A 71,315-nucleotide genomic window follows, 5' to 3' on the forward strand; every position below is an offset into this window, starting at 1 on the left:
TGATGCGGAAGGGGACTCTTATAAAAGAAATGCAAATTGTCTCAAGATTAACTTCTAATTTTACTAACAATCAGGGATATGAGTGTTATTATCGAGACGAGAAAGAATAGATAATATAAACCACAATTCCACTCTTTTACTCTCTTTTTTTTGTCCGTTGAGTTTGTTATTTTTCCAGAATAAATTGGAATGTAATCCACGGCTGGCTGTTTTCATTTTTGTGGGTGGAGTATAATGCTGCTTGGCGAAAGCAACACATCAGTTTTCACATTCTTTGCCAATATCATGTTCTCGTGGAGGCGAGAGAGAAATTAATAAATATGAGAAGCTTAAGGAAAAAAATATGTAAGCGAAGTATGGGCCAACTTGTCTGTTTTGATATGTTTCCTGATTCGGAAAACAGCATTAAAATTACGTGTCAGAAGAAACTTAAATGCTACTCGTTAAAGTGAGAAAAAAAAATTCAATGGCTGCTGCTCTGTGGCCAGTTACCTGACTTTATTCAATGAAAAGTTGCTTTTCAATAAAGCTAGTTTTAACTTTTCAACTCTTTTCATTTTTTTCTTTATTTACAAATTATTTTGCTGGTTTCAACACAGGGGAAAAGTCAAGATATTGTTATACGAGTGACGATGTAAAAGATCAAGCATATTGGGTTTCGTGTGCGAAAGTTGAGTGAGAAAGAGAGAATTATTTGGTTATAATTCTGTAATATTTGTAGCTTTGATTCATGTTTAGTCACACATCATGTTCATGTTGTACAGATCTCGGAAGTGACGTAATTTGACTTGAAAGTTTTTAAAAGCTGCGGCACCAATCTCCCTAAAATTTTTTTGACATTTTCTTTTCTCGGAAAATAACATTAGTCATTGCAATGAAGAATTTTATGACATGTTTTCGCTTAATTTCAATTATTCGGTAAAATTTATCACGAAATGTTAACTTACCAAAAATGAATAATCGAAATTTGACTCTCAATTGTATTTGGTATCCAACCCGCGGGGGGGTGTGGTGGGGGTGGGGGTGGGGGTGGTGTTGTTTGTGGTTGGGGTGAAGGGGAAGAAAGAAAAAAAGATTTAAGATTTTTCTTTGCCTATTGTGGGTTAACCACCACCAAATCCCCCTCACGCATTGAGCCTTGAGTTGGAGGGTTGGGATACTTACTAGTTTCTTCCATTGAAGTGTCCAGAGTGTCAATAACTCATTTCTTCTATTAAATTATTGGATGGAGACTGATAATGAACTTGATCACTCTATGACGCTAGTCTTAGTATATAAAAATTCATATAAATTTTTTTAATTTTCAATAATGTTTTAAAGAGAATGATGAGGTAAATCACGGCTATTCCGATGTATGTGGATAGGGATTTGAGTTTCCAAATGAGTGTTCATTGTCTTCCAAATAAATTATATCGAAAAATTGATCTAAGAAGTTTTGGTAGATTGATAATGTAATATTAAAAAAATATTTATAAAATCTATCAAATTAAATTCCATTGAATACACATATTAAATTTATATAGGTTGACTAGGTACGCAACCAAAATCTTTGTGACAAAAGTAATAATTAGACAAAATTGTGTTTTTGGGTTTGAGAACAAAAGACTCTTGACAAATAAGCAAAGTTAATTAAACGACATTCTCATCCACACCAAATAAATAAGTAAACAATTTGCACTTAAAGGACAACACATGAAGTTCATTGAGTGGTATATATTTATTTACAAAACCAAACAATTTAGTTTTTATCGAAAAACATATCTAAATCACGAGAAATTCTAAAATATATCAGAGATACTGTATCAGCCATACAACAAGCAAATAATACTATGACATGTGTGCATTTAGTTTGAAAATTCATCATGCAAGTAGTGATTATATTAAATTTAATTACACATGGTATGCATGCATTAATTGATTGTAATACATTAGGGGTATTCTAAAATATCTCCTAAACCACACTTACAAACTGCACTCTCATCCGACCAATAAAAAAAAAAAACATCTAACTACACATCACCTAACATTGATGAGTTACAACTAGCTAGTTTTACAAAAGATAAAGTTTTTCATACATTCAACAACAAAATATTATACAAAAGTCCAACACTACTCTTCAATATGTAAGCTAAAATGCAAGCCCTAACTTGCACTCTAGGGTATTAATTAGTTACGTAATTCATTTAGTGAAGTAACTCCGGGGGGAGAAGAGACGGCGAGGGGAGAACATTCCGATGTGCCTCGGCGAAGCAAGGCCATCGATTGCTCGAAAATCAGACATGATGAATCTTTCCCTCTCCTCACTTCTATGATTCCTCAAGGCTCCATTGAAAGTTCCGTACTTCACCAACTTACCAACCCATGATTTTTTCTTAGGAGACTTGTGATCATTGTTCATTTTCTCACTCAAGTAACCTTTAACCGCACTCAAACCTTGCTCCACAACGTCCATTGGCGGCGAAACGAGAGGGTTTCCTTCTAAGGAGAGCTTTTGCAACTTCCTGAGGCACCCGATGGAGTCGGGTAGAGTGGTGATCTTGTTGTAACTCACATCTAATTCGACAAGGGACATGAGGAGGCCAATGGAATAAGGCAGGGTTTCAAGATACTGGAAGTTTTGGCTAATATTGAGCACTTCGAGGTTGATTAGGTTTTCTAAGTCTTCAGGGAGGGACTTGAGGCAATTGAGACGGGCGTCTAAGACGCGTAGAGATGTTAGATGAGTGAGTGATTGTGGGAGTATCACTATCTTGTTGCAGTTGATTGAGAGCGTTTTGAGATTGATTAATTCAAATCCAATTGTGTCTGGTAGCTGCCTCAGCTTGTTGAAATTGGCATTCAGTTCTTCTAATGACCTGAAGAATTTAATAAATTAAAATATTAATGCTATTAATTCAAGTTAATGGTGTATTTGGTCCTAAGTAAGTTCTAGAGTGGAACAAAAGTAACTTATAATTGCAATTGTTTATAGGGCGCTTTGAGAGGGCCAAAGGCTAAATTAAAGCAACCTTCTGTCTCCGCACGTTGAGGAATATTTGTGAAAGCAGTAATTAAACTTTTGAAATATTCCATATTTAATTGTCCCTACCATTACCTTCCATTATGTTACGAGTCAAAGGTCTCAATAATTATCACCAAGGTTGATGTATTTGTCAGTCATTATGTCATGGAGAAATTAAAGAACAATTAACCCTCATATGAACTTATCACATCGTTGTACAAGTTCAATGAATAGAACAAATATATATAACTTTATAATTTTCCAGTATTTTAATTCCCATTTTGAGATCAATTGGTCCTCACTATGAAAAGGTTTTCAAAGACTATATCTAGTGCTCTTTTCTTTTTCTTTTTTCTTTTTTTCCTTTATGCTAGTAATCATGATACTATTGATTATACGCAAATTCGTAAAATTATATATTAATGTGAAAGGAAATCATGAAATGACATTAACAAGTTACCTGCAATTCTCAATGGTCTTTGGTAACGATTCGAGAAGATTACCAGAAACATCAAGAACCTTAAGTTTTGACAAGCAGCCAATGGAATTGGGTAAGCATTTAAGCTGATTAGAGTGCACATCCAACACCACCACATTAAGCAACCTTGCTGTTAAGGACTCCGGAATCATCTATCAAGAGTAAACCCAGTAATTGTTTTCGTTAGTAACAAATATTATGATATGAGCTTTCACTTGAGAAAATTGTAATAAGGCATCAATTTTTTTATATATGCATATATATATATATATATATATAGAGAGAGAGAGAGAGAGAGAGAGAGAGAGAGAGAGAGAGAGAGAGAGAGCAACTGACACTTGCGTCTCTAATTTTTCTCACTTTTGCTACTTAGGTTCTTAATTTTTCTTTTTAATATCTTTGATGTTAAAATAAAACAGAAAAAAAACGTAGGTATTCCTTTTTTAATTACAACCCTCTGCTAGCCTAATTGTAATGTATCTACAAAAAAAAATAGGCATGATTTTGTGTGTAAACATTAAAAATTAGGGATCTAGGTGATGGAAATGAGAAACATTAAAGTCTTAAATGTCATTATCACTCATAAAAATTTGCTTAAATTAGTAATTGATTAAGAAATACCCAAAATATCAGATAATATTATACAAAGATAATTAGATAAGGTTTTAATGAACGTTTATTAAGCCGGAAGGAAAAGAAGATAAGCATGAAGTTTGACGGCCACTCGGCCAGCCAATAGAGTCGTTAGTCCTTGTCACACAAGTCATAAAATACAAATATAATACAGAATAAGAAAGAAATTGAATTTGTGTGAGTAAAGAATTGATGTGTAAACATCGTATTAATTGTGGTCCTAATCAGAAGAAAATAGATTTAAGTGAAAGTCAAAAACAATAGGAGCACGATCGCGTTTTCTTCTACTTTTATCAACAAAATCTGCACGGCGTAGCTCTATTTATAGTTGATGTTTCGGCAGTTGACTAAAGTATGTAAGCCGCCGGATACACTAAATCGTAGATTGGTAGTAGTTGCTTTATGATCAAGGAAAAGAAATTTTAATAACTTCTTTTGTACAACAAAATTGAAAATATTCAAATCAACAGTTTGACAAATTGATTATTAGGAGTAAATGCGTTCAAATTGTCGTGAAAATTTTATTGAAAAAAAATTATATACTGATAATGACAAATAGTAATATTATTCTTATTAAGAGTTTCGGTATTACTGGAGAATAATATGCTCTACAAATTTAAACATACCACAAAATAAGTCATAACACGTGACGATAAGTTAAAATATTTTGACTTGAATTAAAACAATTTATTTGGTAAAGAAAAAGATAATAGGTACGGTAAGGTTCTATATTTTCCAGAAAAACAAAAAATCCAACTTTTTGGTGCAAAACGAGCCGTCACGATTTCCTTTCATACACACATATGGCAAGAAAGAGAGAGCCCGTTTGATTTTCTTTCTGTCGTTAAATTTAGAATCTTTGCATGCACAAAACTTTGACATAAAAGTACGAGGAAAGGATCATCAAAAGTTTGATATATGAAATGGGTTGATATCAAAATTTAATTTTATTAACAGGAACTTCAATCTATTATGAGCTTTAATTAATAAATATATGTATCTGTATGTATATATTCGTACCTGAAGATTGTTATTGGAGAGATCAAGCTTGTAAATGGTGCCCAAATTGATAGAAGGGATAGGGAGAGAATCCAAGGACATGCCACTCAAATCAACAACCTCGAGGCTCTCAGCTTCCTGTATCGATGTTCGCCGATGATCAGCGGCTTTCCTCCTCATATCCAGCTTGTTCGTTTGGTGATGATGGAATTGTTGCTGCTGTTCATACATCATATTTCTTCTTGTTTCAAAGAAAATGACGCACACAAACCCTAGAGAGGAGAAAGAGGTGAAAGGGCTTGTTTGTTACGGGGTAAATTATCAAAATGAAGTTGTGGGGGGTTAAGCAAATTTATATAATCGTACGATAAATGTTATAAAAGCGATGGCAAGGACGTACGGATGAGAAGAAATGACCAAAGCGAGAACGTATGAGTGACGTTGTAAGTTTTAGTGAGGGAAGAGAAATCAAAGTACAAGGCCGTATCGTGAGGGGATTGCGTGGCCATGTGATAAAGTCAACTCTTTCTTTTTTGTTTTTTTTGTTGATAGCCAGTGAATCTCGGTTCGGTTAAAAAAAAATGGTGTCATCATGTAACGTGTAGACTAAATCCAATTTGATTTTTATTCTATTTGAGTTTTTTTTTATTCTTTTTTGTACGAGAGAAAGGGAACAAAAAATTTTAAAAAAAAAAAAATCAATGAGGGGCTCCAATGTTTTGAGTTATTTTAGCCGGGTTTTACAATTTACAAAAATCGTCACTCGGTACCCGTTTTATGAACTATCAGTCTCCATCAGTACATATAACAGAATGAAATTTCTATTGTTTTCCTATTTACCTAAGGAAAGATCTCTTTTTGGCCGAGTAGACTGGAGCCCTTATTTACTTGAGAAAATAACTCCATTTCCTTTTATATTAATACCATTCCCATTTGAATATAGGGATAAAGTATTTTTTACGTTTATCTTACAATCACATGGACCAATATTAATATTCGTCTATAGAAGGTATTCTAAGCGATGATTTTAGTAAACTATAGACCCGTTTGGGGCAGCTGCGCTGCCACCGCGCAGCTGCTCCCCAGGCCAAAATTTGGTTACTAACTGTTATTTTCAAAGACTTTAGCAGCATGCTTACATACGAGTGGCTTCGAATTTCAACATGATATAGCCATAAAGACTAAAATAAAATAAAGATCAACTTAACAACTCATGAAAGACAGCCACAGGTATTGATTTATGAATACTTATTATGCCACTAGCCTAAAATCTCTTTATAGGAATGTTTTATATCGAAAAAAATTTCATATAATCGTAGAAAATTATAGTCTCAATTTAGGTTAGTTTTTAATAGAAATAAACACGACGCTATAATAAATTAAAATTGTTCTAAATTCCAACTTAAGAAATTTGTCTTTACATAATAATAATGATTCATATATTGTAAAATATCTATGTTTTTTTACATTAAAAATTTAGGATAGAGAAAATATTCTTCTAATGTTATTTGAGATTATGAATTATTCTCTAGAGCTGTTATCAAATCATTGTATAGTTTTATAGAATTTAGATTGAAAGAGAAACATTTAAAAAAATGTAAACATTTAGACTTTTAGGATGATTTGCATATTCTTGATGTTAAATACATATATGTACTAGTTTTTTAAAATTATATCTATCTCCTATATTAGTTAGTAATGTCTTGTATATTTTACCTTTATATTACTTGCATTGAGAATAAATAAATTCAAATGATAATTTTGTAACTATACTTCTATTAAACTATAACTTCCTTATATTGTGTGTAAGGTATGATTATAAAAAGATATTAAAGTATTACTGAATTTGTTTGAATTAAAATGTTTCCTTCTTGAAAGTTATAAATAATTTCGGCTTAACCGAATGGCACATAGATTTATATTCAGTCTCTTGGCAGTATTAGGCTACTGGTAATCAAATTGTTCTTATCTTAATTCCACTTGATTGTTTAAAATTAACAAAAATAATACAATTTAAAAATTCGATACATAGTTTAAAGATATGATACGAAGCATAGGTTATAAAAAAAATAGACTTAATTGTGACAAGTATCGTCCAGCTTGCATGGATATTAAATAATGTCATATTATTATACAGGTACAGCAACCGCCTTCAAGGTGTGACACTCTGTACCTTTATAATAAAAATCTGCAAATTTAGACTTGTACGGCCAAGCCATAAGAATTCGGTACAATTACGGTTGACATTTTATTTATAGTCAATTGATGTATGAAGAATAATTCTAACGCATATGGGATAAGTTTGAAGATAACAACTTGTTTATGAAAAAATTTACAAAGATTTTGAGATTTTGACTATGACACCGCTCTTTTTGTTTTGTTTTTTGTTTTTTTTTTGTTTTTTTTGTCTTTCTTATAAAGATTATGATAAAATTGCAAACATATTATATGTCGGAGATGACAAAAATTATGCATTTAGTAGAATATAAATTTATTGTTGATCTTTTAATAATTTTATCTCATGCGTGCATCTATAATAATATATAGTTAAGATTTAATTATTTATATATTCTTATCTAGTAATTACCAATCGGTTCTTTTTAAGAAATTAGCACACAAAATAAATCATGACGTCCGAATCCCATTTAGTAAAGGATGGAGATAATGATATTGTCAATAGCTAGACCAAAATGACCCTAAAACTTGTATGGAAAAAAAGGGCATAGACCTCCCAAGTGTGTCCGAAGAAACCGTGTTATTTTAAAAATTAACATTAAGACCCTTTTCTATTATGGATTCTCTTTAAATGCAGGGGGACAATGACATTATAATCTAACTGGTCCTCTCGTTTCCATCTACATAGGTGAAAAACGATCTAGCTACTCATTGAAGCAAAAAATTGAAAGTTCGGTGTCTTTTCCAAAAAATCCAACAAAATGATTATGACACGTGGGTTGAATACGGAATAAAGTCCAATAAAATTAAGTCCAATTTCGATACGGAATGGAGAGGTAAATGGGGTACAGAGGGAAGGCAAAGCTTATCTTACATCAACTGTACGTTACAGTTACAAAGTTTTGAATCCTCAGAAAAGTTAATAATTATGAAAAAGTCAATAAATTTTAAAGTTTTATTTTAAACCCCAAGCTGCACTGCAATTGTACTTCAATTTTTTTTTTTAAGTTTTTCATTTATATTTATAGCAAATTCAGTACCAAGTTTTTATTCTATTGAATCTCTAACTTGTTTAATCTTATATTTATTGAGTTTTTATTCATTATATTAATGATTTCTTACTTTAATATATCATGATCTTCAATGTTGAAGTCTTTTATTAATTGTTTAACTTTATTAAATTTTTTACTCATTTGATCTCCTAACTTTTTAATTTGTTTTATATTTTCTTTATTAAAATTATTAATTTCTAACATTTCATTTGCTTTTTCTATATCATTTATAAATAAATTTGGGTTTCCTAATTTATTTAATAAATATAGCGAAATTCAATTTAATTGATTATTTTCCCGCATGTCTGAATCATTGATCGGATCAGAGGATTAAAATCTTTCGTAAGAAAATCCTCTTTGTATATAGCTAGAATGTGGTATCGTTTGCTTTTTCTATTTCATTTATAAATAAATTTGGGTTTCTTAATTTATTTATAAATATAGTGAAATTCAATTTAATTGATTATTTTCCCGCATGTCTGAATTATTGATTGGATCAAATGATTAAAATTTTTCATAAGAAAATCCTCTTTGTATATAGTTAGAATGTGGTAACTTATTAGTTTATATATTTTGTAAAATTATTAGAGGTTCTAATGATTTATTCATTGTAACATCTTTCTAGTAATTTATTAGAGTCATAATATATTTATGACATTTAATATCTCTTATAATTCAAGATGCTAAATTTAGATTATATATATATATATATATATAAGAAAAAAAATCTAGTTTATTCTCAGTAGAGATAAGAAATTATAAATTCATGTGCAAATATATATTCAAAATTTATAAACCTTTTATGAATATGATAATTATTTAGATCTTTATAAAAATATAGTAAAAACTTTTAAAAATTTTAAGAATAAATGTAGAAGAGATGGTTAACAAAATCATTTAGTTATACAAAATTAATGAGGACTTATTTGAAAAAATAAGTAAATATGTGATTCAAAACAATATTTTTTGTAAAAAGCTATTACACCCATACCTCGTTTTAGGTTAAAATTATTTTCATCCATTAGATTAAGAAATATCAAAATCTAACCACACATATGCATTGGCTGTTTGTTACATCTAATGTAACATAAGCTTTGCCCAGAGGGAAGGCAAAGCTGATTTAAGCCCACAACATGTGAGAGTTGAATTAAAGACAAAGTCCAGCTCACGTTGGGAGAATCAATGTGCATGCCTCGAACCAAACGACAAAATTAGAGAGCGAAAAACCTTTAAAAAAAATTCAACGACGAAGGAGAAGTCGTGAAGGAATAAGAGTTTTTTTTAAGACCTCCCCTAAGATTTGATATAATTATAGTTAGATGGTAAGATTAAAAGTATTCTCACTTATCCCTCTGTCGTTAGTATACATATGCGTATGACATTAATATATGAGGGCAAAAATGCAAAAGGCTTGTTGAAAATCTAAAAAATTCAAGTAACAAACAAAAAATATTTTGAATCCTACTGGATAATTATATTATCTGATTGCATTTAATATTCATTGTGTAAAAGACTTAATTTTCTCTTTCTTAGTACAAAACTCAATTGAAATGCTTTACTCTTACATCAAGAAATCAAACCATTTTCACTCCACTCCCCTACTCTCAGTTGTTGGAATGAAAGCAAATGAACACAAAGAGCATATAACCCATGAATAAGACAAGCCAGGGTGGTCGAAGAAGGCCACCGACTAGTGAGTATCGACGGTGGGCGGGATCTGCCACTGGTATTGAAATTGGTATAAGATTAGTTTCTTTATCAAAGTCTAAAATTTATTGTTTAGCTTTGATTTTCTTATTTTTGGAGATAGAAATTTCATAAATTGTTGTTGACTGTATTTGATCCGTCTTGTTCATGAGTTGATGGTGGAAAAATTGTTTAAAAAGAGAATAGGTTCAGCCATAAGTCAGCATGAGTTGAAAAAAATTGTTATTGATTTTTTTTTATCTATGATTTATACTACACGTAGTGCTAGCTATAAGACATATAAACTCAATAATTTGTAATTTTTATGTGAATAGTTATGTAAAATAAAAGTAGTCCTAGTTGTATTTTTTATTTTTCCAACTAAATTTTGCTGAGTTTGATTTGTTGTTATGAATTTGCAATCTTTTTTATGCACCTATTGCAAAAATTCAGTTTCTATTTTTTTAAGCGATAGAAGCTTGTTGCCTGTGCGACAGACATATATCGCATGAATATAATTTCTGTATTTTTGGGTGATAGGAGCATGTCACCCATGCAACAGGCCCTTGTCGCGAGACATGCTCCTGTCGCACAAACGCAATTTGTGTTTTGAGTTATAATAATAATAATAATCACATTTATAATTCAAAATAGAAATAATAGACACAAATATACATTATTATTAGTATTATTAGTTGTCACTTTCCTTTCACTTGTTAATGTATGTATATGTTTATGTTGCGCTTTCAATTATAATGTCTGCAAATGTCTTTTTTTTTTTAAGAATTTAATTCTAATGAGATACTTTTTGTAATTGCGGTTATTGTTACATGGATATATAGGCTGTTCTTGTTGGCAACATGCTTTCTATTGCATTAGTGAAGCGGGAGCAATACAACTTGAAAAAATTATGGAAGGATATCAAAGATTTGTGCTTCAATCAGCTAGTTTAATGTTACAAGCATGACAAGCTATTTTGGTCCACAAATTTTGTAATTAGGCCATTTTTGTAAAAGTAAGTTAAGGTGTCAAAATTTGGATTGCGCATCTCTTTAGGGTATTTTAGTCATTTTGTAGGTTAAATAACAGTCAACGCGTATGTATACTAATGACAAAGGAGGCAAGTGAGAATACATTTAATCTCGCCATCTAACTGTAATTATACCAACCTCGGGGAGTTATTTAAAAATAACCCGACGGAATAATAACGAAGGGGTAACAGAGCCTAAGTTTAGTGTCTCTGTAAGACTGTAACCCCCGTCACAAGGGGGGGAAAAATGGCTATGACGATGAGCTCGACGGCGATGATCATGAAAATTCCAAATCATAATACCTTCAAAAGCCATCAACTTCTCAACTGTGTAAAGAAGCGGAGCTGCTCTTCATCTTCTTGTTATTCTGAGAACTTGGTCGCAGCTCAAAAATTAGTATATGAATTTAACCCACAAATCCCAATAGAAAAAGCACTAACTCCACCAAGCTCATGGTACACTGATCCTTCTTTCCTTGCCCTTGAACTCCATCGTGTCTTCTACAGAAGCTGGCAGGTCGTTGGTTATACGGATCAACTTAAAGACCCTCAAGATTTTTTCAGTGGAAGGTTCGATCAATTTTTTATTATTATCTTGTAAAAATTCTGGTTTCTGTTGGATTTTACTGTGTGGGTTATGTTTGCATTGATTAAAGTTTGTTAGGTTTATTGTAGGATGTATGGAAATGTTTGACACTTGAATTTACTTACACAATCATTTTGAACATTTTCTTGTTGCGTATTTATTGTATTATCTTTGAAAACCAAACGGGGTATTGAAAATTTTGCAGAATTGGAGAAGTAGAGTTTGTGGTTTGCAGAGATGATAATGGGAAGATTCATGCTTTTCATAATGTATGCCGGCATCATGCATCTATTCTTGCAACTGGAAGTGGGAAAAAGTCTTGGTTCGTTTGCCCTTATCATGTTAGTACCCAAGTTTGTTAGACTTCAATTCTTTTATTTTATGTTGCAAAGATAAAAAAAGCTCAACTTTTATATTTGTATATGTTTTGTACGATCAACTAAAGATGTAATTTTATTAATTTTATGCAGGGATGGACATATGGGCTGGATGGAACACTTCTCAAGGCCACTAGAATAACCGGCATAAAGGATTTTAATGTCAAGGTATGCTCTAATATTTATTCAGACAACAATCTGACAGAGTTTTAAAATGGATTGAACAATTTGATTGACTTTTTGTGGCCATGGATGATAGGAGTTTGGACTTGTGCCTCTTGAAGTAGCTACTTGGGGACCATTTGTTCTTCTAAATATGGGAAAAGAAGCTGTACATCAAGAAGAAGTTGATAGTAATGTAGTAGCGAACGAGTGGCTGGGTGGTAGCTCAGAAATACTGAGCATAAATGGTATTGATTCCTCCCTAAGCTACCTATGCAGAAGAGAGTACACCATTGAATGCAACTGGAAGGTATGGCTCTGAAATGTGAAACTTAGTTTGTGCTCTGTCCAACTTAAATCTTTGTCTTCCATTGCGGTATCTTAAGCTCAAACTGCCTGGGAATCATCCTAATTCTTGTTCTTGCAGGTTTCCTGCGACAACTACTTAGATGGCGGTTACCATGTTCCATATGCACATAAAGGCCTTGCATCTGGTCTTCAGCTGGATCTTACTCAACAACGGTATGCTTCTCTGCTCATATAAATTTTCCATAGCTTACTGTAATAAATGAAAGAAGCTATTATTGCATGGCTTTGACAGGCACGGGATAACATTCTTAGAACCAATAACGCAGATAATTCACATTTCGTGATACTAGAGTAGAATCCAATTATGCTGTAGTATTTAGATTTTGATGACTTTTACTAATTATATTGGACTATATGCTTTTTTTTTTTTTTTTTTTTTTTTTTTTTTTTTTGGGACAGTTATATGAAAAGGTTAGCGTCCAAAGATGTGAAAGTGGCTCTACAGAAGGCACAGATGATACCCATCGCCTTGGATCTAAAGCGTTTTATGCTTTCATATATCCAAACTTCATGATTAATCGGTACTCCCTCGATAATTAGGTCGATTTTGATTTTGTAATAGCTCCCTGAAGCTAGAGCTGATAATTTGTTTCCCTTTATAATATAACTTGAGCTTTTTGAGTGCTTACAGCTATGGACCTTGGATGGACACCAATCTGGTGATTCCTCTCGGACCTACAAGATGCGAAGTGGTGTTTGACTACTTTCTCGATGGTTCTTTGATGGTAAGTTTTGTTATTTGACTACGTTGCCATTTTGAAACCAGTTTATTTAACAAGCTATGATTGTAAGATACATATATCTTTGGCTGCAGGACGACAAAGCTTTTATAGAGCAAAGCCTTAAAGATAGTGAGCAAGTGCAGGTACAATAAATTGATGATTTAAGGCATTTTCATTTTGGTTTTATTTTATTTTTTCTTTTCCTTCTAAAAGAAATGTTTGGGGACGGCATGCAGATAGAAGACATTATTCTTTGTGAAGGTGTCCAGAGGGGCCTTGAATCTCCAGCATATTGTAGCGGCAGGTATGCACCCTCTGTCGAACAAGCCATGTACCATTTCCATTCTCTACTACATTGTAACCTTACGAACTAGTTCACATTTTGTTCCAATCCCATAAATTCCAATTAAGATTTTGAAATTCACGATCATGAATCTGAAAGACTGAAATTGGCTTCTAATATCCAGAAAGTAAAAAACAGAGGCTAGTCATACCATACAGTTTGCTTTGCTGCACCCGTCAAAACTCAAATAGAGAGAATATATATAATACAGACAAGGAAGCACCAAACTGCCTAACACATCATCAAGAAAGATGAGCTGCACACAAGTTCCAAAAACGTAATATCTGACATCGTAGCTGTGCAAAATATAGCTTGTGTATTGTTAAGCCAGTTAATTGGAAAACATCTCTATGAACATAGATCTCTCCTTCAACTATCCTTGTTAGTCAAAAAGCGAATTTTCCTATTCATATTGAATTCATATGTATCTTCAAATCTGTGGATTTTTTTTTTTTTTTATCCTGTCAACCAAAAAAGGACAGCACATTCTACAAAAGCCTGAAATATTGACAAACCAAGTGATCCAGATGAATCCGGGCACCTTCCCATTGGTTAACCTGCAGGGCAGACAATTGCATATGAATCTAAGATTTAGTATAATTAAAATTTATCACAGCATAACAGGTATTATAAAGGAGGAAGAGGGAATGGAATTCAAAGTGAAGGGGATTCTTACTTTCCTAATTTCTTTGTTGAGAACGTCTTCTTTTGAATACATTGAAGATATTACTGAAGGGAGTTGCTGGCACAGGTATCAATTTCCCCAGAATAGCGAGGGGCCAACTGAGAAGGAAATGAGGGGGGAGGGGTGAACAAGGACTCCAGTTAGTTACAAAAGGAACCTAATTGATTTATTTATTGCTGATTGTAAAATTAAAAGTTGAGGTACACTAATTTTTGTCATAACAAAACGAGGAATAAACTTTGGAAAGATGATTTCTATACAAATGTTATTGTAGAACAGGATGCTCAAATAACCTGATGAAGCCAATGACGACGGAAATAATCCAGTGCTTCCAATTAAGCCTGGTAGTTGATGCAAACTTCCCAAGAAACTGAATGATAAGTATCTGCACATAAAAACAAAATATAAGACAATGCAACAAATATGAAGCCCAAGAAGAAAATAAAGGAAGTCGGAAGAGTCTCACCTGAAGTACAAGAGTTACTGCCACTATCCCCATAAAAAGACGGTTCTTAGTAATTCCTCCGAAAATATTTTTTTCATCAGGCTTCCGAGCATTAAATTCATTAAAGATCTGCATTTCAAACAATTACCTGTTTGTCAGGCCATCCAATTTTATGACAGTTACAAACCAACAATGCCGGTAAAAAAAACACTTCTAGCAGTGACAATGCTAGCAGCATCAAGCTGCCCTCGAAACTACAACAAACAGAAGCTCAACTTAACAAATTATTGTATTCCCTGATAATTTACTAACCTGGCAAAGGACAAAAGAATTGAATATCAGAGTATTTTTTACTTTGTTGGAATGGGCATTGGAATCACTCTCCAGGTTCAGAATCCTCTTCCCTTGAAAATTCAGGACAAGCAGGACACTTACTTGGTAGGAAGCCTGAAATTTCTCACCACCATTGAGAATATTCAGAATATAAATAGTTAAAAAAAAAAAAAGAGCAAATCGAAATTTTTCTACATAATAACAGCATAAACTATAACCAGCAAATAAACAATTGCATCTACCTGTATTAAGAGATTCCTCCACATTATATTAGTTATAAGAGGTTCTCTGAGAAACATGCAAGAATCATCCATCAGTGCATGAGATAGTTTTAACCAAAAAATGAAAATCCATAAAAGAAAATCAAACAGACAAATGGCATTAGTTTGACAATCCAATGAACCAATTTCTGTAAGCTTAAGTAAAATTAAAAAATAAAAATAATAATAAATAAAAAAAAAAATTAAGGCATCAAGCTCATGTTTCCTATGCATTTAAAATTATCTTGAACTTTTGATATAACCTCTCCAAACACCCCAAATTTTTCTAAGAAAGAAACATGGATAACTTTTAACAGTTCAAAGCTCATTTTTTAGCATCAATTTCCTACCTTCGACCAACTGGGGACCTCTGCATCAGGTGATCAGTTGGTGGTTCAGTAGCCAAGGCTAAGGCTCCCAGGGTATCCATGATGAGGTTAACCCAGAGAAGCTAAACAAAGAGAAAGCAAAAGTGGTCATTAGCGCCGGCAGATAAGCCGATCCTTGCTTACACATATAAAGGGAAAGGTGTGGGGAGAGAGAGAGAAATGGAAAAAAAAAAAAAGAAATCATCAAGGCCAGCAATTAAGCTCGTCCTTCTATACCCATTCAGTCAGAGAGAGAAAGATAACCTGCACTGCATTGAGGGGAACATCACCAGAGGAAACAGCAGCCACAAAATTAATGACGAGAGCTGCGACATTGACAGTAAGCTGAAACTGGATGAATTTCTGGATATTTGCATATACAGAACGACCCCATCTGACAACCTAAATTCAACAACAAACCCCCCCCCCCCCCCCCCCCCCCAAAAAAAAAAAAAAGAAAAGGATTTAAATTTTATTGCACAATGAATATCATGAATTAGTTGGAGGCTTAAAGCTTAGAAAACAAACACTAACCTTCACAACTGAAGCAAAATTGTCGTCCAAGATAATAATATCTGAGCTCTCTTTAGCAACCTCGGTTCCTTGAATACCCATTGCCAGACCAATGTCTGCCTGAACTTCAAAATGACTTAATTCCGTTAGCTATAATATCATATTTAGTGCATGTTGCCAGGCCACCCTGACTCGTTTAACTCCAATACGAAACTGTTCTAGTAGTCCAGATGATTTAAAAACATTGACGATGAAACAGAAATTTTAAATACACTCTCACGTAAGAATATAAAATATCAAAGTAGAATCACATCCATTTCACCTCATGTAGGGCAGGAGCATCATTAGTGCCATCCCCAGTTACAGCTACAACATCTCCCCTCTTTCTCAATGCTTGCACGAGGAGAAGCTTATCACTGGGAGACGACCGTCCCATCACCTATACATATAGCAATAAATTACCACTTTCCAACAGTTCAACACTAAAATTTTCTCAATGCAAAAGAATTTACAGAGTGGAAAAAGTAGATACACAGATCATACCGAAATCTTCTCTGCAATTTCTTCTCTTTGTGTATCTGACAAGGCACGGAACGACTTTCCCTCAATGATATTAGGCTCAGTAGCATCAGCCTCTGAAGTTAGTATACCACACTCCAAAGCAATTGCTCTCGCGGTTTGAATGTTATCTCCAGTCACCATGCGCACCTAATGTTTTTTACAGCTAGTTAAACTAATTTTAACAGATAACATTACATAAAATAAATATTAAAATTAGAAAGGACGAGAAACAAGAAGGAAATAGAATCTCCAACAAGATAAGTAAACCATACATTCAACAACAAAGCACATAGACAACTATCATTGAACAATGAAAATTAAAAAAAAAATAAAAAATGAAGCTTTCATGATACTCAAAACTTCATATATGGCATCCCATCAAATTTCTATCCAGAAATACCAAGATGTTAACTATTGAATAAAGCAGCAAACACTTGGCACAGATACCGATAACTGAACTATCGTAATCAACAAACTAGTACTTATCAAGACTTTATTTTGCCAGATGAAGAGACTCAGGAGTACTCAGCTAGTTTTCATGAGTTGATAGTAGAGAAGAAACACAATAAGCAGATGTACGCAGATAATTTGAAAATGAAAAATTACCTTAACCCCAGCAATTCGGCATAGTCGAATAGCATCTTTAACGCTTGGTCGACATGGATCCTGCAAATATTGTCTGTATAAGCTAAAAGATTACCCAAAGTTTGAGTAAAGAACATTGAGTTACTCGTATGTAACTAAATGTGCCTTCTTCTCTTACATATTCATGCTCTAAGAAAATGTGAAGCAATAAGTATATGAAGTTTATGTTCAATGAAACTAAGTTCGAAGAAGCGTTCTTCCATTAAAGACCAGAGAAATAAAAGAAAAAGATAAAGCATATATCATGAAGACGCTTAGCACCGTTCTCCCAATGCAGTATTCACAGTATAATCTATGCAAAGTGAAGGCCGTGATGGCACATCAGAATCTCAATGTCTATACCAATAATATCACCTAAACGTGCTGGCAAATGATTTAGGAAACCATTAACAGATCTAAAAGAGGAAGGTCCTCAGAAATTATTGCCACATCGCAATATAAAGCTTAACAGACTAAAACAGGATGGTCCACTGTACCAATCACAAATGATAGAAAAGCATTGAGATTTCCAAAAGCAAGCACTCAGAAAGCAAGATTCTTTTAAGTCTATACCTTTATTCCAACAATAGCCAGCAAAACAAGGTTATCCTCAGGTAATGCCCATCTAGAGAGTTCTTCCTCATCAGGAACTCTTTCCCTTTCATATGTTCGATATGCAATTGCAACACAGCGTAAACTACAAGAAGCCATATCTTCAATAGCTTTCTTAAAAGTCAACAGCTGCAAACCAACATCATAACATTGAAAATCATACTTTTTCTTGTACAGTATTCCTAGCAAATATAATCTGCAGAACTTAATTAAAAACATATCTAAACTACCAAAAAAAGAGGGGAAAAAAGAAAAACACAAGAACAATCCCCTAAAGGAAAAGCAAGGAAGCAGGTGAAAAGATGTGCAGGAATTAATAATTAACAATTATATTCTATTTTCTCGAACCTTATCTTCATCCATTTCAACCAAGTGATCATCTGTGTCAATGTACCGCGTGCATGAATCTAAAACTATTTCGGCAGCACCCTTCCAGTGTATGTGAACTTCAGAGTTGGGCTGTAAGTTCAACCAGTGGGACAAAAGGGAAAACAGAAGAATAAGGCAAAACAGTTCAAAACTGATCTACAGGCAAAAGTTATATGCACATAATGTTGAACCAATATAAGGTTGAAAAATAAAAATGCTCAACATATGTGACTTTTTTTTTTTTTCCTAAATAGCAGATGTTGCAACTCTTAACTAGCATATAAACAGTTCCTGTGCTGTTAATCCAACAGTTTTGTAAATTAATACTTGTTCAATGCACGTAATTTGCCCATTTGATGTTCAGAAATAAGAGATCTGATTCAATTTTGAATGTGACTAATCAGTGGAATATGTATGCAACAATATTATGACTGCTCAACAGCGCAAAATGTACAGTTACATTACCAACTGTACTGCAACACCTCCTCGTTTTTTCAGTGAATTGAATGGGAAAACATGAAGAACAGAACATTCAGATCTAACAGCTTCAAAATTCATCCCCAGCTGCAAAAGAATCAATGAATGAATTTTTGTTTTTTTGGGCAGAAATATTACAAAGACATGAGAATAACTTAAAATGAAACCTTCATTCCCCATTGAAGAATGGCCTTTTCTGTAGGTGATCCAGAGACCTCTGCCTCTCCACCGTTCTACACGCAAAGTTACAAGCAAAGTGTGTTACAATTATAATAAACTGAATACTGGACCAAATGCTCTCCTCAATAAATTATACCATATTAGTATTGATATTAGGAAACCAACCGGAGGGAGATAAACACTGCCGGTTGTATTCTGTGCAATGCCTTCAACAAGTAATGAGGTCACCATTGGGGACAACTGTGAATTGCTATCCGTAGGATCGATCTTTCTCCCTCCAACATAAGCTTCAACCACTGTCATCTGAGAATAGGATACTCATAAGAAAAATGATGTTTACATTGATCTAAAGAAAAACAAATTCACCCATCAATTCTTTCTTCAGACTTTTGGAATTAACTCTGCATTTAAGTGAATACTTGGCACCATCCCCAACAGGACAGCCTAACTTCTTGCGTCATCAAATGGAAGTAAGAGGTCAAATCCTCCTCACGCCAACCTTGAAGGGGGTTGCTTTAATTTGGGTGGGGTAGGGAGTGGTGGGTGCATGAAAGAACAAAGAAGAATGTTGAATTCCTGGCTCAAAGAGTAGTGGGTTTTATCACGAAATATAGTGGCATTAAATCAATCAAAATGAAACTTAGTGGCCACATAAGTCATGGGTATACAACATATACATATGAATCACTATATCATATCAAATATACTGTATGCCAAGAATCACTATTGGATCTTCCATCAACCAACGATCATCAAGATACATCACTATCAGAGGAGGCATACACTTAACACCAAGTCATATTAGGGAAATGAGAATAATTCACCTGATTCAAGGTTAATGTTCCAGTCTTATCACTACAAATTGTTGTAGCTGAGCCCATTGTCTCACAGGCAGATAGTCTCCTGACCTGCATTTCAGAATATATTAAGCTAAATATGAAACATTATTGTGGAGTTCTAATTGAAAGCCGAGCACAAAATAATTCCTAATACATACCAAGGCTTTGTCTGCCATCATCTTCCTCATAGAGTAGGCAAGTCTGTGTCACAGCCAACAAACACAAGAATAATGAGCAAAAGGAAAGGGAGAGAATCATTAAAATCTTTACATATTAACATAAAATACACACAAAATAATTTAAGAAGTAAATAAATAACACGGTTTGTGAGGATAACCCCAAACACTCTTAAATAAGAATATACCATTTCTAATATCTGGCAACTTGAGCCAGTTGTGTAAAAAAATGAACAAAAATATCAGAATCTTGTACACACAAACTTACGTTAAGGTAACAGCTAGAGGAAGCCCTTCAGGCACTGCAACTACAACAATAGTGACCTACAGCATTCAAAATATTAATCATAAACTAAGAGAGGCATACAGACAAAACTAACACACAAGACATATGAGTAAAGTGAACATACAGCAACAGTCAGGATTTTAATGGCACCGTCAACAGCATGGCTAACTTTTGTCTTGCCTGCTCTAAACTGAATACTTCCATCAGCATTTTTGGTGTGGCCAGTAAAGAATCTGAACAAATTCAAACATACATGTTATATGCAAGAGTTCACTATAACATGGATTGTGCTTGATGGATACAATGCGAGAGAGAGAGAGAGATAATAATCCACAAAATGATGTTACCTTGCCAAAAGGACAACCAAGACGATTAAAGCAACAGTAAGACCAACAATACCGATAAATGTTGCCACACCATTCAGGCGTACCTATTCCAAATAACTAAAAGGTAAACATAACAAATAAAACATGAAGAGCCTTTAAAAACAATGAAAAGAAACCTAACCTGCAGCGGTGTTTCTTCACCAGAGTCTTCTGAAATACTAGCCATGAGCAATCCCCACTCAGTATTTATCCCAACACTGGTTACCTAATGGAAGGACGACATTTAAACAAGTAAAGCAAGTTGACAAAGGCAGAGTTGCAAACAGCAGCAAAGGTCATTAGGGTAAATGAACTTGACCAAAACAAGAAGGTTGGTGACCCCATTCACAAATGTTTCCCCTAGTTATTACTTACATATGGCAGTTAGACATGGCAATATTTGACACGACCCCAACACGAATAAATAGGTATGTGTCGCCAAATTTGTCACAATTATTAAATGGGCCAAGTTTGGGTCAGCACGATTTTTTTCCATGTTGGGTTAGGGTTAAGGTTCTTAACCCATTTACCTGATTAATGACACCCGATTAATTACACAATTATTTTTTCTATTCTAGAAAAATAAGTAGGTTCTCCTCGTTAAAACTCAAATATTGGACATAATTCCTTTTTTTTTTGGGGGGGGGGGGGGGGGGGGATGAATGTATACATGGTGTTTCACTTATACAATTCTATATAGATTTAGAACTTTAATAGTATAAATGTGTAAAATATTGATAGACATCTATATTTTCTAATATGGATAAATATTATTATACATACATACATACATACATATAGTGCAACGTAAATTGGGTTATTAAGTAACCTATTTATTTTTTGTGACAGATTAGGGTCTCAATACAGCCTAAATTTGACATAACAAAACACGATCCAGTGACTCGTTTTGCTAGCTCTAACTATAGTTGAGCCCTAATTAAGACCTCGACATCATGTTTGGTAAATGCTCAAATTAACCCTAACATAAACTAACATCACATTTGCATTCAAATTTTCTTGTATTGAGTCCTCATATGACATGAACTAGCTAAACCACAACTGAAGAAAAGAAATATGATTTCGCGGGGGGAGGAAGCGCTCTTACAAGCATGGTGCCGTTACCATCAGCGACTTTGCAACCAGACATTAGAAATGGGTCCTTTGAGTCCTTGTGAACCTGCAACAGGCATTCTTAGCAACAGAGCTGAAAGAGGAAGATACATAATGAATAATTTCAAGATTTCGGATATAAAGGCTTACAATCTTACTCTCTCCAGTCATGCTAGATTCATCAATGGAAAGAGAGTGCCCAGAAATTAGAACTCCATCAGCGGGAACCTAGGGACAGACCAAGATTGTCAAACAACAATAAAATGTAGTCTACATTAAATAAAGATTCGAAGCCAATTACCTGATCACCAATGTTGAGAGGCACAACATCCCCCACAACAAGATCATAAATTGATACCTCAACTCTTCTACCACCTCTAATTACCTACAAATGTGTACTAAATATAAATCAAAAGAAAACAATATTCACAATGAATAAGTACAATAGCAATACAGCAAAGTACCTCCAGATGTATATTTCTCTTTTCCTCATTCAAATTTTGAAATTGAAGAGACTGTCGGTAATCACTTACAGCTGAAGAGGACAAAAAAGGGGAAAGATAAATTATTCATGAGCAAGGGAAAAATACATGAGTTCTAAGGCTGCCAAAAAATTTAAAACAATTGAAGAAAATGCAAATCTTGTAACAGTGCATATCGAAATGATATATGTACAAAACATTCATACACTGCTCATAATATGATTAACTATCACAACAATGAAATGCCCTTAACACTATAACATTGTGCATTTATTTTCATACCTGTTACAACTATTACTAGAATAACTGCAAAGGCAATGCTTCCCCCATCATACCATCCTTCCTCTATACCCTATAACATTAAAATTTGAATTTAAAAATAAATAAATAAATAAACATAGCAACAAGGGATAAAACCATAACCAAGGTATGAAGCGAATATCTATGATTCAAGAGAACACGAAACTCTGCTCTGTAAACAGTTATCAACAACAATGCACCAGGACTCGAAGCAGCTATGATTACAGTTGACTGCTAGAGATTCGGAATCCTTTCTCATTATAAATTCAAAGTAACAGCATTAATGGTGACTACTAAAGCACTTGTCTTCAAGTAGCAAGATGACTGATAACATTAGTTTGGCCTTTCTTTCCAAGGTTGACCGTTCAAGTTAGCAAAACAAAAATTAAACAAGTAAAACAATGAAAACCCCACAATAGCAGTAATGATCATTATCATTGAATTGGTAGCAGAAACTCTTATTTCAATTTCTTCAACAATGACTTATTCGCTTTGAGTTGCAGTATGCTATAAACCATTATAAAGCCATTTCAAATATCAGCACTCAATTATGTATCAAAACTATCATTATCGATCTACCCATGGCTATGAACATAATTATTTTTAGCCAATAAGACAAACAGTGCTTGCAAAACTTAATACAGAAAAAACTAATCGATACCAGCAATTATCACCCATACCTGACAAACCTAACACCAGCCAAATACTAGGCAAGAAGGGTCCAAAACATGAGAAACCAATTGAGAATATCCCTCAAAGAATCCTTCTAACGTGTAGATTCATCAGAACAGAAATGAAATGAGTTATGCACAGAATGAGATTACCTCCGTCTTTATACCAAGTGCCAAAGAAGCCGCTGCAGCAATCATCAATATGATCAAAGTAAGATCCTGCCAAGCTTCCCAAAGGAACATCTAGGAGATCAAAATCACAATATGCATTATATATCGTAGAATAATCTCTTAAAAGAAAAATGCAGGAAAAGGGATTAAGTACAAATGAGAAAAACTGCAATCAAATTTTCAACTTGGTAACAAAGTTTACCCAAAAACTCCTTCCTTTCTTTCGAGGATATGTGTTTGATCCAAATGCACTCCTCCGTTTCAGTAAGTCAACATCATCACCAGGAATCCCCTTCTCTAAATTTGTTTTTAACATGTCCGATAGCCCTTTAACCTAATGTTGCAAGAGAAATAAGAAAGAGAATGAGTACACACATAATAAGATAGCTCAAACTTGAAGGGAAGAAAATGGAAAATATGAAGCTAGACTTGCCCTGCCAAACTGCTGCAGAGCATTATTATTATGATCCCTTGTCATGATAGAAAGTTGTTCTTGTCCAATTGCGAAATCACCACTGGGAACTGCAATTAATTTTTCAGCACCTGAAAAATTAAAAGCACTAAGTCTATAAGAATTGGAAAAAGAAAACAATGACCCCACCAAACATCGTAAATCTTAACAATACAGTAGCAAAGCAAACATCAAACATCAAAGAAACAACAGAATTCCCTCGGTACTGAATGTGCTGCAAGGAAAGGTGAAGCACGGGAACAGCTTGGCTGAGATTGTGAAGTTGCAAGCACATGGTGCAAGTCCACAATAGGATCAAAACAGCCAGAAGAGCATAAAATTGCAAATGAATAAAAGATTGTAGCTGAGTCCAAGTAATTGAATCAAAATCTCAAGAGCTGTATTTAAAATAAAGAACAAGAAACTTAGACAAGCACTAAGAAAAAGAGAAATTTTATTTATCTAACATCTTTTTCTACTGAAAATGAAAAAGAAAAAAAAATGTACGGTTTTTTTTTTTTGGGGGGGAGGGGGGGTAAGGAAATTAAGAACCATGCAAATACAACTAAATTGGACAATCAAAAACCTAGAAAAAAAAAACAATAAAAGTATGTTTTTATCTGAGTACAGATAAATTTTATTTCTTCAGAGAAATGGTCAAAATGTCTGGTCAAGAGGTCGATTCTGCTAGAGCACAGAATAAATTTGGACCAACAACAGATTATAAAATGGCCACTTAGTAATTAAAACCATATATACACATCAATTGTATAACTATAAAACACTTAACATCATTTGTGGACTAGAAAATGAATAGTTCACTTGATTTAAACTTAGCACCCAAGAGGAGAGTATACCATTTGCTTGTTCCCCAGCTTCTTTAAAAAGAACGGCGGCCTAAAACAGAGAAGTTTGTGGATTAGAAAATGAATAATTCACTTGATTTATAGAAGATAACACTCCCACTAATAAATTACATACTCGTATGGCTTGTGCATGTGCTCTAATCTTCCTCAATGTTTGCAGCTTCTCTTCTTCTTTCTTGAGGTCCAGTGTGTATCGAAATCGACGAGAAGCATTAAGCACTAGTGCCGCTTGCTAGAAGAGAAAAGGGGGGAAAAAAAAAGTAATCACACACATGAACAGAAAATCATAAATTTGCAAGTTGTATAGTACTACAGCAGCATGCCAGAAGAGACAGGATAGTCATTATATTTCTTTTATCATTTTTGGAAATGAAAAGTGTTGCAATAGAAGTTAGGACAGAGAAAATAAAAATAAACAGTAAAATGGCAGATTAAAAAGATTTACAACTGATATCACTAAATCAGCTAATGCAAGGGCTAAAAATTCACTGTTAGAACGGAATTGGTTGCACTTGTTGCAATAACTCTAAATTAATATCATCTTCAAAAACTTATATGACTGTTTTTGACAAGATCCCAAATACTGGGAGCATTACTTGAGCCACAACCCAGTGAAAAGTGATAACATGAAAACATTCCACTTACAGAGTCCACAAATGAGCTTTGCTTTTGTCACCAAACGACGACAATAAAGTGTCAAATCGGAACTTCCATCCCACATACTAGCGACTAAATGTTGCCGTATGTTATTAAACAATTTCCAACCAACATACATATTATTTCTATTTCGCTTAATCCTCTTTCTTGCAAAATATCCGGCATAACTACCTATCTGTCTATGCAAGTATTACTCAGACTAGTATAAATAACCACAAACTTGGAACAAACACTAAGAACATGCTAGTCAATAATTACTGCTATTACGGGATAAAAAGAATTGTGGAAGTAAAAAGCCCACCTCAGACCTCACAACAATCCCTTCTTGGAAACCAAAATAGAGAGACCAATAACACGCCAAATCCGATATGTCTAAGAGTAGAAATGCAAATTAAGCAACAAGAACAAAATGAAAAGAGAAACAAAATACCCGCCAGCGTTTGAGACGAACGATAGGAGCATCCTTGGTTCTGGGAATACTAAAAGTTCCCTCGTCGTCGGAATCGCAGCCAAGCTGGCTGCAACCGGCTTCTTCATCAGTATGTCGCCTATAAGGCGATCCCTTAAAATTGTCTTCCATTGCTTGTTAAACTGTTCGCAGGAGAGATGGCACCGTCAATTATCTTTCTATTTCTTCTTCAAAACAATAATCAGTCGTAATCTCGATAACATAATGTTCAAGAAATTTGAAAATCATTAGCAACTTTCACTACTCTCACGCCGTAACTCTGGGATGTGTGCCCCAGCCCTAGAACACAAGTATTTTCATATTTCTAACTCTCTCTATCAATCTTCCTTTGAATATTATGCGCACTTTTGTCTTATTTGCTTATTTCTTTCAAAGTTTTCAACTCCACTAAACCACTATGTTAATTTCTAGACACAAGCGGCAAGCAAAGTAACTTCTGGAATTTTTTTTTTTTTTTTCTCTTTTATATTTACTCTTTACTACTCTTTACTCTTAAGCAAAAGATTAAAAAAAAAAAAAAGTAGCAACCAGGAAAGCAAATCGTTGCAGGCAAACCAAATATTTCTTAATCAATTAACTGCCTCTTTTAACTCTAGTAAATATCATCTTTAAAGATAACGCACAAAGCAAAGGAAGCATAAAAGACAGAAAGGGGAAATCCAAGTCGTTGCCAGTTTTTGTAGCCTCACTCAAGAAGTATATTGGAATAGAACAGTCGTTGGGAAAACGAACAGACCGAGAGTCAAGACTCGGAACAAATCCACAGAGAGCGTCAAACCGACCATGTAATTTCAGCCGTACGGCCGAGCTTTTCAAAAAGCAAAACCCGAAGATAACAAAAAAAATAAAAAAGGGCATATTCGCTTGTATTTGACGTGCGTTTACAAAAATACCGCACCTGTGACTTCCGAAGCACTAGAGGAGTTTCGCGGAAGCACGATTAATGTAACAGTCGTGCGCACTTCAATATCAAGACAAAATAAATAAATAAATAAACCGGTTATCTATGATTTAGTTTCAACTATTTAAGGCGACGATTGTCTTCCCAACACGTAAAATGCATCGACTATTTTTTTTTTCTTTATATTTGGGAAAAATTCATGACTCATGAGAAGAATCACTTGTAATATCGGTTATTTTACTTCTTTCTTTAATTGTTTATTTATAACTTTCTGGCCTGGGGTCTTTCGATTTCAAAAAAATACGAGCAGTGCTGCGAATCTATCGGTTACTAACAAATCACGCGGTTTCAGCGTTATGTGTCGCAAGTTTAACGGCTTAAAGCCGCGCTTACAACACGTGTTGAGGAACGTGGTTGCCTGTAATGGGTCTCACGGCGTCGGTGCTTTTTGTGCTTATCACGTGAAGTGAAAGCTGGTCGGCAGTGTTCCTTAAGTGGTGCCGACCGCTGTCACGCGCTTCCTTTGCTATAACTTTTTAAATAGAAAGTATTTAAGTTGAACTTATTCTAATAATTTTTTTATAAATCAGATTTTTACCTTTGATTGTCAATAAGAATTTGAGTTTTTATTAATAAAATTTAGAGACAAGATAGTTTATTTAATAATAAAAAAATTTATCAAAAAATAACTAAACAACTAAAAAAATTAATAAGAATTTACGAGATTAAATAATTACTTAAGGGTATTAAATAAACCATACCAAATGTTAAAATTAAAGATTCATCTGAATTCAGATCCAGATGCAAGTGTATCCGAAAATTGGATATCATTATTTTTTAATTTATTTATTTATTAAATAAAAATAAATGAAAAAATTTTTAAGTTAAATGAAAAAAAAAAACCTATGTGAATTTGTGGTGGCGTCTTTATTTGTGATGGTTTTAAATGGAATATATGTGGGTTTGTGATGGTGTTAGACTTGGATTTATATTATCTTTTTATGTTTAATTTATGTTTCGATATTTGTATTTGTGGATTTATGAAGTTGTTATATGCTAATTTAGGTGTTGAATTATTGATTGTTAAATTATGATTGGATTTTATTTGAATTTCTTAGGTAACTTTGTTAAATTTTAAACTATATTTGAATTATTATGCAGATTCGAATATCTTAAAAATCTACCAACAATCAGCACGATATTACCCGCATCCGGATCCGCATATTTTTTTACGGATCCACATGCGGATGCAAGCTTAAAATATCAGTGTAGATTCAGAACCGGATGCACCTACATCCGGGTAGGGACCCAGATTTTACATCCCTAATTGTTTTAAATTATTTGAGATTACTATGTGAATGCGACGTGTGGTTTGTTAAGAGATAGAATCATAGAAGTGTGCAGGTGGGAATTCGAGTGAGAGTTTGAGCGCTGTGTGTGTGTGTGTGTGTGATCGGTCAGCTAGTGGTATAAGTGGCAATGACTAATTTGTTGAGTCGATGACCTGGGTTCCGTAAATGAGTCACGATTCAAGAAATGAGCCATCAAAGTGATCCTGATATTTGTGAACTTGTCTAAGTTGAAATGATGCATTATCATCATCAAATGTCAAATCCCACTTTGAAAAAAAACATAACGCTTTACCCAACCACCTTTTAAATTCTTATAGGACGGCCAACAAAGTTCCCAATCTTGCATTTCATTCCGATAAGCTGAGGTAGCTATTATTGTTCGACTTTTTATTGGCATTTTTTTTGTACAATTTTATAATAAATATATATAGGTATAAGCTTTGACTCTCTGGAAATCTCACTAGAATTATTTTAAAGAAATTTTTATTTAAGTAGTTACATATTTTTTAATCTTAGAAAGATATAGCCTAAACGTCAAAAGTTGATGAAGATTTTGCTCACCCCTAGTCCCCTACATCTGAAAAAATTTAACTGAACCAACAAATAAAAAAAGTTCTAATCTTTACATCTTTGTCCAAAAAAGATTAAAAGTAATTACTCTATCAGAAAAAAATGAGGATTTGAGTGCCTAACTTCAGTACAACAAGCTTAATGTTCAACGACCCTGCACAAATTTTCTCTATAATTTACGGGGGATGAGATTTTCTCTAATAGCCGTAATCTCTAAGTTTTTAACGCACCAATTTACTCCCAGTTCTTAGCTCTAATATGGAGAAATTGCTTTATACAATCATTATTATTAAATACTATATGTTTTCTTCATAGGAAATTAATTACGTTTCATATTTCATTGTTTTATAATCTCCTGATATGTGCTAGGGGCAAAAGTAATTAATAGGACGGTTACATTTTATATTAATTAATCTTGTTTTGTCGATTTAACACTGTTGTAGAGAGTAATCTTTATAAATTTTATTTCAATATTAAAATTGAGTGGGTGTAAGTTTAGAAAATACTTTGGAAAGAAATTTGTGTATTCATCTCTACCTGTAAAGATTTATTGATATATTCAAAAGTCAATTGTAAAAATCTTAAAGGCTTGAAAGGTTTAAATAGTGAAATCTTCAAGCTCCATTTATGGACATAGAGTACGGTTACATTTTATATTAATTAATCTTCTTTTGTCAGTTGAGGTATGTGCTTTGTTTGAGTAGTTCGACAGAAATCCTTTCTTCCTCTATGAGTTCGTTTTTCTTTCTCTAAGCCTCAGTTGTAATCCTAAATTTTTGTTCCTTGAATTGGGCTTTTTCTTTTTTTTTTTCCTCCAAAATCTTGTTGCCAAGAATCAAGTTAATGCATTTGAGCCAAAAATCTATGATGAATATATTCAAATGAAATAATCAGTTATTTAGAAGCAGCATAGCATCTATCAGTGAACTACTTGAGAAGAAGAAACCCAGATTGACAGAATTTTGGAAAGCAACTGATATTTACCAATATCTATCACGCGATCACAATATGCCAATGACACCCAACAGACAGCTATCAAACGAACATAATTAAATCATCTGTTGGAGGATAAACAACTAAGCATTCAATATATATATATATATATATATATATATATGCATGCAATTAATCATCTAAAAATGTAATGAAACAAGATAATTAATCCAACCCTTCATAGATTAACTACACTAGAATTCGATCTTTTTCTAATCAGTTTCTGCATTGGGAAGAGGGGGTTTAGAATAACATACCTGAAATTATTATTGCAGCAAAATTCTTCCGGAGATAAATGGTAAGATATCAGGATGGGGGAGAGAGAGAGGAGAGGCCGCTTGCAACAACAATTGCAAACCTATGAAATTGTAACGCAATGAGAAAGGCATATGTAATCTTGCTATTTTTTTACTTTTTCAACAATTTTATTCCGACAGGCGACGGCATATATATAAATACAAATAATACATTAATTTCAAAGATCCTTATATTCACTCCATAGGAAAACTTTTGATTTTCCGAATCAAATCAAATCAAATGTACAATAATTAATAATAAATAAGAAAAAACTGTGGAAAATTTTAAAAGAAAAACAATATATAAGAATAAGAATAAAAGGTCGTGATGATGATGCCAGCAAAATCATTTAAAGTGATTCAATAGAAATGCATGCAACAACCGATACTTACTGCAGGAAGAATCTTTTTGCTCTCACCTTACATCAAGTGTTTGACAACAGTACGTACTGCAGCTGCTTCGATCTTTTCTCAATTTATATGCAGACCATTAATACTTAAAATTAACATGTAATAAGTGAGAGATTTGCTTTACATAAACTTCAAGCAAGGCACATATAAAAGTAGGGGTCGCGCTGGATTTCCAGAAGTAGCCAGTACAGCATGTGGAGCATGCAGTGTACTAAATTAAAGGGAGCTTGTGTGACTTTTGATGCTCTCTCTACTTTGGCAAGATTTTCTAATTTCACTTTTGACGTTTTATAAGTTTACCATGTGATAAAACTAATTTTCTTCACGTAAGCGGCTTGAATTACACGCGTTGATGAATTATCATTTGCTTTTGTCAATGGTTTTGGTTTCATTTGTAATGAAAAACAATACATTGAGTGAGGATGAGGCTACCTGGGGTTTCCTTTATTGTCTGTGAATATGAGAAAGACACGATCTCAGTCGCTTGCACATTACAACGATGCAGGGCTCCATTTGTGATTTGGCTTAATCAACTCTCCAAATCCCAGATCCAGATGTTGGTTAATTATTGACATTTTCGGCGGCTCAGATGTCGTATCTGCTTTACTTCCATTCAAAGAAAACCAATTCAATCAAACAAAGTGAACACACACACACACACACACACACACACACAGTCACCATTTTATTGAAATAAAACTTCTGAGATTAATTTTGCTCAAGCATTTTCTTTTTGCTTTTCTTCTTTCTTATCTTTTTGCCCTTTTTGGGATGATGTCAAAGTCTATATATATATATATATATATTTTTCTAAAGCCGACTAGGGGTTGTATTTGAAGTTTGAAGATAGCACGCAAAACTTTTGATAACTAGTTTTACCGCCTTAGTGGTCCTATTAATATATACTCTTTGATTTTTCTTATAGCAAAAAGATCTAGTCGATTGTCTGTATGGAGCAGCTCTTTTTGACATATAAAATTGTTGACTCTACATAAGCATGCGTAGCAAGCCGTTAGACATAAACACAAAGTGAAAATAAATTCGATGACGGTGAAAATGACTTGACTACATTGTGTATATCCCAATAAGCATGCGTAAGATATTTGTTTACTTTCTTGTTTGACATCTAATTAGTCTTTCCTATGAGTATATCGTAATTAATTCTTCAAAATTATTCCATCGTCTATATATATGAGTTTATATAGGTCAAGATTTTCAAACAAAAAAAAAAAGTCGAAGAGAGCCCGATCAAATGAAGCATGCGATATGATCATTGCCCTACATTATTAATTTATTAGTATCATTTGTTTTTTCGTAATTTGGGGCAAACGGTAATTTACTTGTTTCACAGCTGTGGGTATGGGCCAGTTTCGCTCTGATCTAGCATGTACCCACCAGGGTGCACGAAATGATACTGCCGTATAAACTTGGTCCCAAATTGTGCCCATAACAGTCACTCTGTTCCATTACATTATTAAAGTGCAATGATATTGCCAAAATTCTAGGTGTCAAAAAACTATTAATTTGAAGGAAAAAAAAAAGGAAAAAAAAATCAATCTTTTGAAAAATAAAATATATATTAGCAGTGTGTCATTTCATCATGTTGTTAAACACAGTCATAATGCAAATTAGACAGTCAATCAGAATGAGATTAGCATGAATTTTCTTTTTTCTTTTTTTTCGAATATTTAAAAAAAGATCTAACGGATTCTGTACTGAACTGCACCATTATATGCTGGGGCGAACTATGTGCAGGCCTGGCTTTCGAGGCCCAAAAAAGCAATTCCAGAAAAAATAAAGTACTAAATTGAAAATTTACCTGCTTCTACATCAATTTTGTATTTGAAACCCTCAGGTATATGTAATATATTTCTGTTTAAACTTACTATTTTATGTTTCTCCTTTAAGGCCTTACCAGCAGATTTTATAATATAGTATACCCAAGTTTTTATTTTTGACATTATGACCCGTCCAACCAAAATCTTGATAAAAATGTCAAGATGGTAAAGCATTTAACTATGGTTGTATGGGCAATCCGATGCGGGATTTGACTAAATTTTATGCACGGATTTCTTAAAAGTTGGTTGGTCTAAAGTTAAAAAAAATAAATTATATCGAACTTTTGTTTCCTTTTTTCTTTTTAATAAAAAATTCTAGATAAATTAAGGCATATGAATTTTGACATTTTTTGAGATTCAATTTAAATAGGGTTAATTTAGAATTATCTCTCTTGTGAATTAATTTAGAATTATCTCTATCGTGAATTAATTATCTTCAAATCACTTTCTTTATTTTAAAAAATCTCAATTTACCCGTGTTTTTGTTAAGAAGATTGAAAAAAAAAAAACAATCTCATTTCTCCCTTATCATTTTGAAAAAAAAAATAAAGATAACTTGAGATTTAAAAAAACGAGGGTGATTTCAAACTAGGTAATTTATAAGCGAAAATTTTAAAATTTACTATTATAGTTAATTGCCCAATGACAAGAGATGGGCAAAAGATAAAGGTAAAGAAAGGTAAAGGTAAAGAAAGGTAAAGGTAAATAAGACACTTGCCTTCACGGAGTTGGCACTCCCTCGTGGAAGATGCCAAGATGGAAGAAATGGAAAAAGAAAATTCCGTTCACTACTTTTCACTTTATATCATCAACACCCATATATTCCTAAGATAAAGTTAGTTGGGGAAATATTATTTGATTAAATCTGATCAATATGAAGTACAAAGTTAACTACTATGTAAATTATATTTTATATAAGAGTTGGGTTAGTAGCTTAAACTTTTTACTTAAAATTATGATTAAATATTTCATGCAATATTGGATTCGCTCAATTTTATAATATGGTTTGAAGTTAAATTTTCCATCTTGATAGTAAAAATTTATGTCATAATTTCGAGTCAAATTTTTAAATCAAGAAAACCCCACCCCTCGTTTATATGAAGCAGTAAGCACCAATGAGATAACTACGTATAAATCTCATTTATTTTTTACTTCATTACAACTTTGTAAAAGAGATTGTCATTTTAATCCTCTAATGTCTTTGTCTTTTACTGGTTATCTCTTATATTTCTTTTAATGTACTTAGTACTCATTTGACGTCAATTTTTAAATGAAGACATATCAATTTTTAATGAAAAACATATCATATTCACAAAATAACAAGTTAAAAATAAATATGAATTATGAAGGCAAGATCTAGCTCCAGCGGTAATGATAAGGGTGCGCGAGTTAATTAATAATTAAAAAAAATTAAAGAAACTGAAAAAATTTGGCAAAAGCCGAAATCATGAATGGAAATAGAAATTTCTCCAACTCCAAATTAAAAGAACTTTTAAGAGAGATTGTCAATTTCCTCGACAAAAATTAATTTGTATCACTTACTTCCTTTTTCATAATAGTCAATATCCTCCTACGACATAATTTTACAATGTTACTCTTATTTTTAAATACATTTTTATTCGTACTTATTATGAAGTAAATGAACCATATGAATGGAAATTAAAACTAAAAAAAATTAAGAATTAAAAATAAGAAATATATGTTTCAGTATGAATAAAAAACTAATAATAAGATATTTCCCTTATATTAAACATATATTTTATATTCTCAAGATAAATTATCAAGCAAGCGACCTATTTACCCCTCTTTTCCTTTAAATTTTGGGTGTCGAGGCTTTTGTGATCTTATGAATATAGTAGAGAGTAAGTGATATATGTTGATTTTAGTAAGGAGAAATTGAAAAACTACCGAACTTTGTTTTTTTTTTTTTTTTTAGAATGATTGAAACATAATTTTCTATGTTCATTTTTTCATCCGTATTATGAATGATAATTGTAAAAACAAATATGCCAAAAATCTAGAACATGCAGGAGATGCTGCAATTTCATCTAACTTTAATTTATTCTTCCTTATCCACATATATATAAAAGTATGTATGCAAAGAACAACTTACCTTATTTAGAGCTGAAAGATGAAGAAGTTTCTGAGAAAAAAAATCATCTGCTTTCGGTTCGATTCGATTCCGTCGGCCTCTTTAAAAAGAGATGTGAAAGAGCTTCGAATCAATAATCCTTTTCTGAAAGAGATGTTGGAATCGAAACTTGAAGATGAAGACTTACTTGGCAAGTTCGCGGAAGAGCTTGCTGTCTAGTAGTTGCAAAAGACGACATCGCAATTCCCGTCGTATTGAAAAAGAAACCAAGAGACGTTGTTACTTCTTAGCTACCCCATTTCATTTTCCTCTGTTATTTTACAGGTTTTTTAGTACACCTGTAAACTTCGTGGAAAGAGCGACGATCATGACGGTTCAACAATATCAACATTAATGGGCCTTCCTTCCCCACACAGCTATAATGAAATAAACATTGCTCCATACATGTTTCAACCTTAACGTGTTAGGTTTTAGCCGTCTGACCTCATTTGGAAATATACTTTTAGGAGCCTCAAAAGTGATTTTAAAAAAATCTTAAAGTTAATTTTAATATTTAATAAATTTTTTTAAAAATTATTTTTGTCAAAATTATCTTATTGTACAGTAAATTTTGAAAAGTAGGTTTTTCAAAATTTGATTTTAAAAATCAATTTTATACCTAATATGATTCCTTATATATTTTGTAAAAATCTAAAATTATCCTTATTAGTGGGAAACAAAATCATTAACTTCAAAGAGAATATTACTATTACCAACTATATTGAGATAACTGAATAAAAAATAATTTAATAATATAAAATATTTATTTTAGTTATCAATTATTTTATATACATGTGTTATAAATGTGTAAATAAACTTTATTTAACATTATATCTATTTAACAATAAATTTTATCGTGCACATATGACTGCATTTAAAACTCACGTTATTTTTAAAAATAAATTTTACTAAATATTTATCTAAATCTCTTCACATTTAATTATTTATACATCACATATAAATAATAATTATTTTAAAAAATACATCCTTACCAAACTGAGCTAATACAAATTAAAAAGTTCATAACTTGAATGATCTAAATTGGGGGTAGATCTACCCACAAGAGTGATAGCAACTGACCCCACAATACTTTTTTTTCCTTAAATTTAATTTTTTTATTCAATTTATGACATCACATTATTAGTTTATAAATTAAACTCACTAACCCTCACTAGTGTTTTTTTTTTTTTTCCGAAATTTTGTAATGACTTTACATAGTTAAACCCTAGAAATTTTGTTTTTTCCACTGAGTGGTATATACAAAAATAATCTTTTTTTTCTCTATCATGTGATGGGTGAGTAGTGGATTATCAAGTTGCCCCCTACGAATCAACTTCCTGTCTCAGCCCCTAGGTTTAGGTTGCAAAACTAATTGCCAAGGTTCGCGCCCCTTAGTCACTGGCGGTGCCTAATGAATTTTTCCCTCGTGTAAATCTAGCCATTTTGATTCCGTTTGGTACAACTTTTAAAGTAAAGTTTATTTAAGTAGATGAGTTTTTATAAATAGAACTTATACCTAAAAATTTTTAATTTTTTGGTTGTTTAAAAGAGATTTTATTTAAAATTAATGAAATTACTTTAATAGACAAACTTTTTAAAATTATGTTATGAAAAAAATAAAATGAGATTATTAAATAAATAGAGGATGTTTTAAATATTTTAATGTTTAAAAAAAAGTTTTTCAATCTCTATTCCCAAAAGCCCAAAATTTGAGCTTTTACTAGTAGAGGCAAAATAACTTGTTTAAGCTTCAAAAGCTCTATTAGAAAAACAACCAAACAATAACAAAAATTATGATAAAAGTTTATGAAATTAAATAAGCACTTATGGTCATTAAATATGTCATACCAAACAAGCATTTAATAAGAGTAAATACAAACATATGTTTGTTTGCTCTTATTGGGCTACGACGGTAGACCTAGGACTAGGTTAAATTTTTATTATTAGTTTATATACTCTCTTATTGGGTAATGGGGTTAAATTCGCACTATTAAGGTGTGTTTATTTCCGGTATTAAAGAATCGAAATTCAGATTAGATTTTTTGATAGCATTTACTTCACAAATTAAGATGAAAATCGGGATCAAATGAGTGGAACCCACCTCAATTTGAATTTGGGGAATGAGATATTGAATACTAAGGGAAAATTCTTATTATTACCATTCAAATAAAAAACTTATTTTTAATTCTCATTTTCCATTCTCATTTAAGCTCATTCTGATTCCGGTCCGTTTCAATTACCTACTAATAAATGCATCATTAGTGTATGCATTTTAACTATATGTTTTAAATTGTGATCAGTAAATAGATTATCCTACACTGTTTTCAGCCATATAATTTCATTGGATTACATCGCAGGAAGATTACTACCTAAGAAAATTGTCAAATTGATTCAATCAAATAATCACTATATTGTATTTTAATTCTTGTTTTCTACTCGTATAATATATACCAATTGTTCATTGACTTCCCGTACTCGATCTTCTTGGAATTTTTCCCATCTCAAAGCAAAGAAAAACCAAATTGCGTAGCTAGCTATAGCAATTGCCAGGAAAAAATCAAATGAGAAATCTTTACGTTAAAGCCTAAAAAAGAACGTTGGTAGACTATATTGTCTAATCTATATTTATTCTAATAATATAGACATAGAATGGAGAAATTTTGCACCATAAATGAGTCAACTCGACGACTCTAGAGTCCGTCTGTAAGAGCTACATTTATCCATTAAGCCGTGTCCAAGGTGCATGGAAAATTTTGCAAATGGTTCAGCTAATTGAAGATTTTGTACTTTCTTTAAGATAAGATTGGTTTTTGCTTTCACATGTATCGAAAGCTTTTTCTTTTATTTCTCTTGCTCTTTTGCTTTATTTGATGATTTTGAAATATTCATTCAATGCTTTGATTTTGCAGAAAATCAAAGTGAAAATTTCCAAGAACTACTTGAGCTTTTGCACCAATCTCTGCACCATCCTGTAAAGATTTTGTACTTTCTTTAGGATAATTTGGAGTTTTGGACTTGCATACAGTGAGAGAATTCGTTCAGCGAAATGGAGATGTCCATTCTCAAATCTCAATGGCTAGTTTTGCAAATTAACTCCATACCAGATGAACGGAAAAAAGAATAGGAAGTTCCAGAAAATGAGAACTGAAACTGAAACTAAGCTTAATGCTGTAATAAGGGGCTTGACCAGAATCATCATTAATACATGCAACACAAAGAGCAAACAAGTTTATGAAATTAAACCTACCTTGCATCTTCCTGATGCTGATTGCTGTTACGAGTCCAAGAAAAATGAGAACAGAACTGAAAATTGGCATAACTAATGCTCAAATAAATTACAAAATGCGCTGTCAAATGTGGATAAAACACATAAACTGCGAGCAAAAGGCATTTTTTTTTGGCATCGTCTTGCAGAAAGCAGCCGGCCTGGGCAAATCATCCATCTGACTCCGAGAGATCTACATCAATATATATTATGTCAAAGGAGGTGTTATACACTTATAAAATCTAAAGAAGAACATACTGTATATAATTAATAGCATTAAAACCTTGATTATGGATTGATTTCCTAGAGAACAACTTAATTACTGATTCGTACTGCGCAAAAGAAAAATTTATTCATTTATATCTCTGGGTCCACGATGCAGCTGGTTAATTAGCACTTTACGCAGTGTCACAGTCTCACAGAAGCCGCTTCAAAAATGGATAGTTCGTTGCAGCTTCTCTGTTGGGTTCATCGTCTATGTTACTTAAAATCAAAGTTACTACAAAAAGATTAAAAGCGATCTTCCTAAACGAGGAACTCGCTCAGAACCTCTGGTTTATCTTTGCCGTCACTGTTTCTATTATGCCGATGGTCGACGACTTCAAAGTAATAAATTGAAATATGTTACACTTCGGTGAAATTGAATGTCATTAAACGATATGTCATTTACGTAAATTATTATCAGACGACATGTCATCTATGTGAAATATCTCAGCCGACTAGGCGTCGACGCAATACTAAAATATGTAAATCGTGTAATGATTTAACATAGCTATCTATCCCTTGAAACTTTATTTTTCCCTTGAGTGACATAGACTTAAGTAATAACTAAAAAATAATTTTTATCCCTATCATGTAATGGAATGAGAAGTGGGTTATTATGTTGCTCCCCATAAGTCAAATTCTTGTCTTAGCTCCTAAGTTGAGGTTGCAACCTATGGATCTAAATGACACTTGCGGTGACCAATATTAAATTATTTCTACACGTAACTCTAAATAGTTTAAGTAGAGAGTAATTACACATATGACAAGAATCAAACGAATAAAAATATGTATACATGAAAAATGTTCAATATTAATTTTTCTATAATTACGGCGGCATTTATTAACTGTGGTGGGTAAACCTTGGACTAAATTAAATTCTTATATAACTCAGATTATACTATTATTATTAGTCAAATGTTAAGTTATAGTCGGCTGTAACTTACTCCTCTCATAAAAATTATATAGATCCATTACTGTGTTACAGTTCACGTGAGAGGAATGGTTGTAAATTGGATCGTTTTGGCTATGTTTTAAACTATGCTCAGTATGTAGATTTCGCTAAGTAGTTTAGAGACACATCATTTCATTTGATTCGATCAAATCATCGCTATGTATTATTATTATTTTCCATTCTTACAATCTGTTGATTATTGAGTTCCCGACTCGATCTCCTTGGAAATTTTTGCTTCTTAAATCAAAGTAAAACCAAATTGCATAGTCATTGCAATTGCCAGGAAAAAATCTCAAATGAAATTTCTTCACGATAAAGCCTAAAAAGATAGTGTATATTTATATAATATAGACTTGGAATGGAGAAATTTTGCACCATAAATGAGTCAACTAGACGACTCCAGAGTTAGAGCTGGCAAACTTTGACATGACTCGATTACCCGACACGAACACGACATAAATAAATGGGTATGGGTCGTCAAATTTAACACGATTATTAAATGAGTCGGGTCCGGGTCAACATGATTTTTTTCCGTGTCGGGTTTGGGTTAAAATTCTTGACCCATTTACCCGATCAATGGCCCGATTATATTTTTTATTTTAAAATAATTTATATATTCTTATAATTAAAACTCAAATATTAGAGATGATTTTCTTTTTTTTATTCTTTAAAAGGGTGAATATAAACACAATGTTTTATTTATAAAAATTTACATACATTTAGAGCTTCAATAGTGTAAATGTGTAAAAATTGATAGACATGTATATTTTATAATATTGATATATAATATTATATATATATATATAAAATTAAAACCTCAATAGTGTACATGTGTAATATATTGGTAGATATGTATATTTTATAATATCGATAAATTATGCATGTATGTATGTATGTATGTATGTATGTATGTATGTATGCATGATAGTGTGTAAATATTTGATGTAACTTTTGTTCAATATATAGATATTAAATGGGTTATTGGGTAACCCAATTATTTTTCCGTGTCGGGTTTGAGTCTCAATATTTTGACACAATTATTAAATGGATCGGGTTTGAATCGACCTAAATTTGACACGACACGAAACTGACACGACACGAACACAACCCAATGACCCATTTTGCCAGCTCTATCCAGAGTCCGTCTGAGATATAATTATCCCTTATGCCGTGTTTAACGTGCATGGAAAATTTCGCAAATAGTACAGGCTGTACCGCTAGGGCTATATTACTTTTTTTAGGATGAGTTTTTCTTTAAGTTGGAGCCTTTTGAGGGTACGTGTTCGAATTACAATCTTTTCATTGAGATTCGTTTTGTTCTTACGTGATTGGGAATAAGCAGATATCTGTTTTGTAAATATGAATAGAATGGATTCATTTTTCGGAGCAACCAAATAAAGTTAGGTAGGAGAAAATTAACACTGAAGGAGAGTTGATCAATAATTCACTTTGCGGCACGCGTCAAGCCTCAAGGCTTTACTGTTTAGTGCTACAAGAAACGTCATACCTCTTTGGTTTCTATGCATACTCATAAATCACATTATAACAAATTGACTTTGGCATAATGTGTCAACTAATATTATATCTGTAAGCTATTGCGTACCAAAAAAAAAAAAAATGTGTGTAGGCTGATTTTGCTTTGACGTCCAACACTTTTATCCTTTTCTTTCTCTCCCTTTTGCTTTAATTTTAATGATTTTGAAATCCCCATTCAAAACTTTGCTTTTTACAGAAAATCAATTTGGTTTATTGCCTTGCACTTAGCAAAACAATGTGAGCTGTGCTGCCATTATCACTGGTCACTACAAGTTCCAGAAAAAAGGAGAACAGAAAGTCAAACTTGGCTTAATTAATGGTCACATTAAACACACGTCCTGTTAGATGTGGATAGAACAAGCCGCAGCTGCTTAATTGCACGCAAGGTCATAGAAGCTGCTTGAGCAGCAATGAATAGCTCGTTGCAGCATCTCTGCTGGGTTCAACTTTTAAATAACACAGAACTAAGATCACTACAAAAAGATAAAAACCAATCTTTCTAAACGTGGACCTCACCTCACTCATCACCTCTGATGAATCTTTGCTGTCTATTTTTCTGGAGAGTTTCCACTGGTCCTATTATGCCAACTGTCAATGACTTAAAAAAGTAATCATTTGAAATCTTTAATTTCAGTGAAATTGAATATCATCCGACGACGTGTTATTTACGAAAAAAGTATTAAACGATAAAAACTTCTTTTGAAAAATCTTAGCTGATATGCGTCGACGCATAATATTCAGGACAAGTCGTCTATGTACATAATTGTTAGACGACATATCCTTTTTTATATATGCGAATAGATGTATTGTCGTATTTACTTAAATGAAGACGATATATGTCGTACGTAACTATAAAAGAACATATGAATCCAATTTCTGTAGGTTAATTACGATTATTAAAGAAAATAACTTTTACCAATTATTTAAACTAAAATGAAATTCGTTACTCTTATTTCTTTCGTGAATTTTGTCTATTTTTGTATGGAGAAAGAGGTCATCCTCATCCATACTTAAACAAAAGATTTAGTATACCACAACATGGGAAAATATAAAACTAAGAGGCTCCATATCTGAAACAGCCAAGAAATAACTATGGAACAAGCCAATGGACTCTTATCCAATACATGCCCTCAAAAGCTGAGTTTCCCTTCCAATTTTTAAATTGGGTAGATTCTCTAGAGTAAAAATTCTCTTCAATATTTGTAAGATAAGAATTTGAGGTAGTACAATACACTTGACTTAAGTTCTCTCGATAAATTTTTTATTGTAATGTACATAAATAACTGTTCAAAAAAAAAAAAAAAAAAGAAACTACGAAACAAGTTAATATTATTATTTATTTTTCTTAACAGGAAGTTTAATTTCATTATGGCCGGCTAATTTTGCTTTCACTGGCCGAATAAATTTCATTATGTCCGGCTAATTTTGTTTTCACTTGCCGAACGTTTTCTTTCGCTCTCTCTCTATTGCTTTATTTGATGATTTAAAAGACCCGTACTGCTTAATTGTTCTTATTTATTTGTTTATCTATTTTTTGATTTCTTGCCAAATATTATTTAACATCTTGTTAGCAGTAAATTTGCAGAAAATCAATTTTGTTTTAATGCCTTGCATCAAACAACCACCTACATTCAGTATTCTTTTTTTTTTTTTTCTTTGATAAGACCTATTTTCAGTATTCACTTACTAATTATAATAATTTAAGAATTATTCCAATAAATAAACTCCTCATTGAGGAATTAAATTCCTTTGCTTGCAAGTTGCTACTTACAAGATGGCAAGTTTAAGCAACTACCAAAAACCAGAACAAAAATTAATAGCAGATCTATGAAGACAGTATACATAAAGCAATAACAACGAAGATGAACTAAATGAATCGGACTTTGCCACACAAAAACGTCACTGGTCATTCTTCATCAGAATAATTGAACTTAACAGAATGTGATTGAAGATCAATCTGCCCTCCCCTATAGCTCCCACGCTTCTTTTTGGTCTTTTCATGCCTGAAATCCCTGAGAGTGAGAGAGAGAGAGATTAGGCTCCAAAGTAACAATAAAAGCATTTTTAGTAGCAACAAGCAGACTGCTCAAGGCATTATCTAAAACCTCTCTTCCCAATTTCATGATGTTAAACACGCAAGGAAAAGACCTACTTTTTTTTTAGGGGGGTGGTTGGGGGCGCTAAGGAACAAAAGATTATATAAAGAACTAAAAAAGATATACTTTCTTTAACACGATGCTCTTCGCACAAACTACTACAAATCTCTCCCAACTTATCCGGCTCCTAGATCCTTCTTTGTATCTATCTTCTTTGTTTCCTCTCTAACATTGCCAGACACCTCTGGCTTCTTGATGCTTTTCCACTCTTGCCATTATTTGGTTTTCAGTTATTTACACTTTCAAGCTCCAATATGTTACTATGAATGCCTTCCTATATAGGTAATTGTTTTTTTTTTTAAAAAAAAAAAATTCTTTAAATAAAACATAAAAGAACTGAATGGTCATGAATAATGTAATTTCAAAGAGGATTTTGCCATCATAAGATATTACTCGTAATTAGCCAGACAATGTATACCTCACTCAGCTATCATTTCATTTAGAAGAGACATACAATTACTGTGATGATTTACACATAGATATCTGCATTTCAGTCATCCGGCTTTGCATTTCTTACAAGCAAATCTTGATTCTAAGCAAAAAATTCCACTTATGTTCAGTGTTCATTCTATTTTTCTTGGCAAGAAAGATGATGTTCAAATAGAACAAAGACCAATGTTTGCATTGACAATATCATGTTCGAGGGGTTAAAAAAATAAAAAATAAAACAATTATCTAGAATAATATACACACAAAATGTACCTTCCTCTAACTTGCCCAAGAACTTCTTGTGCTTTTGCACCATAACCAATCTCCGCACCATCCTGTACAAAAGCTTAGTGGTAAAAATTTTGTACGCATTCAAGAAACAAAAGATGAAGTGTAAAGAAGAAAAACAAACACAACTTTTCAAACCTTTGCCCAGTACGAATTATCTTTAAGCCTTTCATCAGTAAATTCCACTTCATCAACTTTTACCCTCTGAAATGCTTTAACCGATTTTGGCTGCAATAATAGTATTCATCAATAATATGAATCTGATAAATGTTTACATCATACTGTGGATATAACTCTAGACCCAAAATCAAACCAACAGTTAGTTGTACAAATCAAACTTGGTTTTATCAGTTAGAGGATCTGGAAAATAAGTGCCAAAAAGGAAATCTTTAAAAATACACTTATGATAGAATATATCATGATTTGAATTCTTATTTGAACTCGGACTTAAAATAAAATACTTATGAGCTCAAATTCGATTATACATGTGCACGTATAAGATATATCATATTTGGTTTCAACCCATAAAGCGCCATATCATATGTATCCATGATAAAATTTGATTTTAATTAGAAGATCTCTCAGATCACATATCAATTATTATGGTCCGATTAATCAGATTCAGATGATAATATATCTGCGCTTTGGATTCTTAAAAGAAGCCTCGGCGAACATGCTGCCTTCACACAGTTTTTACAGATTGTGTTTAAATTCATACCTCCGCTGAACCATTTGCTTGCTTCTTCCTCGTCTTATTTGGGGCAGATTTCTCTTCATTTTTATCAGTCCCATTTACTTGATCATCATTTATCTTCAGTTCTTCTGAACCTTCTGTCTTCCTACGTTTGGATTCTTCAACTTCCATTTTGTCATTAGGCTCAGAATCTTTTTCCTCAGAAGCCAATCTTTTCCTTTTCTTGGAGCCTTTCCTCTCCTTATCAGTTGTGTCTTCCTCTGATGTCTTATTACGATCATTTTTGGACTCAGTTCTACCTGATTTCTGTTCACCAATCTCTTTAGAATCCACATCAAATGAACTTTTGGAAACAGAACCGTCCTTCTGTTTCTTCTTACCTTTATCTTTGACACTTTCATCTTCCACTGAAGCAATGTTACCATTTGTTGCCGTAGTTTCAGTAGCTAGGAAATCCCTTGCAGATTCAGACTCCTTAGCTTTAGTCCCATGTTTGCCCTCTGTCCCTAGTACCTCAACATCGTTCACAAGTGATTCAGAATCCAACTTGACTTTCTTCTTCCTTTTGTTATTCTGTTTAGATTTCTCTTTTTCAGTTTCCTTAGAATTAGCCAATTCACCAGAATCTTCTGATTGAACGACTATGGTATGGACATCCTCATTGCTTCGTTTTTTCTTTTTCTTACTAACAGTTTCCACACCAGCAGCAGACTCAGCCTCCTTGCCTCTTTTAGAATCACCATCCTTCTGTGAATCTGAAATTTCACAGAATTAAAATAAGCATTAGCATTAGGTGTGTTATGATTTGTTTTTCAACCATTATTCTTCCCCCCCCCCCCCCCCCCCCCCCCCCCGGGTAGGGGGGGGAGTAAGGGGGAATATCCCAAGGGGTGTTAATTAGAAAAACAAACAAGGTAAGGAAATCAAACCTTCCTTGCACCTTTTTTCTGCTGACTGTGCTGCCATTATCACTGCATGTTACAAAGTAAAGATAAATGATAGCACAACTGAAGCTTAACTTAATGATTAAATAAGCAAATGCCCATCTCAATGTTGATAGAACAATAACAAAGGTCTAAAAGATACAAACTGCAAATGGCATTTTGGCATTGTCTTGGAGAAAGAACAGGCAATCATCCATCTGAGAGATCACCATCAATATTCTATCAAAGCAGGTTATTCATATAATCTATTAACATACTGCAATAGCATTAAAACCTTGATTATGAATTTGCTAAAAACTTTCATAATTACTCATTAAAGTAATCCCACTTTCATAATTGATATATAATTATGGACTTAAAGACTGTGAATGTGTTGCAACAGACACTAAGAAAAGTCCCAAAGCTGAAAACACAATCTGCATTTCAGACTGCAAGTTCTTTATATAAGCAATGAGACGTGTTATATACATAACAAAACAACGAGGTTCAGGAGATTATGCATCAGTATTTGGGAATTTTTAAAGTGGAAAAGAATTTTATATTTTTTGTCATCTTACCAAGTCTCAAAATACTTGCAGCACATATGCGCCAAATCCAGAGAGCAATCACTGAAATCATCTTTCTGCACCACAAGCCGAATAAAGAACAACTATCATTCATCATCATCACTTACATTTTAAACAAGTTTACAAGCACCACATTAACCAACATGAAACCAATTAGACTAAATACTTGCAACATTGTTAAATGACACTACGAGCACAATTAGTCACCTTATGAAAAATTGATTAAAATAAACAAAACCCAACAAGCTCATTATGAATAAAGATACATTTAAAAATCAATTAGTGTGGCATAGGGACAACACAACAACCCATCACCCATCACCCATCACCCACCTCTATTTGAGCTTCAGACAAAAACTTCTTAAGGGTTTTGCAGAATCCATTGGATTTCAAGTACCCAGCTACTGAGCGAAGGAGGAGAACCTTCTGCTCTGGCTTTAGAGGCCGGGTTGAGGATTTATTCATGCTTGGCTCTGGGTTTGCCTTTGCAAGTAACACTTGGCGAGGCTTGAATGATATGAGACTAGGGTTTATGCTTATTGTGTTCAAGGCTCGGGCTTTGGGCATGTATGTAAAAAATTAAATAGACAAGAATAAACCTTTTTAGCGGCTGAAGCTCTGTCCACAACTAAAGCTGTACTAAAAACTGAAGGACGAAAACCCTGCAAAGATGTGGCGAAGAAATTAGGGTTTATGTGGAATTCGGGTACCAGCATTTTGTAAGTTGTGACAAATGCTTGCCAGATCCCAAAGTTTATATTAATCACATAAACTTAACAAATATAAAAAAGATGACATTAAGGTCCTATCATTAAAATGAGTCTATAAAGCTAAAAGGGTAATCTAGACATTTTATTCTTATAACGGCTGCGATTCATTCTCAAAAGTAGAGAAAAAGCTGGACCGTGGATTAAAGAGAACAAACCTTTACAAAACCCTAATCTCGAGTCATTCTTTCTCTCTGAAAGGAGCCGCGAAGCCAGAACGCCTCCGTGAAGAAGATAGATCTAAAAGACCTCTAAGAACAAAGTAACTGCTTCAATTTTCTTTGTTTAATAATAGGTTTTTTTTTAATTTTATTAATTAAAAATTTATTTATTTATTGAAGTTGAACCAAAGAGATGGCTGAAGCAGCAGCTGTTGTGGTACCAGAGTCAGTGTTGAAGAAGAAGAAGAGAGAGGAGGAATGGGCATTGGCCAAGAAGCAGGAGCTGGAAGCCGCGAAGAAGAAGAAGGCTGAGACCCGGAAGCTCATTTACAACAGAACCAAACAGTACGCTAAAGAGTACGATGAAGAGCAAAAAGAACTCATTCGTTTGAAGCGTGAGGCCAAGCTTAAGGGTGGATTTTATGTCAACCCAGAAGCTAAGCTTTTGTTCATTATCAGGATTCGCGGGTATGCATGTTTATTGTAGTTGTTATTGTAATTGCTGGAACTTGAGTCTCGATTTTCATTTGTTTTACATTTATTTATTTATTCGATGTATTTCAGTATCAATGCTGTTGATCCAAAGACCAAGAAAATTTTGCAGCTTCTCCGTTTGAGACAGGTAACCACTCAATCCTCCCTTGTGTTATTGCCATTTAATTTGTTATTAGAAATGTATATTAGAGGTCTGCAATTTCCTTTTCAAATTGGATAATTATTGGTATAGTCTGATAGTGTTGGCAAGCTTAGGGCTTAGCTATCAGTTTTGGATATGCCCGTTACCATTGCTGAAATGTTTGTATCAAAGTAGTAAATTTGGGTGCATTAACTATAATGTTTTATTGGAATGAAAGAGGTTGGAATGCTTTTTGTTTGCTAGCCATTTGTTTGGTGGTTGAACTCAAATTTAAGTACTTGGTTGAGCCATAGGTGTTCTTGGTATAGTTCGATGCTAGGAGTGCTGTTCTCCTCTGATTGTTCTCGTAGTGTAGATGCTGTAAACTATTGGGAGATTCCTCTTTTGATACTGCCTTATATACTACTCTTTCCTGGTTATGATGTGATTCAAAGGATTTTACATTTAGAATTTGCTGCCATTGTGATGGAGATTATTTGTAGGTTTATATGTTTCGTCTTCTGGGCTGATGTCATTCTTGGTTTTGCTGTTCCTGAATACAGATTTTTAATGGTGTCTTTTTGAAAGTGAACAAAGCCACACTCAATATGCTGCACAGAGTTGAGCCCTATGTAACATATGGGTATGCGTTTGATTTGCTGTTACTAATCTGGGTATCGTCTAAAAATTTATCATCTGCACAGCTTGTTTTGAAATTTTCTGTTGATGATTTCAGGTACCCCAATTTAAAGAGTGTCAAAGAACTGATTTACAAGAGGGGTTACGGCAAATTAAATAAGCAGAGGATTGCTTTGACCGACAATTCTATCATCGAACAGGTATGGTCTACTTAACATTTTTTGTGTGAATTCCTGTGTGTTCATAGGATAATTGTGTCTTCATGCAAGTAAATAAAATTCAGTTTTGTGTCTAACATATTGGTTTATGATAACCACCGACAGGCTCTTGGGCAGCATGGAATTATCTGCATGGAAGATCTCATCCATGAGATTTTGACTGTTGGTCCTCACTTCAAGGAGGCAAACAACTTCCTATGGCCCTTCAAGCTCAAGGCACCATTGGGTGGCCTGAAGAAGAAGAGGAACCACTATGTTGAAGGCGGTGATGCAGGAAACCGTGAAGATTACATCAATGAGCTCATCAGAAGGATGAACTAGGCTTCTGCAGAATATCCTACCCCTTTTGAAGAAGTTTTGATGTGATCAATATCTTAAATTTTGGCTTTTAGTGTTTCCTATTATTCCCAGCCTTTTCCCTGGAAGTTAAGTAGAAACTTTCTTACTTTTTATAACAGTGACAGTGTTGTTATTTTGGCTTCAGACTGGATTATCATTCCAAATTTTATTTTTTGTTTTCATGTGTTTTAGTTTCAGTTATGAAAGTGGCGGATCTGTTTTTAATTTGATGGTACTACTATCAAATTTTCTGAGCTGACGTTGCGCATTCATGCTTCTATTACACAGCACGCCATTCTCCTTCGCAAACAGTAGAACAATATTGGAAAATCTCATACCAATAGTTTTTTTTTTTTTTTTTTTTTTCACTGCAATTTTATATTGAAAAATGAAAATCAATAAAAACAAAATTTCATCATTTTACCTTTTTTTTTCCAGTCCATTTTTGGGTAATTGTCACTCAAAATAATATTGAAAAGGTGGATTTGGAGTTAATGTAAACAATGAACATATGAAATATAAATTTTTTAAAAAAAATCAGTCTCGATATGGATGTCTGATCGAAGCCCAAATAATATCGAGATCTACCTTAAGTTGAGTCCAATGATATAGTCCGGTCCGTTTCGTTTTTTTTTTAAAAAAGAGCAATCCCAAATAGGGGAAATTTTTTTTTTTCCAAGTTGTCAAAGAATCATTTGTGATCGTCTATAAATAATTATCGTAATGATTAGAAAGTACCAAGATTATTTGCTGCCTGTTTCCCCATATCTGATGATGTATGTAATGCATATACAGCAACTAATTTAGTTAATAAATAAGTAAAGAAATAAATAAATTTGCTTAATATTATTATATTTTTGAAATAGCTGGAAGCTCCTCGGTGGCGGCCCAATCTTATCCGCAAACGCGCAGAGTTAAGATGCTGAAGAACACGTGTAGCCTGCATGTTGCTTGTTTGATGAAACTTTGCCACGTACTCCTGGTCAATCGCCATCTCTTTTTCAGTAATCGACAGATAATAATATTCATTCATTCAGTTGGGGTTAAGTCGACTCGAGACAAATAATAATGGAAGCACACAAAGAGAGAGCAGAGCAAGAGCAAGCGATGAAGAAGAAGGCAGAGAAAGAAAGTGATGAAGCTGGAAACAAGAACAACGCAGCGAAACCAGTGACTGTTAAAGACCTGATCCGTGAATCCATCATTACTACCGCTACCGGTGATGAAGAAGATGGTGTTAATAGAGCCCAACAGCCTGATGATGTTCTTGCCTTCTCAAGATCAGTCAACAGGATTGACTCTTCACATCAATAATTAGTTATATAATGTTGTATGGTTGGTTAATTCAAGACTAATTTAAGCTTGTGACCTCAACAGGCAGATGATGTTTATGTTAGTTGCATACAGATCACAGCTTGTTACATCAAGGGTCTTTTTCTTACATTTTGTGTTTCATTTACAAATGCACATTTTTTTTTTTGTTTTTTTTTTCAATTAATAAATTATGTATGATTTTAATGGCTAAGCTGGACAAATGCAGAACCCATCAAATAAATGCCCAACAATGACTTAGGCTAGCTAAGCTAGAGCAGGAAATGAATCTGTACTCGTAAGGGCGTTTATGCACGTTGCATAGCACCTTGAAAAGCTTATGCTCAAGAGAGCTCATAATAAAATCTTCAAAATCTGTTTGGGAGAGCTCACGTATCTCAGGTTCGGGAGAGGTCGTATTAAGAGAGAACTCGCATTAGAGAGTTCAAAATAACATAGAGTCAAGTAATGTCTTCACGTGGTGTTTGGTTAGGAATGAAAGAGAAAAAAGTAATTTAAATTTTCTTTTTATATTTTTTTATTTGGTTTGATGATAAAATATATAAGAATTTAATATCTATTATAATTTAAAATTTATTATTTTTAAATTTTTCTTATATTGGAAATTAAATTTTTTAAAATTATTTTTTAATTTTTAATTTGTTTAATGTTATTAATAATTATTATTTATAATTTTATTTTATTAATTTAATATTATAAATGAACTTCTGTTGGAAAATCGTCGGATCTCTATCGGATTTTGCCGGAAGTTACTGGATCATTGTCGTATGCTGTGTTGGAAAGTCGCCGGACAACTGTTGGACTTTTGCCAGAAAGTCGCCGCTAGCCATCGAACCGCTATTATATATATATATATTACTAATATAAATAGTTTAGTATTTAAAGTAAAAAAATAAATTTGTCTAAAGAAAAAAGTTACTATTCATTTCCTTATTAAATTTTATATCAAACTAAACAACAAAATCTAATTTCACTACTCTTCTCCATTCCAGCATTCCTTTATTCTCCCTTCCTCTCCATTCTACTATTTTCTTCTCCTCTATTTTCTTCAAACCAAACATGACCTTAGAATCTCAGGTTTAGAAGAATTCACATATCTTTAATTCAGAAGAGTTCATATCAAGTAATATATTTAAAATCAGGATCACGCGAGTTTATATTAAGAGATATCAAGTAATATATTTAAAATCAGGTTCATGCGAGTTTATGTTAAGAGTGAATCTTAATTCGTTTGTGTCCGTAACTGTGCGTGCATGTGTAGAATGATAATCTACTGACACCCTAAAGCCATTCGAACATAAATAATGTAATTCAAAGTTCCGATATTCAATTATTTCTCGCGGATCTCCTCGATCTTCAAATGTCTAACCTTCAACCAAAATTGAACTTAGATCATCGACATAGAGTGTTCATTTTTGTTTTTTTTTTTTGGTTCTCAATCAAACATGATAGTCATAGAGAAGTTACAACTTAAATATTATTGACACGTACAACCGTGGATCAATGACAATACGCATAGGATTCGAAATATCTTTGGGGAACAACGTCGTGACTTTATGAAACATACATTATACACTATCACGCAACATAGATAAAGAGTACAAATCTTATTGTTGGCACCATAACGTATATTATTTTGTACATAAAATAATAAAATATTATCTGAAAAGTGATACTCACTGGTTAGGACTTAGGCCTGCTTCTTGTCGCGGGATGAGGACTTAGGTAGGAGAGGAGGTCGGGGGCCGCTCAAATTTCTCAGCCAAAGAGGTTCAATTGAGCCAAGCTGTGCTAGATTGGCTCAATTCTAGAATTTTCCAACATAATACGATAAGAGCAATACAAGCATACTTGTAAGCTCCCAAGATCTCTTGTGAACAATCTTGCGAATGATATATCTTTTCTTTTGGTTACATTACTCTCTCTTCACTCTAATTTTTTTACAAGTATCTTATCTTAGCTTAGATAGTCATAGAGTTCAAGACTTACCTACTAACTTTAGTTGTCTTTTTGAATACTATCTTTTCTTTAGTTACATTATTCTCTCTTCACTCTAGTTTTTTGCAAGCATCTTAGCTCAGACCGTCACGAAGTTCAAGACTTACCTACCAATTTTCGAATAAAAATTATATTTTTTAATACTGTTACATAAGGAAGAGAATATGTCTACTTAATTATTTAATAATTAAAAAAATTAAAATTAATCCAATAATATTTGTATAAAAATTTTAATTTTTATTCTCAACGTTGTAAGTGGAAAGACTCTCCCACCGGACCAAAGACGTTTCGCTTGCTTCTTTTTAGTGGACCGAAACTAGGATCAGCCTGCAGTACCACATTGGCACCGTGCCACACCCTTTTGTCTTTTGTGACAAATTGTCATACAATCCCTTCCACTCTTTTATATTTAAACTTTACTTTACAAATATTAAATTAATTTCAACTGCATCCATGTGAACATTACCGAAATACCCATGCCGACCAACGGTGACCGGATTTCAACTGACGGAGACGGGAAACTCGAGTTAGACACTTTTGGCCGAGCTGAGTCCAACGGTGGTGGTGGTGACCGCTCACGCGTGGTGATGGCGCCGGATCGAGCTCCCAAAGCCGTGAATCCTTCAATGACCGATCAACGGCAAATCGGCTCCCCCCGGTGGCTGTGATTGGTCGGAAAATACAGAGGGAATCATGGGGAGCAAAACTCAAGTGATAGCATCACCGAAAATCGGAGAAATCACGGCAAATTGAAGCGGCGGTTCCGAGGCTTTTCACGGCTTCAATCGGCAGCTTTCCGAACGCTTTTCGGCGACAAGATTGGCATGGAGATGACCGGCATCGCACGATCTTCCGATCAGTACCAACCTTGGCCGGTGAAGTGGCCGGAAATGGAAATAGCATTCGGGTCGGGTTTGTGGGTTTGGCATGGGTATTTCGATTCACAGAGGGAGTATTGTGATATAAGTGCAATATATAATAAGAATTTGTAAATAATAAATAGTATAAGGTGCTAACTAGAATGTCCATGTGGATGTAATAGATATTAACTTAATATTTATGAATTAAAGTTTAAATAAAAACGAGTAAAAGAGAATTATATGAAAATTTATAATATTAGAACCATAAAAGATAAAGGATGTGGTACGGTACCACTGTAGTACCGTAGCCTGATCCCCGAAACTAACCCACATTACTTTACCGATTTAATTATTCATCTGTGAGACGGTGACAATCCGCTCGGTACTTTTTGGTGGCCACTAGAGATGGCAAAACCCCGGGCCGGGTCCGGGTATTGCCATGACCGGACCCTGCCCGGATGCAACCGGTCCGGGTCCGGGTATTGCCATGACCGGACCCTGCCCGGATGCAACCGGTCCGGGTCCGGGTTCGGGCCGGGTTTTAATCCGGGTACCCGGATTTTATATTTTTTAATATTTTATGTGTATATATTTTTTATTTTTTGGTAATTTTATAAGTTTTAAATTTATTTCAATAAAATTTGACATGAAAATATAAACTTTAAGTGTTTAAAACTTTATATATGTATAATAAATAAGTAAAATAAATATAAAATATTTAAAATAATATATATTTTATAATTTTTTTTAATAAAATCCGGGTTCTGGGTTTATCATGTGATGCCCAAGATCGACCCGACTTCATACCCGGACCGGGTATTACCCGACCCGCAACGCCCGGGTACGGTCCGGGTCCGGACCGAGTCCGGACCGGGCGGGTATTTTTGCCACCTCTAGTGGCCACACACCCCACCCATACCTATACAAAGTACATGTCAGTGAGTGGTGAATGGTCGCAGAGCCAAAGTGCAGCTTTTTAGTTTTTTCACAAACTGGGCAGTTTGGCGTTTTCTAATGATTTACCAGTCCTATTTCTAGTTGAGTTAATCTGCCATCTCTGTCGATCACGTGGTCCACTCGCAATCAACACCGTAAATTTCCTCTACTCTTTTAGTCTTTTATCGTTTCTTTCTTGTGTTTCTAGTTCCAGCCATCTTTAACTAGCCCCCCAAAACAAAAAGTTGAATGCACCAACCCTATATATATATATATATATATCAACAAACCCACCTTGAATGCCATCTTGCTAGATCTAAACCAAACTAACCCAATATTTAGTTTAGTCTAGATGGGAGACGAGTTTTACAATGAACAATAACAATTAATTCCGCTGAGTTTAAACTTTTTCATTAATTCTTCCTTTGTTTTTAAAATGAAAGGTCCGATTGACTCCTCCCATTATTATGGGAGAATTGAGTTCTGGTTCTTCAAGTTTAGAGTGTCGCTAAATGATAATATAATATTAATCTAAAAACATACACTGAAATCTTCTATATATATATATATATATATATATAGAGGTGTTCATTATCTTTTGGCCGTTGAAGCATTACTTGAGTTGAAAAACAAAACAAAATCTCACCCGAAAAGCAGCCATTTTTCATTCTTTTAATTACTTTCCGGCTTTCTCAAGATTGCTCCATCCGAAAAGTCTTATGGTTTCGTGAAACCAAGATATTTTATCACGTAACCAAAGTTGTCAATCCGGTGATGGTTTAAATTACATAGGATACCATTGGAAGGCGAAAGCAATTAACCAAATGTGAATCTCTGAAGCAAAGTTTCCAGTATTGGATAAAATTTTGTACCTTTTCTCGTGTTAATCTCCAAGGGGGACCATTTTCTGATCTTATGAGTTGGTAGATGATGATTTTTAATCGTTGCTTCAAGTTCTTGCTCTGTTGGTGCATGTGACGCTCGTGACCGTACGTGTATGGTCTATTAGGTGAACTGAGCTAGGTTCTAATTGTTTGGCATTAGTAAAAGCAAATATAATTGATGTTGCATTTTGAACTGCATTAATGGTATCTTGATACCTATAATTCTTGTATCTAAGATTTTACGCCTCGTCAAGTTCGTAGTTAAGGACAAAATAAATCCTAAAATATATTAATGCCCATCCTATCATAGAATTTGTTTCAAAATTTGCCTCAAATTTGGACCACCAATAAGAAAAATCAGGGTACTAAATTTGTGGTATACGAAAAAAAAAGGTAAACTATGCAAAATTGATAATACCCAAAAACACTGAAGAATGAAATTAAGGTGATGCCCATCTCTGTACTGATTTTTTTTTTTTTGGTTGTTTTCCTGTTTTGAGTAATTATGCGCATGTAATAAATCACGTTTGCTGTTCATGTTAATTAAGAAAATGAAATCGCAGCCACTTGCCAATTATGTTTAGAAACGTAAGATAACTTACGTCTGACGCTTCAGTTGGATTTATTAGCAAATTGATGAGAAATAAATTATAAGTTCCTTATTTAATTCAAAAATTAATGGTAATATCATAGTTTGGTCATCTTACATGTGCTATTAATTAGTTAATTATGACAACTGTTTTTCATTTAATCCCCATAAACTAAAATTGCATTAAATAGAGTAATCATCGTATGTATAGTGAATAAACGTGAAAATCTGGTTTGTTGATTGTTCAAAAGCCAATGAACTCTAAAATTAAAATCATAATGTTCATGTACTCCAAAATTAAAGAAAGCAACATCACAATGAAGTTTCTGATTAAGCAAGTGTTCTAGATTTATTTGAGTTTCTAGAACGAATGAAAATTCGAGACATGCACATTGGCCGAATCAACCGATTGGGTGTAGAATGTTCATTTGTTTAATGTGAATAAGCATGAATTATTAATTAATTAAGAAAATTAGTCAAGAATAAATAATGGGATTGTTCAAGTAAAACAAGGATATAAAGTATCTAAAAAGAATATTTGAGTATTCCAAATCACATGCCTTTGATCAAGTTCACAATAAGTCTGCAAGATTTTATATACAAGTACGGATATACATAAAATTTAAATCTAATGTCTACTTGAGTTGTAATAAATTTTTAAAGTTTTCAGGGCATGCCCAGTTTTGTTAAGTAAAATATCGGACCAAAATTAAATATAAATACATTTACTAAATATTTTAGTTGTTGTACATTTAAAATTAAGTAAAATTATGATATTATGACTTACAAATACGAGTAAAATTACCTTAAACAACATCTCAAAGGACTTAGCTATGGTGTAACTGTAGTATCATAACACAACTGCACCTAATCATTAGATTTATCACCATAGCTGAATCTAAATGTTAGGTACAATTATGGTATGGTATCACAATTACACTGTAAGTATCTCAAATCTACACAACCCAAATTTTCTATGACATAATATTAGTGCGTAAAAATTGAAAAATATAATGAAACGTAATATACGACAATTATTGAAAGGTTATGCTTGCTCACCTAACACAAATCCCCTTAACAGTTCGAAATTCCATCCAGATTACGGATCCTTGACTTCAAAAAATTAAAAAAAAAAATCCCAATCAAATTCAAAATCTGCTAATCATAGAGCAAAAATTAGACTTTGATTCGGCTACTTAAATAGAGCAAATTATAATAATATTATAAAACATAGCATTTTTGAAATTTTAAGTATGTTTAAGAAAAAAATGCAGAACTGAAGGCATCTGACAAGATTCTGATTTTGACTGACGCTCCTGAGGAGAGAGATTGCAGGCATCACAATTAATGCATGCAGAAACTGCTTTGATATTTTGAACCAGCCCTGTCCACCAGATTAGATTTGCAAGCACCAGTACCCCCACACAACATAAAGTTGAAGTGTTAAACCCCAAACACCCCCCCCCCCCCCCCCCACCAAAAAAAAAATAAATTCCTTAACAAATCACAATCACATAATTGAAAAGAAGAAGCATATTCACAAAGAAAAAGAATAATTCACAATCACATGATCCTCTTGCTCATTTCTCTTAGCAAACAGAAGGAATCAGAGAATTCAGAATCTTACAAATCCCTTCTAGGCAAAATTAAAGCAGATGATGAATTGATGATGATGATGAAAGAAGCTTTTTTTAAAAAAAAAAAAAACTTCTTTTCCCGCATACAAATCATCAATGATACAACTCCAAGCGCCTAGAGCATAAACTACAAAAATACTTCTTTTTAATATTGTAGCAGATGGGCAAGAAGCAGAACCTGCACTGACTCTCGAAATCAATGGCTAAAACTTTGCCTCCACAGTACGGACATGAACCTGGAGCTTGTTGCCTCCCCAGCTCCCTCTCTTCTTCTGAACAGACGTACACTAAACACATTTTCTTCTTCCTTTATCTGATCTTTCGGGACTAATTATTATTTGGGTTAGGCTAATGGGTGTTCTTTTCTCTTCTCTCTCTCTATCTCTCTATTATTATTATTATTTTATATTTTTTGAGTGTTTCGGTGGGGAAAATGTAAACAGAGCAAACTGAAGGCTCTCGAAATGATGCTGTGTCCAGACAGCATTTATATAGAACAGCATACGGGTTGGTTGGAGACAAATATCAAATATTACCGGGTTACTTTTTACTTTTAATATTTACTATTGCGAAAAAAAAATTTAAGGTGAAATAATCCAACATGTTTTTTTTTTTAAAAAAAAAACATAACATGATGTATGATTGAGAATTAATTTTTTTTATACATATGTACAAAAGTCGAATTCGGATTTTGTATCAAGTCTAGTACGTATATTTTTTAATTTAAAAACTCACTTAATAAATATTAATTATTATTTTTATTATTACTTGAATTTGAGTAACCGTAAATGAAAGACATTCATAATCCATAAAATTATAGTCAAGGTAAAAATATATCTTTCTTTTTGCTTAAAATGCAAAAGAAAAAAAAAATTAACCCATTCCTTCTACTGAAGATACCTTAAATAAGAATTTTGGAGTGTAGCATTTTTTTTTTACAATAATTAAGATATGTTATCTTTTTTTTTTTTTTTTTGGTAATCACTCTTACTTATATTTTAATTTATTTTTAATGTGGTTGCCTACACAACTAAGGAATCTCATTAAACATTTTCTTCTTTTACCAGGGGGCGGGCTTATCTCAGACGGAAACTGTGAGGCAACTCCACCGGTTGGATCTAAAGCCGTCAAATCAAACTTACTACCAATCAAGCGGCGAATGGGCCCCTATGAACCGTCACTAGGTCCCCGCTTATGACCTTTGACGGTCGAGATTCAAACACAACTGGTCCAATTGTAACACTTTTAATTTGACTTTTTAACCGGGCGACGGGCAGGCGACGCCGCAACTGACGATAGAACATAAATATTAAGAAAAAGAATAATGATACATACATAAACTCTTGTATAAATTTATTTTACATAAATTGATGTGATAAGATAAGATTAGTTGAATTAAATATCACTTGGCCCACATGATTTGTTTTATTAATTTATATTTTCATTCAACCAATGAATTAATGCCACGTCAGTTTGTATAAAATAAGTTTATACAAGAGTTTGTGGCTGTATAAAAAAAGCACGGCGCACGCCCATGGTTTTCCAAAGGCTTCAGACTAACGTACGCGCACCCATGGAACAATGCGCAAATTTGTTTTCAAGTTTCAAGCGTCTTCTGCTGAACATACACATAAGTAATGTAAGCAAGTACATGGGTTTTAACAAGGATTACCTGTTTTTTATTTGTCGTTTTGGGTCTTCTAGTTACTTTCCATTTACTAATCAGTAATTCGAATAAATTAAAATTAGAATAAATTAAAATTAAAATAAATTATTTGTCGTTTTGACTCATTGTCAATAAGAACAGTCAAGGTACTTACAATTTTAATTATAATACCTAAATGCAACATATGACAAAACACTAAAAGCGTAATTTATCAAAGAAAGACCTAAGTCTATCCTTTACAAAAAAAATAACTTAGGTTAACCTTTTACAAAGAGTAACTTAAGTTCATTCTTTTTAAAGAATGATTTAGGAACTTAAACAATAGTTCTAACTAAAATATCCAAAGAAGAAGTTTTCGACAAAGTGCCAAAGGCATGATTCAACAAAAAATGTCCTAAGTTCATTATTTACAAATAATAACCTAGGTCTATTCTTTATAAAGAGTGAACTAAGTCAATTCCTCACAAAAAATGACCTAAACACTGACAAAATATTTCTAAGAGCACACAATTACTAAGCATTCTACGGAATGTCCCTACAAGCGCGCGCGCACACACACACACACACACACACATATATATATATGTGTGTTTGTGTGTGTGTGTGTGTGTGTGTGTGTGCATACACAGTACTAGATCTGGATCCCAGAAATGGTGCTCTGAGGGAAAGGAGGGAGAAAAGAAGATTTACAACTGAGGATTGAGATCTGGTCTCGTTGCCTCATAGGAACTATTTCCTTCTGGTATCAGAGCCAAGGGGAGGATAGTGTAATACATAATTACATTTCAGAATTTTGTGTTTAAAGACTTGTGTTTTATTTTAATTTTGTTTGAGTGGTGAATTTTTTACTGGTAGTAAGTCCCGTTTTAGGATAAGGATTTCCGCTTAAGGCTGTAAAACCATACATGTAGCCATTCCGACAAGACCATAGATAGACCATAAGTTCTTTATCCATGGATCCTCTGCTCTGTAGAGCATCGTCCTTTTCTAGCTCTTCTTCTGGGAAGACTAGTGATTCAAATCATGTTGTGAGTTCAGAAGAATTCGTTATTGAGAACTTCGATAAAGCAATTGATTGTTGGGAACTTCCAAAAGTTTCTAAAGAAAAGATTTATAAAACAAAAAAGCTTGATTTTTTCAAAAATGATTATGTTATAAAGACTGAAGAACGTGATATAACTCTTTCAAAGCCATTTGAAACAATTCAATTATTTTCAGAGCATTTATGAAAGAAATTAAAAGAAAAGAATTTTAATTATGTTCATATAGGACTAATCCAGGTGGGAATAAAACCCTTAACCAAAGAGGGCTTGGATACTTCCATCATCGTTGTCCTTAGAGATGATCGATTCATCTCTTTTGATGATTCTTTGCTAAGTAGCATTGAATCCAGTCTATGTAAAGGTCCAATTTCTTTTGATTGTTATCCAAACATAACAATTTTCCTTAAAGACAAAAATATTTTAAAAAGCATGATTTTACAAATCAAAACCCATAATTATAATATGATTGAGGGATCTGTCCCAGTTGCATTAACTTTTAAGATTTCTTATAAAGCCATGATTTCTGCATTTAGCACGCAACATAAATTCCAGTCAAAAAGAGATGAGACTCTTCTCTTGCAGACTGATTTGTCCAAAGCCAACACAGTCATTCCAAAACTAATCCAATGGAAAGATGTCCATCTTCCAGAGGAATGGATTCTTGAAGGAGCCGCTCCACCAGCGATTCCAAAACAACTTGAGCCAAATACAGAGTTGCAAAATGTGACTCAGTATTCTGATGGTAGAGTCAAACTATCTTTCAAGAGGTCTAACTCAACCAGATTTTCTGATAAAGAGTCGTGCTCAAACATCCCTTCATTAGAAAGGAAATTTACAAAAATTCATTCCGTTATAAATCTCCCATATCAGTCAGTAAAAGGTCAACCGAGGTTTTCCACCTCAGACATACCAAGCTCATCCATTAGCTCTGTTGACTATGGAACTAGAGTTCCTCACCCTATTTACATTAGCAGCCAACATGAGCAGAAGTAGGAAGAGAATGATCATTCTCCTCCAACTTCTTCTACATTTTCAGTAGTCACAGAAAATGTAATCAGTGTCATTAAAAAAGAATTTGAATTGGATAAAAATTTTCTTCACAATGATTTTTACTCTGACATTAATAAAGACAAAAGACTTTGGTTTTTCAAGAATTTTTTAAACCAAAGAAAAGAAATCCAACAAATCTATTATGAATTTGTGAACCTACATCAAGTTCATATATTGTTTTTTGATTGGTTCGAGATATATTCTTTTGAGAACAATATTTCTTATCCCTTCAAAGAATCAAACCCTATTACTGTTAGGAAGAAAATTCTTGAATGGAAACTTTTTGATAGCGATAGAACCATAGATTCTGAGCATCCACCCCTTCGGAGTGGAACTGTTGACCACGGTGAACCTCCTGTCCAAATAAGAGCTTCACCATATAAAATCCCTAAGCCAAATGATACTGATGCCAATTTAAGTAGTATTATCCAGCAGAATAATTTTTGTAATACTAACTTAAATACAATAGGAAAACAGTTAACTAGGATAGAAAACCAATTCCAAAAGTCAACCATAGTTATTTCTTCTGTTTCTCATGTTCCATCAAAATCGGATTCTGACAAAAAGCTTAAGGAACCTATTTTCAAACATTTTCAGGTTTCGAAAACTAGCCAAAAGCTTGTCCATGAGTCAAAATCAGATTTTGCCAAAGCCATTAGAGAACAACTAGATAGGATAGAAGCTGCTTCTTCCTCATCTAGCAAAGTTCAAATAGCCCCTGATACTCCACAATCTAGCAAGATTGGAGTATTAGAATAAGACCAAATGTCTACAACCTCTTCTGATCTAGAAGCCTTTAAAGAAGAACCTACCCCGAAAGCCAATAAAATCCATTGGGAATTAGCCCTTCCCACTGTCAAGTCTCCACCTGATTTGACCATAGACAACAGGCCTAGTGCATTAAATCAGTCTCGATATAATACATCCTCTGTCTATGAGTGGAATATAGATGGAATGTCCGAGTATAATATCCTAGGATTGTTGCAACAGATGACCATGGCAGCCAATGCCTATAAAACCCAATCAGGAACTTCTGACAAAGCCATTGCAGAGATTATTATTGCGGGTTTTACTGGTCAACTTAAAGGTTGGTGGGATCATCTTCTCACCAAGCTGCAACAATTAGACATCCTAAATGTTATCTAAATTGATGAGAATGGAGTCCTCATTCTTGACGAGTTTAATAATCCAATTCAGGATGCCGTAGCTACCCTGATCCTAACCATATCCCTCCATTTCATAGGTGATCCTTCTTACCTTAGAGATAAAAATGCTGAGTTACTATATAACTTGAGATGTAGGAAACTTAGTGAATTCCAAGATTACAAAACCACCTTCTTCACCAGACTCTTTCTCAGAGATGATGCAAATCATATAACCTGGAAAGAGAAGTTCTTAGAAGGATTGCCTACTCTTCTAGGTGAAAAGGTTAGAAATTTCATTAAAGCTCTTTATGATAACCGCATTCCTTATGATGAACTCACTTATGGTGAATTAGTCAGTTTCGTCAACAATGAAGGTTTAAAGATTTGTCAAGATTTGAAATTACAGAAACGACTTAAATGGGAGCTTAAGAAATCTAAGCAAGAATTAGGCAGTTTCTGTAAACAATTCAATTACGACCCCTTTAAAACTTCCACTACCAAAGATTGTAATGGTGAGTGTTCTTCCAGACCTCACAAGAGATACAAATTCAAAAGCTATAGAAAGTCATTCCAGAAATTTAAAGAATCTTCTTTTAAGAAACCCCAGAGGCCTTACAAGAAGCCTAACTTCTCTAAGAAAAAGGAATTTAAACCTAAACACAAAGCCCCTTTCAACTATAAAGAAGCCATATGCCATAAGTGTGGTATAAAAGGCCATACTGCAAAGTATTGCAGAATGAATCGAAAGCTTCATGAACTTGGCCTTGATGAAGAAATTCTCTCCAAAGTTGCCCCTCTTCTCATAGAGTCCTCTGACTCTGAGTCTTCCATGTCAGGAGATAGTGAACCCCTTCAGGTCGATGAACTTTTTGACTCAGATACCTCTGCATATAGCAGTAGTGATTCTGAAACAGATTCTTATTTAAAGAAAATCAATGTTTTGACTAAAGACCAAGAAACCTTTCTTGAGCTCGTAAAATATATTTCTGATCCAAATCTTCAAAAAGAATATCTTGATAAGCTTTTGAAAACCCTAGATTTTAATAAAGCAGAGACTTCCAAAGTTCCAATTGTTAAAAAGAGTTCTTATGATCTTACTGAGATTTTGGATAAAAAGAAAACAAAGAAAACTACCCCCAACATTCAAGACCTCCATAAGGAGATCAAAGAAATCAAATATGAGATTAGAGAATTAAAAGAAAAACAAAAAAGTGATTATGAAACTATCCAACTTCTTTTACAAAAACATTTACAGGATAAATCGAATAATGAATCCAATTCTGATGATGGTGATAATAATGATCAAAGCTTAGAAAACATTGAATCTATACCCAATGATTTTCTATTTGTTTTAAAACAAATCACCATGAGAAAATATTCGATTAAAATCACTTTAATTTTTTCTGATGATTTTGCAATTGACGCCATTGCCCTTTTTGACACTGGTGCCGATTTGAATTGCATAAGAGAGGACATTGTCCCTAAGAGATTTCATGAAAAAACAAAAGAAAGACTTTCTGCCGCTAACAATTCAAAACTTAATGTTAATTCTAAAGTTGAAGCTTCAATTCATAATGATGGTTTTGAATTTAAAACTTTTTCTTTTGTTCTTACAAATGACATACATCATGCTGCCATTTTAGGAACTCCTTTTATAAATCTTATCACTCCTTGTACTGTCAATTATGATAGTATATCTTTCAAAGCAAAAGACAAAAGGTTTGTTTTCCCATTTATTGAAAAGCCAAAAACAAGAAATTTAAATATTGTTAAAGCATGTTCTGTCTATCAGAATCAAATCAACAATCTTCTCAGATCAAGACAAAGTGATTTAATGTTTTTACAAAAAGATTTAAGCTTAAAAAGAATTGAAAGCCAATTACAAAATGATTTCATCCAAAAGAAAATTTCTGATTTCAAAGATTTAATTGAGAAAGAAATTTGTGCTGATCTACCTTCAGCCTTTTGGAATAGAAAACAACATTTGGTAGATTTGCCTTATAAGAATTCTTTTGATGAAAAACAGATATCTACTAAAGCTCGTCCAATCCGAATGAATATGGATTTGGAACAACATTGTAGAGCTGAAATAAAAGACTTGGAGTCTAAATGACTCATTGTAAAATCTAGATCCCCATGGTCTTGTGCTGCCTTCTATGTAAACAAAAATTCTGAAATTGAAAGAGGAACACCAAGACTAGTCATAAATTATAAACCCCTTAATAAAGCATTAAAATAGATTAGGTACCCGATACCTAACAAAAAAGATTTGCTTCAAAAACTGCATTCTGCTTTCATATTTTCAAATTTTGACATGAAATCAGGTTTTTGGCAAATTCAAATTCATCCAAAAGACCGTTATAAAACTGCTTTTACTGTTCCTTTTGGACAGTACGAGTGGACTGTTATGCCATTTGGGTTGAAAAATGCACCTTCAGAATTTCAAAGAATTATGAATGATATTTATAACCCTTATTCTGAATTTTGCATTGTTTATATCGATGATGTTTTGATTTTTTCTCAAACCATCGACCAACATTTTAAACATCTAAAGACCTTTTACCTTGCTACTAGAAAAGCTGGTTTAGCAATCTCTAAGTCTAAAGTCTCTTTATTTCAGACAAAGATCAGGTTCCTAGGTCACCATATTTCCAAAGGCACCATTACCCCTATTGAGCGTTCTCTTGCCTTTGCAGACAAGTTTCCTGATAAAATCCTTGATAAAACTCAATTGCAAAGATTTCTAGGAAGTCTAAACTATGTTCTTGATTTCTGTCCAAATATCAATAGGATGTCCAAACCTTTGCATGATAGGTTAAAGAAGAATCATGTTGCCTGGACCGATGAGTATACTAAAGTAGTTAGACTTATAAAGAATTCTGTAAAAAGCATCCCATGTTTATTTCTTGCAAATCCTGCATTACCTAAAATTGTTGAAACTGATGCATCCAATTTAGGTTGTGGAGGCATATTAAAGCAAAAAGATAATGATAAGGAATAGATAATTCAATATGTTTCTGCACATTGGAATGAATGCCAAAAGAATTATTCAACCATCAAAAAAGAAATTCTTTCCATTGTTTTATGCATTTCGAAATTCCAACATGATTTATTAAATCAAAAATTTCTACTTAGAATCGATTGCAAAGCTGCAAAACATGTTTTAGAAAAAGATGTTCAAAACATTGCATCAAAATAAATTTTTGCACGATGGCAAGCCATTTTAAGTGTTTTTGATTTTGATATTGAATTTATTAAAGGTGATACAAATTTTATTCCTGATTTTCTAACCAGAGAATTTTTGCAAAACAGATAATGCCGCCGAAGAAAAGAGACAAAGGTAAAGCTGTTCTTGAAGATACCGAACCTACAAAAAACCCCAAAGAACCTTAATCTACTCCCTCTAAAGAAAAATTACTTTCTTCTGCTATGCCCATTAAATCTTGAATTGAAATGGTCGAAGAAGAACAAGAAACCCAATACAAAGCCATCTCCTCCGAGCAACAAGTAAAAGAGTGGATGGAATCCATTACAAAATCCCCCGAGCTTATGCTTGCCTTACAAGGCATTTCAAAATCTAAAGCCCTTTCTCAAATCCCTGAGCAAGAAAAACAAACCTCTAATGAGATTTCAAAACCTCTTTCCCAAAGCCAAAATATTGTTTTATCTGGTGAAAGTTCATTTACTCATATTGTACTTTCCCAGCCAACCTCTTCAAAGAAAACCTCTGATTGGTATGATAAAACCCATTTCCAAAATGTTTTAACTATGGATGATGATTTTTACCACACTGATCTTTTCCAAGCAATTTCAAAGTTTTTCCCTAAAGGCTGGTTTTTTAAACCTTGTGATTTAACAAAACCCCAGTCTTATTATCAAAGTATTTTAGAAGCCACTGAGTCTGTGAAATTTAAACATTTCTTTCTCAGTGATTCCCATTCTGATCCGGCCTATTCTACGGCCACCATCCTAAAAGTTCTCAGCCCAAAACAATAGGGTGACTTACTCCATAATAAAAAACGTTTTCCCTCCAATTTCCAAATGCGTTTACCACACTGTTTGGTTTTCTCATACTGGGATTACCAACAAGCTTGGTTTAACACATTTTTTATCCAAAACCCAAAGAAATCTCATTCATGGTTATTTTTCTTTAATTCAAAGATAATTGTTCAAAGCCTTCCAAATTGGTTTAAACAATGGTGGAATCATTTTGGCCCAATTCCTAATATCCTAACACCAAATGCAATCCACTGTTTAAATTTGTTCAAAGCTCATTATACTCCTTCTGAATCTGAGAAAAAGTTTCTCCCATTTCTCTGTTTCTGTACAAATTTCTTCCTCCCATGGGTATGGATGTGGAATCTCAGATATCACACCCAAGAAACCCAACTTGTACTACAAAGAACATTTAAAGTAAAATGGTGGTCGAAGTTTGATGAACAGTCAAAATTGACTGAAACCTTAGTCCAAAATTGGCTCCCTGCCAAAGGATTTCTCCAACCCACCATTAAACACTCCAAAGCCCAACAAACATTCCTTACCCAAAAATCCAAAGCCCAATCTCTTTTAGCCAGTGCTAAAACTGAAGAAGAGTATTTTAAAATTATGCAACAGCTTCTCGCCACGAGGTCTGAAACATCTGTTGCAAGTTCCTCCTCAAGCACCTCTGGAGATGAAGAGCCCTTTATTTCCCTTGGTGATGAAAATGAAGATGACTGCTTCGGCATATTCTCCCCATTAAAGCATTCCAAATGATTATTGTACTAATGTAAAAAAAAAAAAAAAAAGGAAAGAGTATTTATTTCCCTTGTAATTGTACTTTCTTCGGGTAGTCCTCTGGGCACAAGTGAGAGCGCACATATCTCTTCACCCGAATTGTATTTCTACAAAGTCACTATTTCAACATACGCTCCAAAGATCACTATTACATACAATCCAAAGCTTACTGTTTGCTTCAAACTCCGCTACAGTGAACAGTGCAGAGTTCCAAAGATTACTATATGCTACAGCTCCGCTACAGTCTACAGTGTAATGCCCATTTTGTATATAAATCTGAAGGAAGACTTAGACTCCTCAGGTTTTTTCATTATATATATATATATATTCTATGGAATGCGCCTACAGGCAAATAAACGATTTACGAAATGGGCATGTGGGCAAATACATATTCTATGAAATGGGCCTACAACCAAATAAACATTATACGAAATGAGCCTTTTGTCAAATACACATTCTATGGAATGCGCATATGGGCAAATAAACATTCTACGAAATGCGTCTGTGAACAAAAATACATTCTACGAAATGCGCCTACGAGTAAAAATACATTCTACGAAATACGCCTACCAATAAGTATTATACGGAATAAGCTTACAAGCTAACAAACATTTTGCAGAATAAGCTTACAGATAAAATATTGCATAATCAATCATCTTTGTAAGGAACCAATATAAGTGCCGAATTTAAGCTAAAGTCCATTAAACGTTAATGGCCCAAAAACATAATAAATGTCCAAAGATTACTTGTCATGAACAAGTATTGACACATATGAATATGTATCTCTATGCATAGGTGTTGGCTGACACTTGTCACAAAAAAAGGTTATATAACCTCTCCAATTAACTTTAAGTTGCCTATATAAAGGCCAAGAATCCCCTCCTGGGGAATTTAAAGGTAAGAGAAAAAAGAGATAAAATGAGTACAAAAACTTTGCTTATCTCACTCTAGATTTTCTCTCTCTAAAAATTGAGTAAAAAGAACTGACTTGAGTGTCGGAGGGCCCCCTTTGACAATTGTTTCTTTTTTGTAGAATAATTAATCACAAGGAGACACGTAGTTTGAGACACTCGCCTTAAGAAGAAAATAAGTCACAAAACTTAATTTAGAAAAAAAAAAGTAAAAAAAAATCGGTCATTGTATATTGAGCAAAAATTTACATCAACAAGTTGTATTACCATTAATGTGTTTATATTATCTTATAATTCGAATAGATTATTGCAAGTTACTATAATGAGTTTAGTTAATTATAGTCATTATTTAATATAATAATTGTGGTTATGATTATTATTATTCAAAATAATTAATAATAATAATAAAATTAATAAAATTAATAAAATAATAATAAAAATAATATAATAATACTAACATTAATAAATAATAATAATAACAATAATAATAATGATGATAATAGTACTAAAATCAATAATAATTATAGATGTAATAAAATTATTATTATATTACTAATAATAAAATTATTATTATATTACTAATAATAAAATTATTATTATATTACTAATAATAAATAATGAAAGTCCTATTTTTAAATGTTACAAAACTTCTGAGAGGACCAAAATGCAAAATTCACAAAACTTATATGATGATAATTTGAAAATTATGAAAATTATGAAAATTTAATGAGGGTAAAATGTAGAGTTCAAGAAATGAGAATTTTATTTCTAATTCGCCAAAAAAAATAAGTTCTTATTCCTTAATTCTTAAAATATATGGGCCTCACATATCTTATTTCTATTCCCTCTTTTATCTTAATAAGTAAATACTATTAATTATTTTCATCACGAATTTTATTCCCTAATCGTACCAAAAACACACACACACACACTCTTAGTTTCAAAGGTTCCACCTTTCTTCTAGTAGTTATCACATCACAATATCTAAAGATTCTCATAAATTTTGCTAAATCATTTCAAGTATTTTTTGTTGATAGCAAATTTTTCAAATCATCCATTACATTTTCTAAATTTTGTAATTTAAATTTATAGCATTTATAATGTACAATAATTTATAAAATAATATTTTTCTTTATTGTATCACTCCAAGTGGATTATGTCTACTTCCTATTGATGTAATGAGATCATCTATATTTTTTTAAAAGTTTCATATCACTTGTTCATCAAGAATGCTCTATTAATATTTAATTGTTTATTATAAGAAAATAGAAAGAAAGAATTTTACAAGATAAAATGTATATATATATATATATTTTTCTCGTTGGGCTGTTTCTGAACTGACGTGTTACCTTCTCCTCGGTACGTTACAAGAGACATGTTTTTGACAGCTTGATGTTCAATTATCTTTTTCTAGATTCCTTAATGAATGATGGAACCTTTAATTATGATTTGCTTGCTTTATTATATAAATGGGCCAGCCTCTTATCCCTCTGATTTACCTTCACGGTAACAAACTAAGAATTTTTCTTTTTAACACAAATATTAGAATAAAATATTTATGATCAGATTATTAGTGGGCCTATATACAACGGATGATTATGAATATAAATGAGTAAAAATATTTTTTTTTGGTAAAATATGAACGGAGTAGATTTTTTTTAAATATTAATAATGATTAAAATATAAATTGTATTTCATAAAATTAACATAAATTAGTTTTAATAATAATTTGATTGTAAATATAAATTAAAGTCAGATCTAATATTAACAATAATTATTGTAAACAAAAAAAAAGAGGGAGGGAGAGAGCCGATATTTCCACTCAATTGTTTAATTGAGAGAGTATACTTAGGCAGTGTTTATTTTCTGAAGTGGAAGTGAGGAGTATGTATTCTTCCCACCTCAGTGTTTACTTAAATAAAATAGAGAGAGATTGAGAATTCCATTCCGTGGGCCCCACCTATTTTTGGAGTGGGGGGTGGGAGTGAGACTCCCACCTCTATCTTTTCTACCATTTGTTTTTAATTTAATTTAATAAAATAAAATAATTTATAATTATATTTATTTAAATAATATTATTATATTTAACCAAATAATAATTTACATTGATTATAAGTTAAAATTACTTAAAAGTAATATTATTATATTAATAGAGAATTAATAAATATATGCTGTCTTTATTTAATAATATAATATTATTATATTTATTTTAAAAATAATAGTGCTATATTTATTTAATAATAATAATAATAAATAGTTTATTCTAAGAAAATATTAATTTTGTAGTAAATAATATTATATTAATAAATTTAATATAATTATATAAAATAAAATAATGTTTCATTTTATATTTACCCTTCTTTTTATTAAATTTACTATAACTATATTTAATAAATATTTAAATAATATTATTATATTTAACTAAATAATAATTGGATTTGATTCTCAGTTTAATTTACTTAAAAATAATAATATTATATTAATATAGAATTAATAATATTACTATATACAATCTTTATTTGAAAATATAATATTATTATATTTATTTAAAAATAATAGTATTATATTTATTTAATATTAATAATTAATACTAATAAATAGTATATTCTAAGAAAATATTAATTTCATACTATGTTAATAGTAAAAATATTTCATTTATATTGCCCTTATCAACAATTTTTAATTTATATAATTAAAATTAAAAAAATGTGATGTTCATAATTAAGAATATTAATAATTATTATAAATTTATAAATATAATAAAATAAATGTTTATTCATTAAATATATTTTTTATTAACTTTGTAATTAAAAACTATAATTCTTTACATAAGGATAAAATTATAATTTAAAACTATTTACTCTCAATTCAAGATAAAGTAAACATATAAATTAGATTCTGATATTCATTCCATACTTCTATTCCAGTGCAAGTAAACAATCTACTCCCACTCCCACTCCACACTCCCAATCATAAGATTTTCACTCCTCAAGATTTCTATTACAATCTAAAAAAATAAACGCTACCTTAATCTCCTTTGAAAACTTAAACCTCAAGGAAAATTTAAAGGTTAAACCGTGAAAAACATGTTTCAATTGATGTGACTTTTGACTTTCTTTGAAACGACGAAATTTATATATGCTCTTTTATTAACCCATTTTCTCTTCAAGGAAGGCTGCCGGGGCTTTTGATAGTCAAAAAATGGCGTGTGATCAGAACTTATAACAGAAAGAAGGATAGTGATATTAATATATGAAATAATAAAATTTTGTGCGGTCAAATTTATTTTATTAGTAAAAGACTTCACGTGGCTTATGGTTCAAAGAAAATCTAGTGCCTTCGAACGTGTAAATTTTTGCATCAAGGTTGCAGCCGGTTTGGTCGATTTTTGCAGATTATAAGACCTTCTGAAATTATAAAAATTTTACAAGAAGTCTAGAATGATGATGTTGAGACTTTGCTTATGTTAGCCGGGACGAAGAATGAATTGTTCTTAATAGTATCAGAAGTTAATATTTAATTAACCAGTTACTTTCACAAATTTTACATAAGTTAATCTCGTGCGTAAAGAAAATTGTTGTGTTATAAAATGAAAAGGGAAGTGAAAGTCAGGCCTGTTTCGGCTTGGGTTTGGCCGTTTGGGTTAGATTGGGCCACTTAGAAGCTTTTGCAGCCCAGTAACTTTTCTGGAATGTGCCAGAAATTGATCCTCCGGATAAGAACCCTCCACTTCCAACTTCTTCACGTCTCTGGATTTCACTTAATCACTTGCACGTACGTTACCAAAGCCGAGAACCAGAAAGAAAAATGTCAATTGTTCCGGTAAGCGATCAAGGTATAATATCTAACACTCCTCTCTCTTCAGAAGTATGGGGTCCCTTCCAGAACTTTCTAGAAGAATTCCCCTTATCCATTGACCTTTGGGGCCCATTCAGTGATTTTCCTTCACTTTCCCGGGGGATTTTTCCAACCCGTCAAACCCAGATCAACTGGAGTGAGACCCCGAGAGCCCACGTGTTCAAAGCTTACTTTCCAGGGCTGACGGGAGACCAAGTGATAGTGTTCGTCGATGAAGACAGAATGCTCCAAATAAGCACCGATGATGGCAAGTTCATGAGCAGGTTTAAGCTGCCTGATAATGCTATTACCGATCAGGTCAAGGCTTCCATGAATTATGGGTTGCTCACTGTTACAGTCTCTAAGGAGATGTCACTGCAGCCACAAAATGTTAGGGTTGTTGAAATTACTGGGTCTGACTAAATTTCTGGGTTTGTGATAT

The 71,315-nt window shown here is 32.9% G+C and overlaps 8 protein-coding genes across 17 annotated transcripts in view; 4 read left to right on the top strand and 4 right to left on the bottom strand.

Moving 5' to 3' along the window:
• Window positions 1–2,166: 2,166 nt before the first annotated feature.
• Window positions 2,167–5,413, bottom strand: LOC18054991 (plant intracellular Ras-group-related LRR protein 6). The gene is made up of 3 exons (XM_006453155.2): window positions 5,133–5,413; window positions 3,462–3,631; window positions 2,167–2,855 (listed from the first exon to the last, which is right to left on the bottom strand). The coding sequence occupies exons 1-3, from the start codon at window positions 5,343–5,345 to the stop codon at window positions 2,180–2,182; spliced, it is 1,059 nt and encodes a 352-aa protein (XP_006453218.1). The 5' UTR covers window positions 5,346–5,413; the 3' UTR covers window positions 2,167–2,179.
• A 5,846-nt stretch (window positions 5,414–11,259) lies between these two features.
• LOC18054992 (choline monooxygenase, chloroplastic) lies at window positions 11,260–13,963 on the top strand. Its single transcript, XM_024177442.1, is given in 9 exon segments — window positions 11,260–11,624; window positions 11,846–11,981; window positions 12,111–12,185; window positions 12,277–12,489; window positions 12,607–12,685; window positions 12,688–12,701; window positions 12,948–13,069; window positions 13,180–13,273; window positions 13,363–13,963. Coding segments are annotated over 9 exon segments (1,116 nt in total). The 5' UTR covers window positions 11,260–11,301; the 3' UTR covers window positions 13,423–13,963.
• LOC18054994 (calcium-transporting ATPase 8, plasma membrane-type) lies at window positions 13,742–34,713 on the bottom strand. Of its 9 annotated transcripts, none has more exons than XM_024177437.1 (38): window positions 34,524–34,691; window positions 34,358–34,436; window positions 30,839–31,004; window positions 29,957–30,057; window positions 25,845–26,005; window positions 24,873–24,989; window positions 24,749–24,788; window positions 23,874–23,983; window positions 23,643–23,774; window positions 23,423–23,512; window positions 22,581–22,650; window positions 22,281–22,351; window positions 22,118–22,201; window positions 21,967–22,044; window positions 21,812–21,883; window positions 20,849–20,932; window positions 20,689–20,771; window positions 20,466–20,574; window positions 20,324–20,379; window positions 20,038–20,080; window positions 19,865–19,948; window positions 19,206–19,343; window positions 19,028–19,093; window positions 18,849–18,947; window positions 18,363–18,473; window positions 17,976–18,143; window positions 17,385–17,444; window positions 16,761–16,925; window positions 16,540–16,656; window positions 16,239–16,337; window positions 15,969–16,106; window positions 15,687–15,787; window positions 15,319–15,364; window positions 15,056–15,190; window positions 14,765–14,872; window positions 14,592–14,683; window positions 14,290–14,396; window positions 13,742–14,170 (listed from the first exon to the last, which is right to left on the bottom strand). In XM_024177437.1, the coding sequence occupies exons 5-37, from the start codon at window positions 25,992–25,994 to the stop codon at window positions 14,294–14,296; spliced, it is 3,219 nt and encodes a 1,072-aa protein (XP_024033205.1). In that variant the 5' UTR covers window positions 25,995–26,005; window positions 29,957–30,057; window positions 30,839–31,004; window positions 34,358–34,436; window positions 34,524–34,691; the 3' UTR covers window positions 13,742–14,170; window positions 14,290–14,293. The 9 variants fall into 9 exon arrangements, 8 of the variants coding, with proteins under 8 accessions (XP_024033205.1, XP_024033203.1, XP_024033204.1 ...); XM_024177435.1 differs by having other exon boundaries at window positions 30,839–31,007; XM_024177436.1 differs by having other exon boundaries at window positions 30,839–31,012.
• A 7,395-nt stretch (window positions 34,714–42,108) lies between these two features.
• Window positions 42,109–46,176, bottom strand: LOC18054993 (nucleolar and coiled-body phosphoprotein 1). Of its 2 annotated transcripts, XM_024178426.1 has the most exons (8): window positions 45,803–45,820; window positions 45,461–45,525; window positions 45,050–45,100; window positions 44,893–44,930; window positions 43,984–44,714; window positions 43,404–43,493; window positions 43,251–43,312; window positions 42,109–42,404 (listed from the first exon to the last, which is right to left on the bottom strand). In XM_024178426.1, exons 3-8 carry the CDS (start codon window positions 45,094–45,096, stop codon window positions 42,299–42,301), a joined length of 1,074 nt encoding a protein of 357 aa, XP_024034194.1. In that variant the 5' UTR covers window positions 45,097–45,100; window positions 45,461–45,525; window positions 45,803–45,820; the 3' UTR covers window positions 42,109–42,298. The 2 variants fall into 2 exon arrangements, with proteins under 2 accessions (XP_024034194.1, XP_024034193.1); XM_024178425.1 differs by lacking the exon at window positions 45,050–45,100 and having other exon boundaries at window positions 45,803–46,176.
• Window positions 46,177–46,387: 211 nt separating this feature from the next.
• LOC18054995 (60S ribosomal protein L7-2) lies at window positions 46,388–48,516 on the top strand. The gene is made up of 6 exons (XM_006453162.2): window positions 46,388–46,498; window positions 46,578–46,865; window positions 46,962–47,019; window positions 47,577–47,656; window positions 47,750–47,852; window positions 47,976–48,516. The coding sequence occupies exons 2-6, from the start codon at window positions 46,591–46,593 to the stop codon at window positions 48,189–48,191; spliced, it is 732 nt and encodes a 243-aa protein (XP_006453225.1). The 5' UTR covers window positions 46,388–46,498; window positions 46,578–46,590; the 3' UTR covers window positions 48,192–48,516.
• Window positions 48,517–49,198: 682 nt separating this feature from the next.
• On the top strand, window positions 49,199–49,652 carry LOC18054996. Its single transcript, XM_006453163.2, has one exon. It carries the CDS (start codon window positions 49,278–49,280, stop codon window positions 49,521–49,523), a length of 246 nt encoding a protein of 81 aa, XP_006453226.1. The 5' UTR covers window positions 49,199–49,277; the 3' UTR covers window positions 49,524–49,652.
• Window positions 49,653–56,306: 6,654 nt separating this feature from the next.
• Window positions 56,307–56,893, bottom strand: LOC112095846. The gene has a single exon (XM_024178353.1). It carries the CDS (start codon window positions 56,740–56,742, stop codon window positions 56,539–56,541), a length of 204 nt encoding a protein of 67 aa, XP_024034121.1. The 5' UTR covers window positions 56,743–56,893; the 3' UTR covers window positions 56,307–56,538.
• A 13,868-nt stretch (window positions 56,894–70,761) lies between these two features.
• Window positions 70,762–71,315, top strand: part of LOC18054997 (18.5 kDa class IV heat shock protein) — a 725-nt gene continuing 171 nt past the window's right edge. The window contains exon 1 of the mRNA XM_024178569.1: window positions 70,762–71,315. This exon is cut by the window's right edge and continues 171 nt beyond it. Coding sequence (XP_024034337.1) covers window positions 70,844–71,296 — 453 coding nt within the window. The 5' untranslated portion in view covers window positions 70,762–70,843 and the 3' untranslated portion in view covers window positions 71,297–71,315.

The sequence above is a fragment of the Citrus clementina genome, unplaced genomic scaffold (genome assembly GCF_000493195.1).
Source record: "Citrus clementina cultivar Clemenules unplaced genomic scaffold, Citrus_clementina_v1.0 scaffold_1, whole genome shotgun sequence".
Classification (NCBI taxonomy): Eukaryota; Viridiplantae; Streptophyta; class Magnoliopsida; order Sapindales; family Rutaceae; genus Citrus; species Citrus x clementina.

Coding starts and splice junctions, on each gene's coding strand:
- LOC18054991 (XM_006453155.2), bottom strand. CDS start 5,345: ATGATGTATGAACAGCAGCAACAATTCCATCATCACCAAACGAACAAG. Junction 3,632..5,132: donor TCTCCAATAACAATCTTCAG/GTACGAATATAT, acceptor TACTCTTGATAG/ATGATTCCGGAGTCCTTAAC. Junction 2,856..3,461: donor AAGACCATTGAGAATTGCAG/GTAACTTGTTAA, acceptor TAAATTCTTCAG/GTCATTAGAAGAACTGAATG.
- LOC18054994 (XM_024177437.1), bottom strand. CDS start 25,994: ATGGAAGACAATTTTAAGGGATCGCCTTATAGGCGACATACTGATGAA. Junction 23,984..24,748: donor AGCTGGGGAACAAGCAAATG/GTATACTCTCCT, acceptor TTAATTTTTCAG/GTGCTGAAAAATTAATTGCA. Junction 18,144..18,362: donor TTGAAATGGATGAAGATAAG/GTTCGAGAAAAT, acceptor GTTGGTTTGCAG/CTGTTGACTTTTAAGAAAGC.
- LOC18054993 (XM_024178425.1), bottom strand. CDS start 46,036: ATGCCCAAAGCCCGAGCCTTGAACACAATAAGCATAAACCCTAGTCTC. Junction 45,526..45,802: donor TGTCTGAAGCTCAAATAGAG/GTGGGTGATGGG, acceptor CTTGTGGTGCAG/AAAGATGATTTCAGTGATTG. Junction 44,715..44,892: donor CAGCAGAAAAAAGGTGCAAG/GAAGGTTTGATT, acceptor GTGAAATTTCAG/ATTCACAGAAGGATGGTGAT.
- LOC18054995 (XM_006453162.2), top strand. CDS start 46,591: ATGGCTGAAGCAGCAGCTGTTGTGGTACCAGAGTCAGTGTTGAAGAAG. Junction 46,866..46,961: donor TTCATTATCAGGATTCGCGG/GTATGCATGTTT, acceptor GATGTATTTCAG/TATCAATGCTGTTGATCCAA. Junction 47,853..47,975: donor ACAATTCTATCATCGAACAG/GTATGGTCTACT, acceptor AACCACCGACAG/GCTCTTGGGCAGCATGGAAT.
- LOC18054996 (XM_006453163.2), top strand. CDS start 49,278: ATGGAAGCACACAAAGAGAGAGCAGAGCAAGAGCAAGCGATGAAGAAG.
- LOC112095846 (XM_024178353.1), bottom strand. CDS start 56,742: ATGTGTTTAGTGTACGTCTGTTCAGAAGAAGAGAGGGAGCTGGGGAGG.